Below are 71,812 nucleotides of genomic sequence, written 5' to 3' on the forward strand. Positions count from 1 at the left end.
GAAATGGGGGCAATTTTTTTTTTTTTGCAGCTTGCTGTCTTTTCACCATGTATTTGCTGATGAGAGCAGTTTGGGCGAGTAGCTGCAAACATGATGAAGTCAGGAAATAAACCCATTCTTCTTTGCTTTGCTTTCCTGTTGTGTGTCTCACTTGCAGGAACTCACTTCTTGTGAAATACGATTCCTTTCGTGACCGTCTTTCCTCACTGCTGTTTTGTAACAGAGAAAAAAGATGGAGCCCTGCTTCCAGAGATTCTAAAAGCTCCCCGAGAGGAGGTTGAAGAAATTCTTGGCTCACTCACGCACTTCCTGTTGCTAAGTGTTTCCTTATATGCTTTATGCTGAGAGTTGCTTCTTGTGTGAGTCTGCAAATGCTACAAGTATCGGGTGCACACACACACACACAAAAAACCCCATGACCTGTGTTCAAGTGACTAACAGCTAAGGCCACTGGTAGAGCCACCACAACCTCTAAGAAGGGTGAAGCAGTCCATTTCAGAGGGCAGATCTCATATCCTCCAACATTTCTCCTATGAAAATAGGGACATCCTATTCCATAATAATACTGTGTTGGCCCGAATATAAGCTGTACCCGAATATAAGCAGCACCTTTAAAATTCAAGGGCCTGCACAGTGATGGAACCAGGTGGGCCTTCTTGGAGAAGGCATTCCGTAGCCCAGATTCCATGGCTGAAAAAGCTGCTTCTTGTGCTCACCTGGTGTGCATCAAATGGCAGCGGAACAGTTGATCTGAGTTACTTGCGTGGGTTTCTGCAGGAGGATAGCTCAAGATAGTACATGAGATATCCCAGTCCTAGACCATTTGGGGCTTTAAAAGCTCAAGACCATTTTCTTCTGAATCACACCTGGAAAGAAATTAGTAATCCATGAAGAATGGAACAATACCAGAGCTTTGCTTCAATTCCAGTAGCTCTCTGGGAGCTGATGGCACTGCCATGAGTAGCACATGCCATAGCTGCCAAGTCTCTTGTATTCCCTGGGAAACCCCCGTTTTTCCAGCCGTTTCCCGCTGGGTGTCTGGATTTTTTAAAAAACCCGTAAATCCCCCGGATTCTTACGGGCCGGGGAGGCTCCTTCTGCACATGTTTGGAGTTTCTGGACATGCGCAGAAGCGATTTCTGGCGCTGCGGCCATTTTGGAAATGGGCAGAGCATGCGTAGAAGCGACTTCCGGTGCTGCTCTGCCCAGTTCCAAAATGGCCGCAGCGCGGCTTCCGGTGCCGATCCTGGATTTTTCAATCTGGGTGTTGGCACCTATGGCACATGCCCATCTCACATACTGTATTCATAAGTACATGGTGGGAGTAGGATTGTACATGCCAGCCTTGCATGCCAACATGCACCCTTGAGAAGTAATTCCACCTACATGTTCAGTGCCAGCATGACACCATGGTGAAGACGCTGTAAAGTGGGATGTCTATATTTTAATAAAACCAATAAAAATAAGATACATGCATGCCAATGCTCATGGATGCATGGGAGGGATATGTGAACCTCCCTTGTGTCATTCGCACCTTCCACATGGTGTTCCTACATCAAGCATTGTCAGGCCAAAACAAAATAGCACCTCCTTTACACCATTCCATATAGAGAAGATGAGGGGGCTGGCCACTGAATCTCATTTCAGCACTGGTGACAGGACAGCATCCACCTTTGCGCCTGAGGGCAGCAGGCTAGCTTAGGTACGGTAGTACAGGACAAGCCACATGGAACGCACACAGCTTTATCCTCCAATAAAGGTTATGGGTCAGAAGAAACAGGTACTCCGTTGCCCTCCCCCCAGCACCTGCTGCCTGAGGTACTTGTATCACCTCACCTATTGGTAGGGTAAGCCCTGACTATGGATATGGGGCAGCCCTACAGAAGTGATAGCCACACCACTAGTTCACAATCTTCCAGATATCTTTCCCTGTAAAACCACCAACCAACCAACCAGTATTGTCCCAATCACAGTGTGCCACAAAAGGAGGCTCAGAGCAAATATGGCGGTGAGAGGTTTTTGTCTTCTTACAGACTAAGTTTAGTAAAGCCAGTTAGTGAGCCAACAGATATACAGTGGTACCTTGGGTTAAGAACTTAATTTGTTCTGGAGGTCCGTTCTTAACCTGAAATTGTTCTTAACCTGAGGTACCACTTTAGCCAATGGGGCCTCTTGCTTCCGCCACGCCGCTGGCGCACGATTTCTGTTCTCATCCTGAAGCAAAGTTCTTAACCCGAGGTACTATTTCTGGGTTAGCGGAATCTGTAACCTGAAGTGTCTGTAACCTGAAGTACCACTGTACTGCAAGAGATGGCTACCTGTGCTCCTCTTCTTCCCTCCCCAGGATTGCGTGTCATTCTGATTGGGAAGATTATTCTTATGCACTCCTAGTATAAATTAAACAGTGTGAAATAAAACCAATCCACTGATACGCCTGGCAAGACATCTTCTTTGGTCAGGTAGACAGAGGAAGCCATCCAATCCAATTCCAAGTTCCTGATGAACTGGGTGTGTGGAGAGAACAACTACCAAACCCTATGCTATATTTAAAGGTGAGTTGCATTGGAGGGTTCAGATGCCCACATAACATTTAATAAGCTTGTGCACCTCAGGGTTACTGCAAAGGCTCATGGGAGATCCTTTCCTGCCAATCAGAATTTCCCCCTATCTTTCTCTGGGGACATGTAAACTAGAGGTAATGAATGTCCATTGACCTCATTTGTATTATTAACTGTTCTTCCCTAAACACACCCCTGAATTTCAAATAAGCTCTTTAAAAATCAAAGAAAGAATCTAGCATACTTTGGGGGTGCTTTTAAAATTGTGGGAGGGGCATAATAACTATTATCCAATGCATATAAATATTCAAAGATCTTGCGAGGCGGTGGGGGATTGGGAAATTAATATGTTTCTTTAGACTGACAGAAAAAGGTCCTTAAACCTGCGGTATAGTGCTAAGAAATTCTGTTCTCAAAAAGGCATATTTTCTCAAAGAGAATTTGTCTAATGAGTGAAATTATCACAATTAATGCAAAATGCTTGCTAATGTATGGAAGAGCTGTTTACTCTACTAATGAAATTAACCCAAGTGGTAAATTTGTGTCTGGTAAAAAATTCACAAGCATCCAGATTAGTCTGTTACTATTACTACTACTACCGGTACTACTACTACTACTACTACTACACACAGAAACCCCTTACACAGAAGCACATACACTAAATACATTTGGAACATATAAGTACTCATCTTTTATATTCCTTCAATGTTCATTGTACATGCTTCCCTTCTAGTTAAATAACTTTGCAGTTGAATTCCAAAGCAGCTTCCTGAGTAACAGAGCTAGACTTTTAGACTTTGCAATACACTTAATTGTAAGTAGTTTTTTTTAAAAAAAAAGAAATAGCAGTCAAAACTAATACTGTATAATAAATTAAGCCTGTTAGTAAAAATGATGGCTTCTTCTGTTACCTTTTTTAAAAAAGAAAAAACAATTAGTTTACCTGTTTATTCATTCACATCTCCCGCTGTGACGGTTTGAGGTTCAAATTTTGTCTCAAGTGTCTGAACACTGACTGCAGATTATGTTGCAACACCTACTTCCTTTTTATGTTCATGCTTTTGCGCACAAAAATAACACATATCATGGAGAACAGGATCTTCTATCCTCACGGTTCAATTTTGTTGTTTTTAAAAAGAGCACACCACAAAAAAGCGGAAATATCTACTCCCAATTACCCATGTCATATTTTTTTTGCTTTGCCCCTTAGTATTGCTATGAGTTTGTGGGGTGTCTGGAACCTCCTTCTAATTCTTGGGTGCCGGATATTGAATTTAGCAAAGTGTTAAAATACAGGTCAAACCAGCTTCCTGTGTTCAGGAAATCACCTGGGAGATCAGCCATTGTCCAAAGTCAAAGGAAAGGCATACGGAAGCTATGGAGAGGGGCTCTGTGCCTGATGGAAAAATGGGAGGAGCCCCTCCTCCAGCTCTGAGTTAGTTAGCAGGACAAAGACCAGGGTTGGAAGGAGAGTAGTTGTTTAGGATTGCAGATATCAGAAAGACACCACAGTCTTCGCAAGATGGCATAGACAGACTCCACTTCAGGTGTTCCTCTTAATATCTGTAGATGGTGTGTTAAGTTTTTCCATTGCTAGTACAGACCACATTTCGTTAGTTGGTGGAGCATGAGATTCTTAATCTCAGAGTCATGGGTTCAAGTCCCACGCTGGGTGAAAGATTCCTGCAATGCAGGGGATTGGACTAGATGACCCCCATTCACCCTTCCAACTCTACAAATCTGTGGTTCTGTGATGTACTGGTGTTTGAGCCACCAGCTTCCTTGCAATGTCGGGATATTTATTGCATTAGATTTCTTACCCCTCACCGTAACATCCCAGGGCACGTTACAGTGCTATTTTTTTCACTAGAAAAAGAGGTGCCAGAACTCACTATGAACATCTCCTTTGTTCTCTTTTAATAGCAATGGAACCCACCTGAGAGGTACTGCAACTGAGTTTGAGTTTCAGCTGAAAAAAGAGCCCTGGTTAAAGCAATTTAAAAACACAAGGAAAGGGGTTTAATGAGGGTAATGTTAGACTGATGTTTGCCTCTTACCTTTGGGAATGGGGTTGTTCACAAGCCAACTAAATCAACCCTGTACGCCACTGGACTACAAGCTACCAAGGGCCTAAACAGCCTCATGGTGTTGCCTGTTGAGAACTGAAAAAAAAGAGAGGAGTTGCCAGCCATTGAGCAGGTCATAATATTAAGTCTGCTAGACTGTGTTTGGTTTGAAAGCTGCAAATTATTCAGATCTGCAATTAGAATCATAGAATCATAGAGTTGGAAGAGACCACAAGGGCCATCCAGTCCAACCCCCTGCCAAGCAGGAAACACCATCAAAGCATTCTTGACATATACCTTCATTCAATACAGTGTGCCAAAATGCTCAAAAATGAACTCTGAAGAAAGTTACAGGTAGGTAGCCATGTTGGTCTGACGTAGTCGGGGAAAAAAATAAAAATAAAATCCTTCCAGTAGCACCTTGGAGACCAACTAAGTTTGTCATAGGTATGAGCTTTCGTGTGCATGCACACTTCTTCAGATACACTGAAACAGAAGTTACCAGACCCTTATGTATAGTCAGAAGGCGGGGAGGGGTATTACTCAGAAGGGTGGTGGGAGTGGGTGATTGGCTGATAGGAGTGGTAAACCTGTTGACGACTGTTAACGACTGCAATTGGTCTTGCAGGAAAAAGCAAGGGGGCGAGATGGCATAAGAAAGCTTTATCATGTATAATGAGATAAGAATCCAATGTCCTTATTCAGACCAGGTCTCTCCATGGTTTTAAGCTTGGTAATGAGTTGCAATTCAGCAACTTCTCTTTCCAGTCTGTTTCTGAAATTAAAGTTGTAAGGATACTGCATTTCTTCAAACATTACCCCAAAAGCAGAACTTGAGCAATGTTACAAATTGTTGTCTATATTTTAAGAAAACTCCCATTGTGGTCTGACGGCACTCTGAATAATAACACACTCAGTGCCCGGGGCCTTCCCAACTGGTTGTGGTCTCTTTCCCCACCCCTTCACTTCTCAACAGCTAAAATGAGAGGCATATTCCACTAGTGTGCAAGGCAAAAATGAAACAGTGAAAGGCCATTGCATCAATAAAGGTGGCAGAAAAGCACCCAGGATATTGCCTGGATGCAATATCACACATGGAAAAGTGGTGATTGCAGTGGCCCAGACTTCGTATGCATTAGGTGTGAGCAGAGTATGACTGTGATGTGGTGGGAGAAAGGAGTGGTAATACTTACAGTACTGTAGTCGCAATCATGTATTCTTTATTTCATAAATTTTATACACCTCTTTTTTAAAACAACAACTCTCTCTCTCTATATATATATATACCGTATATATAGTACCGTATTCTTCTTTTACAAAATTGTACACACATAAATCATAAAACATGGCACGGCTGACAAAAAAAATGGGTCATGGGGGAGGGTAAATACTAAACATATTGTTTTACAGTACATAATAATGAAGTTATTACAGTAAACCAGTTCAATGAATTCTTCAATAAATCAACTCAGAAAATAGAACTGTAGAAGTGAGCTAATGAGCAGTTCCTGCTTATTTATGCCATATTGCAATATGCTGTAGGTATTTCTCATTCATGTATTTATTTGTATATTTAATAAAACCATACCACACAGTGTAAAAAAGTATCTTTTTTCTCTCCTTATTTATTTATTTATTTATTTATTTATTTATTTATTTATTGCAATACATTTTCCATTATGGCTTTCTGCCAGACTATTTTATACCAGTGATCAATATTCATTAATTGCAAGGTTTTCAAAGTGCTGGCTATTACTGTTCTAACTGCTATTACTAAATGCGTTATTAATTCCTTACTTTTAAATTCATCCACATTTTAAGTATATACATTAAGTAAGTCTAAAACTGGGGTTTTTGGGATTGTCTGAGCTGTAATCTGATCTCTGTAGAAGCTTCCTTAAAAAAACTGTGGATGTTCCCACCACATATGTTGGTATGTACAGTACCTATAATTTGGCACCCTTTCCAACATAACAGAGAGCTATTGGGCTTTATATATAAGATAGATGCCTCAGTGCTAAATACCATTAGTGTACTTTTTTTTTTCAATCAATCAACCAGTCTCCTTTATTGGCATAGAAAAAGTACATTGTATACGTGGATCAGAACACAACACAATTAACGAAACATGGTAGGATATACTTTAGGATAAAACTTTCCAGACATGAGGTACGAAAATGGCTCTTAATGGTGATGTATTTTCATGGCGTCACTCAAAAATCTTGCCACAATTTTTAGTAAACGCTCCCTAATAATAGTTGCTGACAGAGATCTATATCGTGCTTTTGTGAGGGAAATAGGGATATTCTAACATCTTTCAACATACTTGACAAACTAGATTTAACTTCTAAAGAACCAGTGGGAGCTGGATAAACCCTGAAAAGTGGCAATTCTAGCAATGCACTTGAATTGCATTTCTAACTAGGGGCTGCAGCCCTGCTTGCTCTGCTCACCAGCCGCCCTACCTTTCTCCCACATTAAGCTTCCTCTTCCCACTCCTTGCAGTTACTCAGCTCACTTTTCACCTTCCCAACCCCTTATTCTGACACTGCTTCTTTTTTTTTGTTCTCCAGCCTCATTTTGCTTCTGTTTTCACCCGGTGCCCATGCCTCCTCCTCCTTTTGTACAACCCAACATCTTCCTAGTCCCACACATTGCAACTTCTCCACACCTTTTCCACCTTCCACCCAATTATGAAGCTACCCTCCTCTCCTATTCGGCAGACTTTTCCATGACCCTACTTCTGAGTAGACAAGTATAGTGTTGCATAACAAAACAGGTTGCTGCACTGAGTAGATTACAAGCTAAAATGTAACACAGAGGAAACAAAGGAGATTCAATTAAATAATTTTGCCTTCTATTCTATAGAAGGTACTGAGAGATATGCTACTATTTGACTATATGACATTTAGCTGTCACAGCTAATAACCATTAATAGATCTATATTTCTTTGAATGTTTCCTTTGCCAACTGTAAATTGAGTCTAAGACTATGAAACAGCTTCAAGAAGTTAAGATTCCCTCAAAGCTTAATCTCATGGAAACAGCTTCCTCTAGTGGAGTTCTAATGTAATAAATTACAGTAGTTGTATTTAACAACATGCAATATAATCAGCCATATGCTTGTTCAATGGGGCTTACTAAGATGTAACTTACTCCCAGTTAAATGAAAAACTATGTTAAAGAGTGAAGCAAGTAGCAAGTCATTCTCAACTATCTGGACAGTATTTGGGGGTGGGGGTGAAGTCAGAGCTTGTGGACAGAGCAATTTTTTGTACAATTTGGTTTTTTAAAAAAAGCACACACAATCAGAGACAGATTCGAAAAACGTGCTCTGGCAAGAATTTTATTTGCAACGGAATAATTGTAAGGTGCCAATATGGAGAACTAGAATAGTCTACTCTTCTTGGGAAATGAGTCTGAACTGATTTAAGCTTTTTGTTATCTACATACTTGCTTGATGACCTGCATATGAAAAAGAAATACACACTATAGGCAGGTCACAGTCTGCTAAACCATTTGGTCTAGGAAAGGAAGGCTAGACTCTGGCCTCTAGTCACCCTGATCATAAGGATCTAAGGAAGAGACTGCTCTGACTTTCCAAGCCAAATGGAGCACAACTTCCCCTAATGAGGCATTTATTGTATTCAATATTCATCATCCAATCCTACATCATCCAAACTAATCCTGGTTTGTTTGTTTTCAACAGAAATAACAAAAACAAACAACAACAAACACAACAACCAGAAACAAAGAAAAATATACACAAAAACAACATCAAATCCATAGGGAATCCCTTACTTCCCTCCCCGCCCTCCCCTGGTTCCTTAAATTTCCTTTTCAACTGCATATCATTTCTACTCCAAATTATTTTTCTACCTCAGCTTTCCTGTATTATTTCTTAAAATCCTGCCAATGTATTAACCTGCTTACAGTACTTTTGTAAATACATAATAAACATTTCCCATTTTTTAAAAAAATTCTTGTCATCTTGATTTCTCAGCTTTCCAGTTAATTTTGCCATTTCAGCGAAACTAATACTGTTCAATGGAAACAGCTTGCAAGTTTACTTATGGGCTCTCATATAATGAAAAGCATCACACTGGTCTTAATGGTCCAAACACAGCAGCACATGAAATAAGACCAGGGGTCAAATCCCTACTCGGCCACGAAGCTCACTGGGTGACGTTAAGCTAGCCACCATCTGTCAGCCTATCCCAGAGCTTTCTAAACTGTGCGTTGCAGCACGTTTGTGTGTTGGCTGCAGTGTGTAGGTGTGTCGCGCAAACACTCCCTGCACTCCTCCAGGGGCTGAAAACCTCCGGTTTGCTAGTAAAACTGAACTACTGTGTCACAAAATAACAGGTTTAAAAATTGTTCACCAACATGTAAAGTTTGGAATGAAAAGTTTGGGAAGCTCTGGCCTAGCCCACCTCAAAGGGCTGCTGTAGAAGATACCCATGTATGCCACCTTGATCTCCTTGGAAGAAAAGTGAGATATAATTAGAAATAAAATTAAGTGAGTACACTTAATTAGTGTACTTAATTTAATGAACTTAATTAGCGTACACTTAATTAAAATTAAGTAAGTACAACGCAGGTGGTGCTGTGAGTTAAACCACAGAGCCTAGGGCTTGCCGATTAGAAGGTTGGCGGTTCGAATCCTCGCGTAATGTGTTACTTATATTAAGGTGGTACCTGGTGGTATTCAGTGTGATGTATGTTGACACTGCTGTATGTCATGGTCAGCGTGAGTCAGATTTTATGTTGAGTTGCCTGCTGAATGTATCACAACCCAGCTCTCTCACACACAAAAAAGCTCACTATATTGTCAATAGGAAATTTGAAAACAAGAACAAAATAGTCTCAACATCTTTTCCTTCGCTTGACATGATACGTCGAAAATTCGCACTGAACCACTAGATGGCAGCCCACCTTTAACGATGCCCAATTCTTTTTAAACTCTATGATCTTAGTTCCATAGATTTATATATATTTACAAGAATCTTTGTAACGTTTCTTTGTGTCAACAGGAGGAATACCTTGTCTAACTTTGGAAAAGTCATTCTTGCAGCTTTCCTTTGAAGTGACAAATTTCCATAGATTAGAATACAATATTTAAATCTAGTGAGTCGTGTTTTTTTTTAAAATAAAAACCTTACATTTATTTATGTATCGCAGCTGTCCTTAGACACCAACGCCAACCCACTCACTATCAAAAAGTCGCAGGCTACTACCGGTAGCAGCAAAAAGAGGCACCCGTACTCCTTTTAATTGCGATCTTGCTTTGTATGAATGGCTTAAAAATAATAGGCCCAACAGTGCAAATTCTAAAGCAAACGCGATCCATTGCCACGATACTTCATATTTAGATAACAGTATGATTGAGAATTATGGTTAAGTTCATAGCCCGCTGCTAATACTGTACTGTATTGCGCGTCAGGCTGGCTGAGGGACATGCAAAGTTGAAGAGGCGCAGCAATAAAACTTCTAGCACATTTGCAAAGCCAAGCAAGGGTCCGGGCTGGTTTCAAATTGGATGCTGAGATTTTTGCATTGCAGAGGGTTGGACTAGATGACCCTCGGACCCCTTCCAACTCTCCAATTCTATGACTCTGTAAGATGAGACCTGAGACTGCTGATAATTTTTGTTTATTAATAATCCCAAGACAAAACACTCATCACATTACAGTTAAAGCTCTAGCTACTCAAATTCAATCCTCCTTCTCTGCCGCATGCGCGTCAAGCCGACCCGCGAGCAACTCAGAAAACTTTCCCCTCGGCGTCTTGAAACCTGAAGTGCGTACCACGCGTGTCCCTCTACATTCCGCGCTCTCCGTCTCTCTGTGTGCACCAAAACCTAATAAGGGCATTCCCTTCCTTCTATAGCGGGCGTCCTACGGGCCCGCCTTCGTTTATCTCGGAGGAAGCGGAAGTGCTTTTGTTTTGGTGGCGCTGGGCACTGTGGGGAGGCCGGTGAGGTGCGCGCGTGCGCGGAAGGCCGGGGGAGAGGGAGAGGGAGAGGCCACCGCGGGTTACCCTGAAGAGGAGGAGGAAGAAGAAGACGGGCGTCGGCGGCGCGGGGCTGGCTCTTCAGTTTGGCGGAGGCCAGATATGCCAAGGACCGGGCGACTCTTCTCGCTTCGGGGAACGGCGCACGGTAGGTGCCTCCTCTCGCCCACCGCTCCGCCTATAGCCAGTCGCCCACAGTGCGCGTGTGTTATGCGTGCGTGTATAAGGACCGACACGTTTCCTGGGTGCGTCTTTGTGCGAGAGACCCCAGCCTGCCTTCGGGCCCCTTGTGCCACTTAGCCCACGAAAGAAGCGAATGTCCTCTGTTCAAGTTCCCTATTCTGTGCCCATCGCCATCCTTTTTAGCTCCTTTTTCTAAGCCTGCAGCCCCAGCATGACGTCGCCTTTCTCTTTCTTTCTTTCTTTCTTTCTTTCTTTCTTTCTTTCTTTCTTTCTTTCTTTCTTTCTTTCTTTCTTTCATTCTCCCTCCCTCCCTCCCTCCCTCCCTCCCGTTTTCCTGATGGCTCCTTTCACCTGCTCCCTCCTTTCCAGGGGCTCAGGGCACAAGGCATGGTTTCCCTGCCTTTCCTCTGGAATCGGAATCCGAAGAATCTTTATTTGCATCAGCCACTAGCCATAGCAATAAAATAAAATGAAATGAAATGTACTGAAGATAGAGGTAAAAACTTAACCAAAGAAAATACATTTTGGGGGGTTTATGTACATCAATCAGCCTTCCTCTGGTTTCATCCTCACAGCAACACTGTGAGGTAGGCTAGGGCTGTTTTCTGTTCCAGAGTCACTCATGGCCAGGTGGGGGTGAATGTGAACCCAGGTCTCTCTCACTGGCCTTAGTACAGCACACATTGCCTGTGTTGCATATTGTGCGGTCAGCCTTTTTTATTTTTTGACCTGGAACCCTTCTTTAGCACCAGCCTGAAAGTGGGCCTGCTTTTAGGCATTTTGCTGTAGCTACCTGAGTCATTGCCCGATTTCTTTTTCCCTGCGTTTTAAGAGTGTGTACCGAATGCTGGGAGCAAACTAAAGGTGGCTGTCACCATGCTCCCCAGAGGCAATCTGTCTGGCTTCTGTCAGGAAAAAAATGCTGGGTTAGATAGGCTTTTTGGCCTGAGCCAGCAAGACTCTCCTTACATTTTCCTGCTTTCCCCTTTGACCAGCATGCAATCGTACTATGTAGTTGCATAATTTAATTATAAGCTATGAAGTTGGAAAACAGGTCACCAATTATTGTTAATCAGTGTGGACCCCTATTAATGTCTGCATCAATTTCACTTTTCAGCTTTTGCATGACAAAACAAATCGCAGTAAGTAAACTTACCACTACAGTACTCTTAGCTGCATTCGGAAGCAGGCTTTGTATTTCTCAGAGCAAGTTTTAGGCTACAGTATTTGACTTTATTTTTAAATATCAATAAATACAGTAATAGGATTCTTCCCTATTATGAGCTTATATATATATATATATATCCATTGGAATTATGGAGAGCTAGAAGCCCTGTGTTTCTTTGTATTCTCTATTCCATAACATGTGGATACAGGTATAATGGAGAAAAGATTCATATTGCTTTTACTTGTTAGTGAGATACAGTGCTTTGCAATGAATCAAATTCCCTGATGGAGCTTTGTTTGGAAACCACAAGGGGGAAAGGGTGGTTCTGATGTACTGGGCTATAGTTATCATTTGTATTGACTTAGTTTCAGACTATGCTTCTTCCACCTTACAATCTCTTCTGAAGAATCTTCTGAACATGTGTGGGATAGTAGTTTAAAGTAGAATATCTTCATTCACCTTTTACAAATAGTAAAATACTATTAACTTGGATGAAAATTTAGTAAATTCTCTTTTTATCTTAATTTCTGAGTTAGGGTTGCTGAACCTTTTTATGTTTCATGCAGGTAATGCTAATGAAAATATCATCAACTTAGGCTGTAGTCCTAACCCCATTTACCTGAGAGTAAGCAGGCAGGTGGCACTGTGGGTTAAACCACAGAGCCTAGGGCTTGCCGATCAGAAGGTCGGCGGTTCAAATCCCCGCGATGGAGTGAGCTCCCGTTGCTCGGTCCCAGCTCCTGCCAACCTAGCAGTTCGAAAGCATGTCAAAGTGCAAGTAGATAAATAGGTACAGCTACAGTGGGAAGGTAGGATTAGGATTAGGATTGCAGTTGGGTGTATTCTCACTGTGTAACAATAGTTTGTAAATTTTGCTCTGCATATTTACTTAATACTTAATACTTTTCCAGAAATCATTTTATAGTAATTTTGGCTTTCAGGTGCTTGGTGCTCTTCAGTGCTTCATTATCTAAAAATAACCCTGTGTTTGGTCTAATAGGATGGAAAATAAGACTCTTAACATTTGTTTCAATTTCACACAGATTTCTGGTTTCTGTGCCCACTCGACTTCATCTTAGTTGTGATGCATCAAACAACCTGCAATGAATTTGAAGCAAAAGACTACAACTATTTCTCCGCATCTTCAGTTTCTCCTTCTTAAACACAGTTAACTTTCAGCTTTGCAGTTTCTCTGCTTGCAGTTGGAGCACAGAAGTGCAGTGTGATTAGGAAAGAGCATAATATTTTGTTGTGGACATATATATATATATATATATATATATATATATATATATATATAATATAAATTTTCAAAGGCTTAAGCCTTTGAATGCTTTCAGCAAACTGTTAAAATGATCATTTATTCAAAGAAAGGAATCACTTTCTGCCAGTCTCTAAACCACAGATAAGCCTACTATCCCTTGTTTGCTTATTGTTTTTTTTGTAGTTATGGCAGCTGCTACAATAGTTCATGACACATCAGAAGCAGTGGAGCTTTGTGCTCCTTACGGGCTATATCTTAAGCCCATTACAAAAATGACTATCAGTGTGGCACTTCCTCAGTTAAAGCAGCCTGGGAAGTCTATTTCAAACTGGGAAGTGATGGAAAGGCTGAAAGGAATGGTGCAAACACATCAGTTCTCAACCTTGCGAATATCTAAAAGCACCATGGATTTCATCCGCTTTGAAGGAGAGGTAGAAAATAAGAGTCTGGTTAAATCCTTCCTTGCATGCCTGGATGGCAAAACTATAAAACTTAGTGGCTTTTCAGACATTTTAAAAGTCCGCGCTGCAGAATACAAAATTGACTTTCCTACTCGACATGACTGGGACTCCTTTTTTCGTGATGCAAAAGATATGAATGAAACTCTGCCAGGGGAAAGGCCAGACACTATTCATCTGGAGGGCTTGCCTTGTAAATGGTTCGCGCTGAAAGACTCTGGCTCAGAAAAACCAAGTGAAGAAGTTCTTATTAAAGTGTTTAGTAAATTTGGGGATATACGGAATGTGGACATACCCATGTTGGACCCGTATAGGGAAGAAATGACTGGCAGAAACTTTCATACGTTCAGTTTTGGAGGCCATTTGAATTTTGAAGCTTATGTTCAGTATGAGGAATATGCAGGTTTCATCAAGGCTATGAACGCTTTGCGAGGGATGAAGCTGATGTACAAAGGTGAAGATGGCAAAGCAGTGGCTTGTAACTTAAAGGTGAGATACTGTTGAGCTGTTCCTAGTAGAAAATTCTTCAAAGAAACATTGCATGTTCTTTTCCTTTATATTTTGATGAGCTAGTGCTCAAGTTACCAGTTTTAGGTGCATGCACCCCATAGTGAACTCTTAGAGGCATTTATTTTAAACATTTGTATGCCACCTTTCCACAAATGGTACCCAAAGCATTGCCCAACTAAACGGTGTGGGGAATGTAACTTTGAATATGACAAAAGAAGAAACTCGCAAAGAAAATGTCACAAATTATAGTAACTGTGAAGTATGAATTGGGGGATGTGCTGTCACCAGTTCTTAACAAGATCTAGGCATACAGTTTATGAATTGTAATGATGTAGCAGACGTCTGAAAGTCTAAATATATAGAGCAGCTGTCCGTGCAACTTCTCTTTGTGCAGCAGAAATCCACTTGCACAAAAGTGCCTCTGGTTTTCTTGTTTCTCCTTCAGCAGCATCCCTGCCCCCCTCAAAAAATAATAATAATAAAAATCTGTTCCAGTAGTGGGAGGATAAGAAGGGAAGCCCTGTTTCCTGTGTAGATGCCAGTCTTTTTTTAAACCTGAGTACTTTGTGGCATCCTTCTGAATTGCCTTTTGCGTTGCTTCCTGTGCTTCATTCAGTGCTTACTTTCTTGAAGTACGTGCCCTTTTCCTAGGCCCTATTGAAGCATGCCGTTTCGCACACTAGAGAGAGTGAGGACATGTTGCCTGGCTGCTTCTCCATTATATTCCAGGGTTCACCTTCTAGTGCTCACCTGTGCCTACCCTTGTTCCCCCTCTCAACATAGGGATGGAAATATCTATAGCAGGGAGCTTGCTGCTTTCATAGAGGTTCCCTATGTGATTTGAAACTCTACATGATTCTAAGTTGCATGTGGATCTCGTGAGTAAAGCAAGCTCCCCACTGCACATATTCACCATCCAGGGAAGTAGAAGGGCATGGAGTCGGGTATAGGGACATGATGGGGGCTGGACCGACTGCTGTGCCTCCAGTCTCCCTTATATTATTCTAATTGCATTGGGGAATTGAACGCCCAAATAGGGCTCTGCTACATGTGGGAACAGAGAGTAGGAGTGACATAAGAAAATAGGCTAAATTTGCCTTGTGAGAGACTGATGGTTGGGCTATAGCATGATACACTATATATCATGCAGTTCCCAATTTGAAATGAAAATTATTTTGCCAGTCTCCTATTTTTTGCCATTCATGTAATCATAACACTGAAAAGAAGAGCAGTTGTTCTGGCATTATTCATGTTTATCTTTCCAGCTGGTTTTTAAAAAAATAGAATATAATTTCCTGTTTAATATGTTCTGTTAAAGAATAAAGTGAACTTTATGTGAAATTAGAGTTTGCTAACAATATTTATCTAGTCAGAAGATACTCAGTTTAACTAGAAAGGCATGTGGGTAGGTTAGTGGTCTTAACAGTATTAGTGGGCATCTAGGAAAATAGTTGGAACAGCCTCTCAATTACTGGGAATTTGCTGTTATCTGCATTGCAATATGGTTTCAGGCATGCAACCTTTTGTGTTCCTTTTGAATGCAGTCCCTTGCAACTTTAATCAAAAGTCCTATGTGAGCAGGGATTTGCTGTTCATTTTGATAATGATGCATTCAACACTGGAATATTTCAGTGTTCCCATTTTATGGATGGATTAATTGGAATTGCATTTACATACCACCTGGTCAGTTATGTCATGTGGCTGTCCCCTTTCCTTGTTCTTCCTCCTGAGCCAAGGACGAGAAAACACCAGCAAGCATGTCATTTACAGTTCAAAAATCTTGGAAAGCTTTTTTGATGATTACTTAAGGAGACAGACTGCGGCAAAATATGAGAACCACTGTGGTTCAGGACTGTTAAAGGTTAAGAATGAATAACCTTAACTGTGAGATTAAGTTAGAGTGTCTGCTAGTGTGGACACAGCTGATGTGGCTTAGTTTTCAAGCTTCTGTAATGTAACCACAAGTGTTCCATTCTAAAATGCACAACAAAATGAAACGGAACTCTTAAAATTCTGTCTGTGTACTTTAATGTGAATACTTTTTCTTCATTGTCTGTAAAAGGTTTCATTTGATTCAACAAAACACCTGAGTGATGCTTCAATTAAGAAACGTCAGCTTGAAAGGCAGAAGCTCCAAGAGCTTGAAAAACAGAGAGAAGAACAAAAACGTAAAGAAAAAGAAGCAGAGGAAAGACAAAAAGAGGAGGAAAGGTATGCTTCCTTCCTAAGAAATAACAATCTGTTAATGTTTTTGTACTTGTAAAATGTAACATAGTTATTTGTGTTCTTATATTTTGGGCAGTTTATTACTCAGAGATGTTTTGAATATTGTAAACCATTTGTATTTTGCTTTATGTAAATGTTTACATTAAGAAGCCATAAATTGGGGTGTTTGATAATAACCTTTTGGTAAATGCTACTATTAATCTAGAAAGCACAACAATAGATGGTTCACTGTTGCTTCTGACAGTAAAATCAATCTAAGAAAATAACAGTTTCTGAACAAGGCCTTTTCCACTTTCAGCTAATAAAGCATCACTTGATCCTGTTAATATGTGTCTTTAGTTAAGCTCCTGTAGGTCTAATGTGGAGTAGCCAACATGGTGATCTCAAGATGTTGTTGGGCTTTCCACCCCCGTTCGGCTCCAGCCAGCATGGCTAGTAATTTGGCATGACAAGGGTTTATAGCTCCACAAAATCTGGAGTGACCATGTTGGCTACCCCTGGTCTAGTACAATCTGTTTAAAGTTTCTGTTAGAACACCAGGCTGCAGTCTTTGATGAAATTACTTCAGAGCAGTTCCATTGACACTGCACTCTTGTCAATGGTTACTCTGTACATTTCTCTTGATCATCTTATTTATCAAAGTGTTACTGAGCATGTTACGAATAAGACTGGTATATTTTGTTGGGTTGTGGGTGGAGATAATTAATATGCCACCAAACATGCTTAATTCCATGATTCTAGACCATGGGGCGATACCATTGAGTCATACTCAGAGGACGCCCATTGAAATAAAGGCCACTGATTTCAGTGGTTCTGTTTTGAATATGGATAGCATCAAATAGCTTTCAGTAGCTCTTTGATATTCTTGGCAGTGTTCTGTTGCAATAGCACAGCTCTTGCAGACCGATGGCTTTAGCTGCATAAATTTCACCCAAACTTATTGATGCAGAGCTAGCTTTATGCCAGATAGAAGGCATGACATCTATCCACAGCATATCAGAATGTGAGCAGTGCTTCTCACACCTTGCATTACCACCTTCCTGATGAAAACTGGTGTTTTAATGGACTATTCTGTTAATGTGTATTAGACTTAACAAATTAGGATGTGATTCATAGTGTTCTTGATACCATGTTCTTATCCATAAAATGATTGAAATAGTATCAGTTCTGTTTTACCTTCTTCTTGTGCTTGGGAAAATATTTAGAAATGTTGCTTTGCGCTTAATATGGCTTCATTTCTTGTTTCTGTTTTGTAAGACTTCAATCCTTAACTTGGAGGAGTCCATTGAAATTGGTGAGGTTTAACCTCCAAATGAATTTGAAGCTGATAGTAATAGTTTCGTTTGTTTGTTTGAAGAATTCTTTAAAATGCTTTAAAATTGTACCTATTGCGGCTAACTGCAATCTTTATCCTTAGGAAACAGAAAGAACTTGAGGAATTGGAGAGAGAGAGAAAGAGAGAAGAGAAATTACGCAAAAGAGAGCAGAAACAAAAGGATCGTGAAATTCGTAGAAACAAAAAGCGGCTTGAAAAAATACAAGCTGAAGAGCAAAAAAAACTGCAAGAGAAAATAAAGCTTGAGGAGAGGAAGCTTCTCTTAGCTCAGAGAAACCTTCAGTCTATTCGATTAATTGCTGAACTGCTGAGCAGAGCGAAGGTAACAGGTTTTTTGTTTTTAAGGTTTGGATATGTGTGCATGGGAAAGCAGTATAAAAAAAACCCAGCAGCTTATAAATGAGGATTTGATAAATTACTTACACACACACACACACACACACACACACACACACACACACACACACACATTTCTTCTCTCTGTTTTATAATGATGTTTCTTCAGTTACTCCATTTTAAATAATGCTCATATATCTGTTTGTTGGGCTGATGGGGCGTATTGAGTTGGGCTGTAGGGAAGGTCTCTGTGGGATGCAGCCTGCCTCCGTGTGGTCTGTGTAGTTCCCTTTTTTTGGGAATGGTTTCACTTCTAACAGTTCTCTGAAGTTGTGCAAGGTTGACCCTGCCATGGAATGAGTGTATTTGATATAGAACTAAGGGAAATCTCTTCTCTCTATATTCTTAGGCAATAAAGCTTATGGAACAGGAGCACAACGAGGAAAAAATCCGCCTTAAGCACTTGGAAGAAAGGAGGAGGCTGCAAGAAGCTGAACTCCGACGGGTAGAGGAAGAAAAAGAGAGAGCTCTTGGACTGCAGAGAAAAGAAAGAGAGTTGAGGGAGAAACTGTTGAGCAACCTCATGAATAAGAAGGTAGAAGAAACCCATCTGAAGAAGAGTGAAGCTAATGCGCTGCAGCCTATGCCTTTGAAAGCTCTGGTGGGTGTTCCCCATTGCATTGCATCTACTTCCACACATTCCCCTTTAGCCAAACCGATGCAGCTCTGTCCTAGTGGCATAAAGGCTAATGAAAGCGTGAGCAGTCAGCCAAAGTACTTAAATGGAAGCCTGCATGAGGATGTTCTTATCAAAGACACTAAGATTAATGTCAGTAACAGGGACACTGTTTCCGGTGAAAGTAGTTCAGGTGTCCTTTCATGCATTCCTACGAATCAGCAACACAAGACCACCCCAGACCGTGAGCAGAACACCTGCAAGAAAGACTTGCTGTCTGAGCAAGGCAAATGCAATAGGGAGCCGAGCAAGGGGAAGACTCGCTTGTGCAGAGACATGGGCAACCATCATAGCAAGGATAAGACTGAAAAAAGCAGGCACAGAAGAGACTTAAGTAGCGATGATGAAAAATGTAGAAAGGAAAGGCGCCTCCATAAGAAATACTCTGCGAAAGGGAGCAGTCCTGGCCCGAGGAGCTTAAGTCGGGAATATGCACGGCACAGGCGATCCTTAAGCAGAGACAGGAAGGAAGATAAAAGAGGACGCAGTCATGGCCACAAGAGCACAAGCAAGAAACAAAAGCACCGGAAGAGATCTTTGAGCAACCAAAGAAGCACTTGGAGTAGGTAATGAAGGACATGGCCTTTTGTAAGGGCTATCTCAGAAAGGACTGTAGTGGAGCTCTCGTTATTCAGTCCAGGGAGGAAAAGAAAACTGATTGGGACTTCTCTTTTTTACTTGAATTTAGTTTATGGAGTCCAATACATATACCTGCGCTTTTCAGAAATACTTCTTTTATCTGTCAGCGATGTGTTGGCTTTCTACAGTGCTATGAATTCTGATCATTCTTGCTCACGTTTTTGCTGTGATAACCCGCCTAATTAGGCATTCAGCATTTCACTTTATTTTCAAAATTATTGGGTCCTTTTTCATTTCTAATAATTGCAGCCACAGCAGACTTTTGTTTAGAGACTGGCACGTGTACGTTTGTAAAAGGAAATGTAAAGTTGACACTTTGACCTACTTGATTCACAGGGAATAAGTAATTCCGTCCAGGATTTTTTGCTATCTTAATTGGTGCTAGATGCAACCATATTTTTTATACACTGCTGTGATGCCTTCTTTGCTATTATGACAATTGCAAACTTGATAGATTGTCACAGGGCCCGAATAGACATTGTGTTTGCTACTTTACACATTTTGTTCCATTTTGAAGGAAATATGCCAGGGTTTTGGAGCCTCTGGAAAGCAGATACACAGGCTTCTTTAGTTTTAGTATTCACATTTGACCTTTTCTTTGTTCAAACCATTGGTTGAAATATTCTTCTACATGCAATTTCACAGATGTCTATTTTGAAAGAGGGGCCTTCCTGCTAAATTATTTTTATGTGCTATGTTCAGGTTCAGAGTTGTACTTTCTCTTAAGTAACTTTTTTTTAATAATATCTTTGCTTCTGAAAATGAAGCTCGGGAATTTCTCCAAAATATTAACGTTGCAGTGCAAAACCAGCTTTTTACCATCTAATGGTAAAACCACAGAAGCCATTGCCAGTGAACCCAAATTACTGTTTCGTATTTCGGTACATTAAAAGATATATACACCATTAAATATGAATTGGTTTGTGTTTTGTTTAAATAATGATTATGCAGAACCCTTAACATAAAGTGGTTCTATTTTAAAGTTACTTCTCTTTTACAAGATAATTTCATTTTTATCTGTTATTTTGCTCCTCCCAGAAGCAGGAACATTCCAGCTGTTCTTTCACATTGTTGAAGATTTTTGTTTTATTTCCTGCACAAAAACTTTGTTCCTGAGGTCACATTTGACCTTTGGCATAATACTAGAAATCTCCTTTTTGTTTCTGTATTTCCAATGATGCCTTGATCTTATTGTATGTAATATTTAATACTTTCTGTGGCATTTCAGTTTAATGTAGCTGTATCTACATTGAAGCGTGATCTGACCTAAACTGTGGAGTCAAAGGATTTCAGATACTATTTGCTCACGCTTTCTTTTTTTTGCATCCAGAATTTCACAAATTTGAAAGCTTGGGGGACCTAAAATGCCCTGTTTCTGTGTGAAGCTGTTCAGCCTAAAGACAGCACTTTGCCATAGTTTCCTTTTTGCAACCATGTTAGCTGTTGTATATCAAGATCCCCCGACCCTTGTGAGTGGTTGTTTAGGGACACATGGGCTGCAGTGGTAAGAGCAGGCTAGGGAAGTCCTGCTATCTGCCCAGAAGCCACCTCATAGTCTTCTGGAGTCTGGAGCCCCTTGATGGTGGATAATAGGTATCCTAATGATGTCAAATTTTCTAGCCAAGCTTGCGTTTGAGAACATCTGTGCACCTGCATATCCAAAATGCCTAAGAGATCAAGCACTACCGACGGTGTTCTGCACACTTTCTGGTTTCTGTGCTATGAACTTAAAAGCAACATCTAAAATCACAGGGGCTTTTTTTTAAAAAAATGTTTTTTTGAGAGTACTGTAGCTGCCACATAACTGCTGTGGCTTTCTTTTGACCTAAATAGCCTTGAATGAATTCACCCTCACTTAGCCTTTTTCCCCTTTGCCATCTCTGATGGCTTTAAAAGAGATACTCCTGTTAACACAAATTTAGCTGTGAACTTCTAGCCCTCAGGCTAATTGGGCCAGGTTCTTAAAAGGTATCATCATGAACATAGTTACTTTCACACATTGCAGTTGTTGCTGTTGTTGTTTTGCAGAAAACAATTGCGTGACAATGGTGGTTTTTCCAGCAGTTCTAATGTTGAGTGTTACCTAATTCAGGCGAGGATTTTCTCTTAGAACGAAATGAGCATGTTTACAAGCTAAAACCCACTCCATCCACTTCACACAGTAATGTGCACAATGTTGCATAACCAGATGCAGATTAGAGTCATGTCTGGCATACAGATGTAGATTGATGAAATGGAGCTAGAGAACAAGGCCGTTTTAAGAAAAATAGAGTGAATTAGAACATCTAAAACAGTAGCTCACTAATAAAATATGCTTTAGTCCCTCAGCCCACTAATTTTAATGTTTGTAGTTTGACACGTGCATCAGAAGAACACGGTATAGTTGGACTTGCATCAAAGAAACTAGGGTTCAAATCCACACGCAGCTTTGAAGCTCAGCCACACTTTCTCTCTGAACTTAATGTACAGTAAGCCTGCAACTTGCATGTGGTTAAGTTCCGGGGATCATGCCTGAAGCCAAGTTCATGCATTGGGTGCAATGGCAGGTGGAATTGCCAAAGTCTTTCTCTCTCTCTCCCACCCCCCCAGACACCAGACCCCTTTCCTCCCTGTTTTAGTTTTTTTGGGCCAAGTGTAAAGCTGAATTCACATAAGTTAAATGTGCATAAGTTGCAGGCTCACTGTACCTTACACAATAGTTGTGAGGAAAAAATGAGACAAAGTTTGCATTAATACACATAGAATTTGGAATCAAGGTAGTATGCAAATGTAAGTACCGGTAGTCCAAGTGCTGGCCTGTTTCTAAAAGATCTCATGAAATGAGCTCTGTGCACATTCTGTGATTGTACTATGCAGCAGCACACATCATCATTGCACAGCTCAGTTTCCTGAGAAGAGAAGCTTTCCTATCTTTTAATTTTAAAAACCACATTTTAATTGGCATTTAAAGAGAAAATGTGCCGCATTCCTCAGAAGCCTGTGTTTTTTGTCGTTAATCTGGCTATAAATACCATATGTGATGACTGGATTACCCTTTGTATTTTGCTTACTGGCTGCTTCCATCTTCCTCATTGGAAAGGTGCTCCAATCTTTTACTTAACCATATCCATTTTGAGACGGTATAACCAGAGGTATCCACAAAAAAGGAAAATATTTTCGTAACAAGCACTTTGTGCATAAGGCTTGAGCACCTTAAAATATTCTTAGCAAATGAAACCAAACTCTAGTTTTATCTTCTTCGTATTCCAATGAGAGCTTAGATGGTAATAATCAAGGACAAAAAGCAGCTTGTGCAACCTTTGCAATGTGTTCAATCAGTTGAGTTACTGGAACCTTCAATCCTCTTTCAGATGCACTACTTGAGTAAATCTTTTCAGCTGATTATCTTGGGCCTCCTAAAGAGACAGATGCCATTTGAGCCACAGCAGGAAAGTGTTTATTTGCACCTGGATTTAATCATATATACAGTCAATCAAAGTAATTTTGAATACTGTATACGCATAGCTGCCAAGTTATCCCTTTTTTAAAGGGAAATTCCCTTATGCTGAATAGGCTTCCTCGTGAGAAAAGGGAAAACTTGGCAGCTATGTGTATACGGTATATGTATGTGGATTTCAAAATTACTTTGGTTGACTCTTCCAAATGTTATTTACCTACATATGCATAGCAACCTCAAGTCTGTTTCAAGAGACAATGGGTGAAGTCTCCAGGGGTGAAGTCAAACCGCTGCATGAGCAGACCCGAAGTGACCACAGGGCACAAGCCTGGGCAGTGTGTATGGAGGTCCTGAGCTGCCCAGACAAGAAGATGCCCTTCTAAGCCTCTCTGTTATGGTCCAAAGCAAACAGCAATACATTTAGCACCAGCTTGGCTGCAGGAGTTGCTGGAAGGGCAAGTTGTCATCCAACTGTCTTAGGGACTCCCACTCTGGATTCGTGTAGGATCCGGAGCCTTTTATTCCCCCAAAGATATCCTGCAAGGCAGCAGAGGTTTAAAATTTCCTTAAAGAGGTTTTCCTTCTAGATGGGCTACCGTCCCAGGTTGGCAAGCCCCATGTGCCTCTTATTTCCCTCTACAGCACGCGTCTTCTGTGTGAAATAATCACGCAACAATAATATTTGTACAGCACTTTCGATGTTCAAAGTGCTTCACGTGCATAGAAAACAATGCTGAGGAATGTTGATCGTCTGGATGATGTTGGGAAGTGGAGTTCATCTGGAGGGCACCACGCTGGCTATCCCTGGCATAAGATGGCACTTCAGATTTAAGGGAAGGATGGTGAGGCTGAAAGAGATTGGCTTGTCTAAGGTAATCTAATGAATTCACACCAGAGCTGCAGATTCAAGGCTTATTCTCTTAGCCATATCTCAGTAGGCTAATCGGATTATTTTGAGGGATCAGGCTGGTTAGTCTGAGGCCTCTACTGATGACTTTCCAGAAACTGGAGAAGCAAAGTACTGTATTTCCTCAGCCCTTTCTACTCACTTCAGACAACCCCACAGGAATCTATTTTAGTATCTGTCCAGTCATCTTGACTTTAATTGGAATCAAAATCCTTTACTGGGGCCACTGCTGGCAAGGTCTTGTTCCATTTTAGCTTGGAGCATCATACCTAGGAGTTTTTTAGATTGGCCCCTGCCAAGGGCACAAGCCCAGGAGGATGCAAAAATCAAACCTCTCTACTCTGGCTTGGAGAGGCTAGGAGCCCACCCACCTGTCTGTGTACTCCCTGCTGCTCTGAGTTGCTGGGTGAGGTGCACAGCCCCACCCCCCGTCAGCCACCACTGCTGTTAGCAGTGTGAGCCAAGTCTCCAGTGGGGCTTGGGGGACGAAAGAGAGAGAGAGAGCAGGCCAGAGTTTCAGGAGGACGAAAAAGGAAGGATGGAGGTAGAAGGCAAAGCAGCAAGAGGAGGCAGGGAGGCAGACAGATGGGGGACATGGAGGAGAACCCAATAGCCATGGAGGAAGTCACTGGCAGAGTGCAAAAGGAGACAAAAGCAAACGTTTTGAGTTTCTGGTCCATGGTCTCTCATGACTTCAGAGATGCTAATACAGATTCTTGCCAAGGATGCAAGGGTGTCTAGGTACACCTCTGATCTTAGTGCAAAGACTTGCACTTGCACAGTGGAAGTTTCCACCACCTTCCTGTCTCCTTGTGTGTCCCCAAAATCTGTTCTTGGTTTCCCCCCAACCCTCCAGAGCAGATTTGAGAAGCTCTCTTCCAAACATGGAAGTAAAATGTGCTAACAGGATGACTTGTTTTGTCGTAACCCTTTGCTACCAAATTACTGTACACCACACTGAGTCATTGGTATATATAAAAGCTATGAATAAAAAGAATGCTAAATGCCTCTTTCACATAGTCGAATGGTCTTGCACACTTGGAGCTATTCAGTGCTCACATTTTAATATATTTAACAACAGTTCAGACCCTTCTTTTGGCTAGTGGTGTTTTCAATTCGAGTAAATGAACCCACAACACTGCTCTGGAAGGGAGAGCTTGCGTCAACACATTTGTGGTAATAAGACTAAATGTGTCTGGAGTGGTATTAGTACAGTTAAACTGGACTACCCAGAATCATCTGTGCCTGCAGGCTAAAGAGGCTTATTTAAATGAAGAAGGAAAGAGGATTTTTCACAGTGCAGTGAACAAAAATGAGCTCCGCAGAGGACCTCGAATATCCTCGTCTCTTAATTCAGTACCAGAATGGATTTTTCATATCAAAGGTAAGGGTCACAAATGATATGCCTCAAGAAAATTTAAACTAGGAAGTGATGCTTTTTTTCTTCTTATTGTGGATGTGTGCAGAACCTAGAGCACCTATAGAGGTGAATCTTTTAATTTACCTGTGTCTGTTTCAATTTTGTGTTCAACAGCTTGCATCTCTTGGTAATCTGAAGTCCATACATGTTAAAAGCAAAGCATGTTTGACATTTCTCTGAATATCAAATTTGGAAAAATCCAGCACCAAGCAAATATGTCGCTTAAAGTAAATCTCACATAGAGTTTTCCCACCTTTTCAGTGCCTGCTTGTAGAACGAGATCATTTGCTTTAGTGCTTACAGCTTGTGCCCTCCAGGAAGAATCTAGCCTTGTTTCTTAACAACAGTATTTCGCTGTGGAAAGAGAGCAAGAGGTGTCAACACAGTTCCATTTTTATATACATCTGAAAGTCTTCACAGGTGTGAAATAGGAAAATTCCTAATATGAACCTTTTTTAAAAAAAGAGAGAGAGAGGAAAAAAAGAGATTCTCTTCTGTAGGCGATATGCAATTCCAATCAATAGAAAAATGCAAAGGTTTTGTAAACCCACAAGGAAGCTGGGAACAAGTATAGTTTTCAAAGATGCTAGAAAATCATTAATAAATAACTTCAAACTACCCCCAAGGGGGAAATTATCCCATCAAAATCTGTGGCAAAGCAAGATATTGAAGCAAGCATATACTGTATGTTGCTCTTTTTAAAAGGAGCCTGTTGCCAGGATAAAAACAATGAGGACATCAACTTGCAGCTGTGGCTGCGACATACTGTTTTTATTATTGTGTATGGCAACAATAAAATAGGGGGCACTGTGGTGTAAACCACTGAGCCCCAGGCTTGCCGATCGGAAAGTCGGTGGTTCAAATCCCTGTGACAGGGTGAGCTACCATTGTTCGGTCCCAGCTCCTGCCATCCTAGCGGTTCGAAAGCACATCAAAGTGCAAGTAGATAAATAGGTGCTGCTCTGGTGGGAAGGTAAACGGCATTTCCGTGCGCTGCTCTGGTTTCGTCAGAAGTGGCTTAGTCATGCTGGACAAACGTCGGCTCCCTTGGCCAATAAAGTGAGATGAGTGCCGCAACCCCAGAGTCGTTCGCGACTGGACTTAACTGTTACCTTTTATGGTAACAGTTGGACTTAACTGTTACCTTTTATGGTAACAGTTGGACTTAACTGTTACCTTTTATGGTAACAATAAAAATCCCACAAGAAAAATATGCATCCAGGCTATGTATGTTTAGTTTAACAAAGACCTAGATGAACCTCAACAATGCATTGCAGAGGTCAGTTTAAAATTCTTTCTGCCATTCGACTGTAGGTTGCCGTCCCAACCAACCCTGCTTACCTGGGAGCAAGCCTCATTGAATTCCATAAGACTTACTCGTGAGAAGTCACTGCACTGTTAGCCACTGCTGTGCTTTCTCTCTTTGCTTCTTTCATCCCTGCCCGTTCCTTTGGTTTTAGGTGATGTTTGCTGCCTGTGAGCTGGGAGTATTTGATCTGCTGAGAGAGTCGGAAGATCTCTTGACCTCAAAGGCCATTGCAGAGCAGCTGGGCTGCAGCTTCCAGGGAATGGAGAGGTTGCTAGATGCCTGTGTGGGTTTAAAGCTGCTGAGAGCAGAAGTGAAAAAGGAAGGAGGTAACCATGTCAGAGGAATCTAACCATAGCTGCCAAGTTTTCACTTTTCTCGCGAGGAAGCCTATTCAGCATAAGGGAAAATCCCTGAAAAAAAGGGATAACTTGGCAGCTATGAATCTAACATGACCAGCCACCCCTGTTTTGGCCTCTGCATATTATGTGCCTAGAAACTGACCATAATTTTTTTTAAGAATATAGGAAGGAACCAGCTTGCCTACACCAACTGTCCCCGACCTGGGTATCCCAAATGTTTAGGACCTTAACACCCATCAGCCTGAGTCAGAATGGCCAATGGTCAAGGTTGTCCAAAGCACCTACTGAGCCCCAGTTTGGGAAAGGCTGGCCTATCCTGACTGGTGTTGGCTTTCAAGGGTTTCAAGCAGAGTCTTTCCCTGTCTGGCGAACCCAGGGATTGAGCCTGGATCCTTCTGCTTTGCCAGTGGGCAACAAACATTTCTTAATAATGTTGAAAGTAATTTGAAATAGAGATTGCTGGTTCTGGTTCACCTGCTCAACTGTCTTTCAGCTTTGGTAAATAGGTTTTGCCTATTTCTATATTGTTTTGATGATCTGCAAGCTGTGTTTGCTACAAGCAAGGGGGAGGGCAATATATATATAGATGCATGAATGCACAATAGAAGGTGACTCTCAAACCACTTCTAGCTCTTTCTTAAATGATTGCCTGTTTCCCACCTGCAAAACAGAAAGACTTTAATGCAGGGGTGTCAAACTTAAATTCATCGGGGGCCGCATCAGCAGTTTGGTCACCCTCAAAGGGCCGGTTGTGTCTGTAGGACTATGTGTCCACTCTTTATTATTATAAATTATTGTCACTGCATTCAATTATTACTGTTTTTTGTAATAATGTAAGCTCATTCCCGCCCCCACGCGGATCACATTCCTGCGTCGTGGCACGTGTGTGGGAGGGGATGTAAACGAGGGAAATTTGAACAAAAGGTGGGGATCGACGGCTTCCGGGGGGGGGGGGCTCAACTAAACCTTCGGCAGGAAGGAGAAAGCCACTGCTGGGATTAAAACCCTGCAGATGGAAAGAGGGCTTCCCTCTCCCGCCCTGCGCACACCCAAACCCCGCTAGGCAGGATGCCACACGCTGCAACCCACCCCATGCTTTGGAGAGGGGCAGGAACATGCGGTGCAGCGCCAACTCCCTGCTTTGCTTTTGCATCCTCCCTCCTCAGCGCCAGAGTCCCTTCCCCTCGCGCTGAGGGAGGGCAGCGGATTTCCCAAGGAGGAAGGCGGCGGCAGCCCCAGCGGACGTGCATCTTCACCTCAGAGCTGCTCTTCCCCCCACCTGCGCTGTTGTCGTCTTCGCCGCCGCCTCTCCCTACCGGGACTGCAGGCAGAGGAGGCTTGAAAACCTCCCCCCCCAAAAAAATTCCCCTCCCACCTACTCAAACCGCGAGGCGACTCCATCTGGAGCCCTACATCACGAGGGGCTGAGAGGAGGCGGCGGCAACGGCACGGGTTCCTGCTCTTCCCGCTCTGCCGCCGCCTCCTCTCAGCCCCTCGTGATGTAGGGCTCCCTCCCGGCCAGCCCCCCCGGGGAGCAGCTCCGCCGGAACTGAGAAGCCAAAGGGCAGCTCGGGGGTGGGGGGCAGAGCAAAAGCCAGGCACCCTCCCGAGTGTCTATGAGGAGAAAACGGGGGAAGAGGGAATCAAGAGAGCAACTGTTGCGCTTCGCCTACTTCCCCCTCTGGCTCACTCCGCGTCCCTTTCGCCCGCTCGCTCGCCCACCTCCCGGATGCAGCCGAGGAGAGGAAGGGAAGCGGCGGGCGGCGGCTCCCCAGTGCCGCCTCACTTGCTCTCGGAGACAACAGCAAAGCCCGCCAAAAAAAAAATCCAGCGCTGCTCCGTCCCAACACCAACTTTGCCGGCGGCGCCTGTAGGGCTTTCCTACCTCCTCGGCGGGCTTCCTCCTCCTCCTCCTGCATCTCACTTCCCTGTCTGGCCGCTGTGCCACCGCCTCCCTCAGCCTCATTCGAAATTGAAATTCCCTGGCCAAGGCCGTCAGCGCGGCTCCAGCGCCCCGGGCTCCGCCTGCAGCCCCGTCCCCGGTTTTGACCCTCGGCCAATCGCAGGCTCCAGAACTACTGTCAGCGGCTATTGTCGGCGGCGGCTACGCGGGCCACATGACGAGGTCTGGCGGGCCGGATTAGGCCCCCGGGCCTTGTGTTTGACACCCGTGCTTTAATGAAACATCCAAGGCTGAATGTGTGTGTTGTGCACACACAAGAGGGCATCTAATCTTTTTCTGCTTCCAGGCAGTTTACTTTGAGCTGCACCAAGATGCTGTTAAATCCCCAAAATTGATGTATATTTTGGCAAATGGCAAGCAGAGTTAGTGTAGTGTAGATTTAGAAGAGGATTGCATCAAAAAAATAAGCTGGACAAATAAATTGTGCAGATGCATTATTCTTGTGCTTAAGATGATGGTGCTGCAGATATCACCACCGCTGTGCTAAATATTGACTTTGCCTTCTTTCCTCTTCAGCATTTTATGGAAACACGGAAATATCAAATCTCTACCTCACAAAATCAAGTCCGAAGTCTCAGTATCATAACTTGATGTACTATTCTAAAACCATCTATTTGTGCTGGCACTACTTGACAGATGCTGTGAGGTAAGGTGAACGATGAGGAAGCTTATGTTGATAATTGAAAACTGAAACCTTTGCAAAACCTTGCAGTGAACCACTGCATTATTCCCTTTGCATGGATCTTTTTCAGGAGAACTACTGTTTACTGTTGGATGCTGAAGTGCTAATAGTTCAAACAGGACTGGTATAGTTACGATTGTTACACTACTACTTTATTTTTTATACCACACACCAAGTGCTAGCATTGTGATATTGTTAACTCTGCCTTAAGAAGATTTATTTTTTTGCAAGTGTGTGGAAACCAGCTAGGGAATGCTTTGTCCTAACAGCACTATTTACCAAGAGAATTCTCGGGAGGATACTTAGCAATGAGGAACTGGCACGAAGGTGTTGAGATACCAGTTGATTCTATTGTTTGTGCCAGAAGAAAACAAAGGAAATTGGGGTGGATTTTTCAGCAAATGAGGACCACCATATGGTTCTACTGATTTCTTTGAAGTAGCTGTTGTTAGTAATACTAAGTTCTTTATCATGGATGGTTGGGAGCTGTGTAAGAGGATTTTCCAAGTTCAGCTGAAATTAATGCAAATTTAAGATGGCCCATTTGCCCAGTTTCCAAGTAGACGCTTCCCAACAAGTTTCCATTATCTTCAAGTTCTGGTCATTTGCCATAATCCAGAGAAAGCAATAAATATTTAAAAATGGGAAGGCACTTGAGCTCAAGACATTTTGGAGACCCTCTTAACACCTGTCAGTTGTTTCAGAAGGAGTAGAAGGCTTAACTAAATCCATATTTCCCTTCAATTCAAAACAACTATCAAGCGTAGCTCTGGCAGAGAAGCATCCTGTATCACCCATGTGCACCAGTGATGGAACAATTCCCTTTGGCTCAATTAAGAATGCACTTGGCAATTACAAGCTTCCTCGGCATGTGTTTGGAAAAACACACACATCTGTTTTCTAAGAGATCTCTCTTGGCTTACGTTAGCACATGTTCATGCTCCGCAGATAGGCACCTTATCTTATGTCGGCTTGAGAAGAAAGTGGCCTTGAAATTTATCTCCACCTTTCCTAGCCAAAACAACAGCAACAACCGTGTAAATACATTCAGTGGGGAAAGAAAGGGTTTTTAGCGCTGGGTGAGAAACATCAATTACATGAAACCTTCACAAGGAACAAATCAAAGTAATTGACCAAAAGCAGATTATATGTGCCAAGCAAAAGGCTGCTTGGTTGGGTTGTCTGGCTCACATAGTTCAGAAACAGCTGTGAGAGTTTCATTGGGCACAACTTTTATGCATGTGCCTACAAAGCTTATCTGGCTTTGGTTGTCAAGGCCACTGAATAGTTGGTGTGTGTGTGTGTGTGTGTGTGTGTGTGTGTGTGTGTGTGTGTGTTTGTGTTTGCAGAATCTTGTTTTACATTCCAAATCAGAGAAGGTCCTAGGGGGTGAGAAGCTTGATTTGCAATATTGTTAAGAATGATAAGCTAGGCAAATTTGTATTCCAGATAAGGTAATTGCTGGCACCGCTAATTTGCATTTATGGTTCTTGATACAGCTAGGGATGTAGGCATATATAAGCTTCTGTCTCTTATGTTCCCAGGAAGGTTCCTGAATGTTTTGATGGTTTTTTTTTTAAGCTAGCTTACTTCAGGATCACTGCTCCTGTGAAAAAGTGAACTCTATAAGCAACATCATGCTTCTTCTTAGGCATTCTTAGGCATTTGTTCAGGATTCTTCTTGAGTATGGCAGTATTACATAATATAAATGACATTCTAACGTTAGCTGTTGAATTTATCAAGATTTTTTCCCCTTAATTCAAGGGAGGGGGAAAACCAATATGAGAGAGCATTTGGCATTTCATCAAAAGACGTCTTCGAAGCACTTTACAGGTAAGGCTTCCCCTATAGTAGTTTTATCTAAAACACAATAGATTGTCCCTGATCAAATGTCTTTGTGTGCATGCTGTTTTTGATAGCAACGATGGTTATTGTGAAGGTTATAAAACTGTGGGGGGAGCACACAGCAGTAATCTGTTTTGGAGGTTAATAGTATATGGTTAACTGAGGCCAGGGTGTCATGGTCCAATTCTTGGTTTCTTAAGAGATTTTCCAAGCACAATCATATACAAGCTCTTCTGTAAGGATGCCTTGCTTGTGCAATAGAAACAGCAGGTCCATGTGTCTGTTTGCAGAGCTGCTCCTTCCAATGAAATGAATGGGGCCGTCTGCACAAAGATCTCATGGGTGTGTTAAAGAATATGCAATTCTTTTTAATTAGGGTGGCAGAAAAGCTGCCCATGTCTTTTACATAGCAGTAAATCATTGCGGGCATTTGCAATGAGCTTATTGCTTGTGCAATTTCAAATCTCTAGATCAGAGGAAGAAATGATAAAATTCATGTATGGATTGAATGCAATTTGGAGCATATGTGGCAGAGATGTGATAGCTGCATTTGATCTTTCTTCGTTCCCTGTCATATATGATCTTGGAGGTAAGTGCCGTTTAATAATTTTCCTTTGACACACACAGAGAAATGTTAAAATCTTGCATGGAAAAACTTGCACTTTAAGACAACTGCCTGGTTTAATGAAGGCATTAAAAACACGGCGGGCCTATTTTATGGACTGGCATGAATTTTAAGAGTTGCAAGCTGTTACTCCTATGGCAGCTTGAGGCAATCCAGTACTCAGGAGTACCAGTTTGCCTACTGGGCAGCTGTCCAAACCTGACCTTACTATAGTGGTTGGCATGTTCTAGTACATAACCATGTTGGCCTCAATGATACCTATAGGATTTGAAAATGAAGTTTGCAGCACCCAGTGGGGCTAGTGAGGGCCTTCTCTGTAGAGGAACCAAATATTTCCTTCTGTATCTTGGCTCCTGTTAGTAGTGGCAGAGCTGATTTCAAGATCTAGCACCACTTGTGCCATCAAAGAGGTTTGTGGAGTGTGACCTCATTTCATGCTGGGTGCGTGCCAGAGGACATTAGCTTGGGGTGTGGTCCTATCCAGGCCAAGACTGTCGAAACTCTTATGTCACTTCAGATGAAGAAGGCACCACTCCCTGCCAAAAATGGTAAGAAACCCAGTGGTAGGCCCATCCATACTCAAAAAGGATGTGAGAAACAAAATAGTGCTGTGCCAATAATGGGTTGGTTGGTTGGTTGGTTGGTTAGTTAGTTATTATTATTTTTTGCCTCCTCCTCCTAACTCATTACTGTGCGTTTTTTTAATACCTTTTTCTTCAAAAAGGAGGCGCTGGTGCTTTAGCCCAGGAATGTGTTTCACTATATCCAAATTGTTCAGTCACAATTTTCGACCTGCCTAAAGTAGTACAGACAGCAAAGAAGCATTTTGTGTCCTCTGAGGAACAGCGGATCACTTTTCACGAAGGTAAAGATGGTGGTTTCTTCTGTGTTTTCTGAGATAACTAGGTTGAGGAGGAGAGCGTTGCTCCTTACTACAAATTCCTTTACCCTCCTCTGTAGAAAGTAGCCCCATAATTTAATACTGTGCCTTTTTTTCCTAAGGCTATCCCCCACCCCCCTGCCCACAGTTGAAATATTTGATTTCTAGGACATTTCGGAAGGGCCATACAAATGTGACCTGGAGCTAGAGCTTATATAAGACTGCAAAAGCACTCACTGCCTAACAGATAAGTCACTGGGTGGTTTTTAGAGTTGGCTCTTCCAGAAAAAAGAATGAAATAGATTAAATTATAATCTCAGAACCTCTATTCTCCAAATTAATTACAGGATAGACCATCTTCACATGGAACCCCAATACAGAAAGTGCCTGTATTGCTTGGACTTACTGCTCCTTCTTTCGCACATGCCTTGTGTCCAACAAATAGAAAACATGTAGTTTAGATGCTTTTATTAACATGGTGCATCTCAACTGTTACAAAACCCGTCCTCCCCGCAGAGAACTTTAACGCTGGCTCAAGCATGAAAATAAACACCAGCGAATCTTCTTTTGATCTCAGCTACTTTGGACCCATTCCATGTTTTATTGACATGCTGGATGCTCGGTTAATCGGAAATTAATGTTTGTTTTCTGTCTCATACAGGAGATTTTTTTGCAGACCCAGTTCCAGAAGCTGACCTGTATATTTTGGCAAGGATCCTCCATGATTGGGCAGATGAGAAATGTGTGCAGCTTCTCAAAAAAGTGCAGAAGGCTTGCAAAACTGGTACGGACGTGTGTATGATAACGCACAAGAGCCTGGCTAGACATTGCATTTGTCACTTCAAAAAACCAAGCTCTGGTTTTTTTTTATCTCTCTGGGACTGTTTAATGTACTCAGTGCATTCTTCCAACCACAGAAGGAGGGGTGGTGGAATTGGTGGCAGGCTAGGCAAGTAGATATCACTCATGCAATCAGGCTTCTCCTTCATCTCCTCTCCCTGAAGCCCTTAAATCAGTACTGGAGGGCTACAAGCTGTTTGAGGCTGGAGCGGAGAGGGAGAGAAGAGAAACAGGAAGTATCGCTGTGTAGGTGGGTGGAAGTTATTGGTTCTCAACATATTTCAAGGAAACGTTTTATCAAGGGGTGAACTGCAGCAGCAAATGCGCCCCAAACAGATTTTATTAAGAAGCTCTAAAGATATCATTCGATAAGAAGTTTCTTGAAAACACATTGAGAACCATATCTATTTGTGCAGCTGTCTCTTTCATTCTTGAGTTTTTCTGCAACTGTTACTGATCCTTTCTATTTATGCTACTTTTTCAAATCAAAAACCGAGATTCAAAGCAACAAGCAACTGGTCCCATGTGCCCAGCTAAGCTTTTTTCTACTCTCAAAGGAAGCATTTCTCTTGCCACCTGACTATTTTTGAAGCTCAGAAGGGTTTCAAAAATAGTTGTGATAGGCTATGGGAACCTGCTTTTAAAAGGGGGAGGAAATATTCAAAAATCCCACCAAGCATGCACAGACTCCTAAGTTTGTCTACGTAGCTGTCCTTGACATTAGAAATAAAGTAGTTGAAATGTTAGTGCAGTTGTAGTTGTCATCCCTTTTCAGGTGGCGCTGTGGGTTAAACCACAGAGTCTAGGGCTTGCTGGTCAGAAGGTCGGCGGTTCGAATCCCTGCAACGGGGTGAGCTCCCATTGCTCGGTCCCAGCTCCTGCCCACCTAGCAGTTCGAAAGCACATCAAAATGCAAGTAGATAAATAGGGACTGCTCTGGCGGGAAGGTAAACGGCGTTTCCGTGCGCTGCTCTGGTTCACCAGAAGCGGCTTTGTCATGCTGGCCACATGACCCGGAAGCTGTCTGCGGACAAACACTGGCTCCCTCAGCCTATAGAGCGAGATGAGCGCCACAACCCCAGAGTCGGACACGACTGGACCTGATGGTCAGGGGCCCCTTTACCTTTACCTAGTTGTAATCCCTTTTCAGAAGTTACGGAAGGACTAAATGAACATGGTGGTCAGTGGCATTGTGAGAGCAGCATCTCTCTTTCTACACATTGATTGATTGATTATATTTCTGTGTGGCTTTTCATTAAAATGAATTACAAAGCAGCTTGCAAACAATAAATAACAATAACAGAACATCACAAATGCAACATAAATCATATAGAATAATTAACTCATCACCAGTAAAACAATTATATAAAGCACTATTAGCAAAACAACTTAAAAAAAGCTAAACAGCACTATGACAAATCATATTATAGAATTCACAATGGTCACATGTATGACAAGATGAGTCTGGCATTGTCACTCCCTATATCAATCAATTTAGCCTTTCTATAACGTCTTGAAAGGTCTATGGTTGTTTTTATCATGGCAGCAACAATACATTATTTTACTTTAATGGAATATGTTCACTTTATAGTAGGGATAGCCAACCTGGCAGCCTCAAGAGGCTTTGGACTCCAACTCCCATCAGCGTCATTGTCAGGAATAATGGGAGTTGTAGTCCAACAGTATCTGGAGGGCACCACATTAGCTAGCTCTGGTTTATAGGAAGAGTATAGAGACCCACACTTTGCTTACTGGTCTAAATCCTTGTTGTTCTGTTTCACGTAGCTCCATCTTCATTCCTGGGTGCTCTCTTTTTCTTGAAATCTTAGGCTGAGGTTATTATAGACCCATTAAAGGATTTAGATGAGGCCGGGCAATGTGTCAAAATGGATCTTGTTTTCCCCAACCAGGTGGCGGCGTTTTACTAGTCGAAACACTTCTGAATGAAGACAGAAGCGGGCCTTTGGAAAGCCAGCTCTATTCCATTAATATGTTGGTTCAGACTGAAGGGAAAGAGCGGACCCCTGCCGAGTACAGCAGCCTCCTCACCGCAGCTGGCTTCAGGGAGATTGAAATCAAGAAAACTGGAAAGCTGTATGATGCCATTTTAGGAAGAAAATAATATAGTCCCTGCAGCTTTATTATCAGACGTGGCAAATAAAGCAAGAATAAAAATGATAGGGTTTGGTTTAAGTTAAAAATATCTATCCAACTCACAGTTGCAATTATAATATCAATAGCAATCTAATAACTGTCAAATGTTACAGTACTAATTTATTTAATTGCAGCCTAGGGAAAGAGAGTGCCTGCTTGGCCTTTTCAGTCTAGAATCCCTTTCAGCTTAAGCATGCCTTACAGTCTACATAGTGAATATTCGTAGGTATATTCTACTAGTCATTGGTTTGGGCCACTGTGACATCATGTGAAGTGTTGAAAAAATCAGTCATTGAATGCTAATCTAGTGAGGGAAATGAAAACATCACACAGGTGCAGGGCGATGTCTTAAGACAGATGTACAGGAGACACAGGGTCAATGAGATGATGGGTCAAGAGAGAGGGCTAGGATAGAGTCAGTGGCCAGAAGACACTTCGCTCACATGTTGTAAAGCAAATTCCAAGTCTTCTATGGTGTGTGGTAAATGGTGGAGTCTGTTTTCTTGTGCATTTCTGTGTGTGGAGTTGTTAAGGGGAAATTTGTATTGCTGGCTTCATGATAGAAATCCAGTCCCCTTGTCTCCTCCACTCTGGCTCCAAGGCCTTATCCTGCAAAGAATGAGACCTAATTGTTTTGTTCATTTTATTTTATGTATTTATATTCTGCCTTCCTCCCAAATTTGGATTCAAGGCGTCTAACAGAAGTTTAAAACATTACAGTATTACAAAATACACAGTAGTGAAAGCAAAAGTAGTTCATAGTTAAAAATGTGTTAATCTACTTCTGGAGCATGATTCACCCCTTAAGGAACATCACGTTAATCTGAAATTGGAGGTATATTCCAAAAAGAAAGGAAACAAAAGAAAACCTTTTGACAGATGGTGATATCTTATTTTTTGTTCAGACTAGCCCTGTTCTATATTAAATTTCTCTGAAATGAATTATTTTGCAAATGGCAAGTCGTTAATCAAAGAAAGAAAAGACTTATCAATTAAATTCTTTATCCTTGGATTAGTTAATAGAAATATCTAATGAGCAGGATTTATTTAAATGTAAAACAGTCCTGGAAGATGGATCTATGTGCTATTGTATTGTGTAATGATTTTGGGCGGATAGTCTGTTGCAGTCAAAACAAAGAGCATTCTTGCACTTCTAAGCAGCCTCTTGCAAGCTGATGCCCTCCAGAGGTTTACAGTCCCCAAAAAACTGTAGGATATCAGCTTGGAGAGCCTTAAAGCTATTCAGTATAGCTTTGGTGAATTGGAGTTCACTTCATCACATCAGACATGTGAAGTGTTATCCTAAGTTGGCAGGCAACATTATAAGCAATGAGGTCAAGGGGAAGGGGCAATGCAAATTAAAATGTCTAAGAAAGTAAGTTTGCCTCATATTCCCCCCCCCCTATTCTTTATTTCTACTCTTAGCTTTATTTTCTTTCTTTCTTTTTTCTTTTCTTTTTTCTTCGCCCTTTTTATGGGTCAATTTTTCTTTCTTCTTTTCTTCTTTTTCCATGAAAATTGATGCATTGTATGAATTAAATTTTATGAATAAATTCTCTGTTGAATAATTAGTTTGAATGCATTTTTAGTTGAATACGTATGTATTTTTAGTCGAATTATAAATAAAGAATTAAAACTTGGGGGAAAGAAGTGAGCAAGTTTGCACTGAACTTGAAAACAAATCAACGCTTCTCTCACAGAACAGTATCACATTCACCATTAGATGGTGCCGCTCGTCTATACTTCAGCTGTACCCTGGGACTGGTTCTGAAATGTCTATGCTGGCCAGCACTTCTCCACTTACATTCAAGGATGAAGTTCGGCACTGAGGTCAAGTTGCTAAGACCAAGACAAATCCACTGTAAACATCCTACTCCTTAATTCTGCAGAGCAAACATTCCATTATCGTGGCGTGTTTCCTTGTGAAATATAAGTGGAATCTCATTCCATAGTTTTAAAGTAACCTGCTATATTTCCAGGTCATGGATACTTACGCGTACATACAAAAATATATTTTTCTGATACCATTTATTTGAAGATAGAACTGTTCTACAGATTCAACAATCTAGAGATATGTGAGAAACTGGCTAAAGCAAAGTAATGCTTTGGTCCAACCAAAAATACACGATGTTGCAATAATGTTCCGGTAGCTGTCATTTTTATATCCAGGCTTTGTCAGGTGCCTTCATCAGGAAAGGGTAGGATATGAACTGCAGGCTGTATTCTGCACAGTTAAAGCTTTTCCTTAGCCTACCACCGAGTGGCAATTCATCCATAGTCTTGTATAGTTTGGGATGAAAGAAGAGGGGACAGTTACTTGGTAGAGAGGTCTTTGTGATCTGGACAAAACTTGTAGGTAAGGATGGGTGAACCTGTCAGTTTTGGTTCTCTAAGATTCTAAATTTTCCAGTCTTAAATTCAGTTCTCCGCATTTCTGCAGCAATTTGTAAATTTGTTTTTTTTAATGAAACAAAACAAAAAAAACCTAGTGAATATTCTTCAGTTTACAGAAAATTTTCAGAAACAGAAAGAGAAGTTGCTGAATTGCAACTCATTAACAAGCTTAAAACCATGGAACCACCTGGAATGAACAAAGACATAGGAGTCTTATCTCATTATACATGATCAAGCTTTCCTTAGCAGCTCAGCCCTTGCTCCCCCCCCCCGCAAGGCCAATTGCAGTCGTTAACAGTCATTAACAGTCGTTAACAGTCATCAACAGGTTTACCACTCAGCCCATCACCCCCACCCTCTGAATATACATAAGGGTCTGGCGGCTTCTCTTTCAGTGTATCTGATGAAGTGTGCATGCACATGAAAGCTCATACCAAAATAAAAACTTAGTTGGTCTTTAAGGTGCTACTGAAGGAATTTTTTTATTCTTCAGCTTGTCAGTGTGAGTTTTTTTTTACACATTTACTAATGAACACATTTTTGCAAGTAATTTTTGTTAATACATTTCACTAATATATATGTTTTCATGCACATTTCCCTTCTAATATAATGATTTTTATACGTATTGTTGGGTTGAGGAACACTATTGTAAAATTCAAAGAAGCGTAAATTTTGAAGGATTGTTTGTATTTTTGTTTGCATATTGGTTCAAGAAGCATGAATTAAAACAGAAACAAAATCAGTTTTCTACTCAATCTCTACTTGCAGGAAATGCATTTCTATGCCTGATCCTGTCTGGGAGGTTCATTTGACCAGATATCTCATGACATTTTTATTTCAGCAGGCCTTTAAATGGCTTTAGGAGTGGCTTTTAAAATGAAACATAGCTGTAATTCTTCGGATATTATTAATCCTATCTCTGGAATAATCCAATGTAGGAATTTTATGGCTGACCTATATGAGGCAAAATCCCTGTTTTGAAACAAGATAAATGTAAGTAGACATCTTGAACATGTTGAGGGAGTCTATGGAGGCCATTTTCCAAAATGGCTGCCCTTCATCCTCTCACAACACTTGTCTCATGAGCCATGGAATCCTACATTTTTGGACAAAAATATATCCAATTACTCTACTATATATTTTACAGGACTCCACAAATATTGCTCTAGAATATATTTGCTTTATTGGGCTGATAATGTAAAGCAAAGTAGTCCTTCTTGGTTCAAGATGTGAATGAAACAGGCTTGCGTGTCTTGTCAGTTGACAAGTAATTTTAGATGCTTTCCATGGTTTTGCACCCAAGCTAAAGGTGCTAGACAGTTATTTGCTTGTGCATCGTTTTGTACTTGCCTGAAATGAGAGCATGGCTGTAATTCAAACGAGGAAGCAGCATGCCATTTCTAAAACTGTTAAAATTCAGCAATATCGCTTTGCAACGATTGACTGAGACTTTTGCCTGGATCAATAAGAGTGTTGAATGCAGAGTGGGCGCAGGTAACAACGGCAGGAGATGTTCAGGAAGAAAAGGAGCAGGATGTGAGAATATAAGTTATTGTTAGCACGATTGTCAATACCTTGTGAATGCATGGCAGTGTTTCTTTCTGCAAAAGCAGTCAATTCAGGGTTTGAAACAACTTGAAAGCTGCAGGGATTTGCATATCCTTCCTAAAAGAACCAGTGCCACCCCCCTAGTCTCAAAACAGAGATATGCTAGCATTGCAGCATCTGCAAGAGAAAAGGTGGAAGTGGGATGCTGGGACAGAAATGAGACATTTCCTTTCTAGACTTCTAATAGAGGCAGGGTAATTTAGATTGTGACACAAATGGGGAACTAGTGGCCCTGAAGACCTTGCTAGACTACAACTCCCATTAGCCTCAACCAACATGGTCATTAGTCAGGGAAGATGGGAATTGTAGTCCAGTAACAATATGGCTTATCTGGTCTGTGCAGAGCGCTGAAACTGACATAAAATACATGACAGGATCTCTCCACACTTTTAAAGATATATTAATGTGAGTGAGGTTCTGGTTTCGGTTGGAGTAGTGATACTGGGAGAAGGGATCACTCTACTGGTCTACTCTACTGGTAGAGTACCCTACTCTACTGGCCTGCTTTAAACAATTATTAGCCCCACACTGTGCCTGTATCATGGCTTTGCCCCCCCCCCCCCCCGTAGTAGGTAGCATTTAGATGATCGAATCAAGTTTCTTTGGGCAGTTTTAAGTTCTAAAATAAAAATTTCTGGAATTCCAGTAGCATTTTACTCTTATCATGTCTGTTTCATACTCTACTTCAGTTCCCAGCATCCCCCAAACCTGAAACCAACAGCCTACAGTTCCAGTCCTGCTGCAGCTACAGATCTTGTGAGATGGAGGCAGGGAGATTTCTTGCTTTTTGCTGGATTTCACTCATGGAGTATAATGTGAGGTTTTCTAGAAAGGTTATGTAAGATACTTTCCCTCCTGCCTTAAGGCTTTAAAACTCCACAGATCCATACTATGCCGGAGTGCTTGGTAGAACAGAACTTATAGATATATATTTTACTGCTTCTCATCTCTGAAACTCAGAGATGTACCTGAGAGTTTTGAGGCATAAAGGTGACCTTGCCAATAGCTGCTCTTCCTTATGAGTAATTCACTCTGAGCGCACCCACTTCCATTTCCATAAACAATAGAGCGACCTTTTGTAGTGAGCGTGGGGAAAACACAGACACTACTAAAAATGGAACAGACTGAAGAGAGCGGCAGGCTAAAAAGAGTAGCTGACTCACAGCTTTTCCTTAATGGCAGTTGACAGCAGCCATTTTGCTTAGGTCAAGGAAGTGCATGTGATCTTTATGAAAGAGAAAGGGATGACGTTTAGTGTCATTTACGGACTCATTGTTAAAACCGTGTTTATGGAAGACAATCTTCCTTGACTACGAGTGATCAACAAAAAAAGAAGGACCCCTGACCATTAGGTCCAGTCGTGGCTCATCTCGCTTTAAAAGCCGAGGGAGCCGGCGTTTGTCTGCAGACAGTTTTTTCGGGTCATGTGGCCAGCAAGACAAAGCTGCTTCTGGCAAACCAGAGCAGCACACAGAAACACCATTTACCTTCCCTTCCCTTCCCTATTTATCTACTTGCACTTGACATGCTTTCAAACTGCTAGGTTGGCAGGAACAGGGACCGAACAATGGGAGCTCACCCCCATCGTGGGGATTCGAACCGCCAACCTTCTGATCGGCAAGCCCTAGGCTCTGTGAGTTAGACCACAGCGCCACCCACTTAGTTGGTCTCTAAGGTGCTACTGGACAATTTCTTATTTCAACTGTGTCAGACCAACACAGCTACCTACCTGATCCTTCATTAAATTATCTTTCCATTGATATATAGCTTTATGGTATTACTCCAAAAAAACTGGTGTTATGAGCCATGAAACCTCAGAAATACTTTTCCCAAAAAGGTTTCCACAATTTTGGCCACTAGTGTAAGTGGGAAATCGTGAGAGAGGACCTTCCTGAGAGAGACCTGGTGGGGGAAGCCTGCGTATATCTTATTTTTCTTCAGAGTTATTAAAAAAAATTTTTTTGAGTAGTGGTGGGATTTTTGCTCTAATATATCAGGTATTTAGAAGCAGTTGTAAAGCATGGAATGGCGATGGGAAGAGAAATGTTAATTTTGTGCTTCACAACTGAAGTAATGCACAGAATGCTTGTAAGAGCAGTAAGACCAGACTCCAGAAGTACCCAGCTGCTTCACCGAGTTTAACATCCTTTTACAATTTACTGTAGTACTATTGCCAAACAGGGGAAAAAAGAAACTATACAGTGGCATCAGCCAGCTAACAAATAGGCCAGGAACATTTTTTACCTTCCATCTACTTTTCTGAAATGCCGTTTCAGCATAATATCTCCTTTGATTCCCTCTTGAAGTGAGCAAAGTATTGGTTGTTGTGAACCGTTTGTATCTATTCATTTATGTCATTTATTCTCCCTCTGAGGATCGTCAATGCAGTCTGGCTTTCTCTGCCAGTCAATGGAAACATAAAAAATGTGTCAAACTGAGTTGTCCTTCTTAAGGGTGAAAAATATATTATGTGTCAGAAACCTGAAAAAAGTAATGTCTTTTGATCTGGCTTTTAATCTATTGAGATTCAACTAAAGTTGTTCTCTGATTATTTTCATTGGATCCCAGTCACTGTGTACAATAAAATTTAACCTAAACAGTTTATGAGAGCTGTTTCCACACTGATGGGTTGACTTAGAGATACTGGTATATCTAAAAACTGCAAACTCTGCAGGTGTCTTCCATTTTGTTCCTCAGCCAACTCATGTCCATCTGACTGACAGGTGGGCACCCTTGCCTGATTTAATGGGATGTTTAGGACTAAGAGACATGAATCTCAGTGTGGCTTTCTTACTTTTCTTACCATGCTTTGAGAACCTTAAGACAATTAAGAAGGCAAATTCTGTCAATAGCTAGCTGATGATATCTGGTTTTTAAGTTTTGCATGTTATGTGATATAGTTGCTGTAAAGGTTTAAAATTGGATGGGGGACCATGTATTCAGATTCCTGCACTGCAGGGGGTTAGATTAGATAACCCTCAGGGTCACTTCCAACTCTATAATTCTATTATCTTCTAGACTGAATGCTGTCATCTGCCCCATGTTTCAGGTGTGGCACTTGCTTTGGACCCCCCTTTCTTCCCAAAGCACCTTCCACAGTTATTCACCTAAATATCTGATGCTTTCCTAAACAATTTCCAGACCAGATATTTACTTTAGTGGTTCTGAGAAAAGAGGAGGTGACTCTGTGATTGACATAAGAGCCAACCAGTCAGTGCCCTGCTCTAAATAGGGGGGCAGCTGCTTCACGAGTGACATTGGAGCTGTCCAATCAGCACCGCAAAACTGGCTTCTGCTCACACCACAGAAGCAGTTCCGCTTTGTCCCTGATCTGAAGGAGAACAGTGTGTATGTCTGTCAGAAGTGTGGTGTGCACACAGGTGCACCTCAGTCTCACTACTGAAATTGCACATGTCTTCACAATTCTTTTAACGTGCATAGACCATCCTCTCTAAGAGCAAACTCAGGGCGGTCGAGTGCTTATCCACCTGGAAGCATAATAGCTCCCTTAAAGGTTGTTTCTGTGTATTTTGAGGACTCCTTAGATGTGTAGAAGCACAGGTTTGTTAGAGAGAGAGAGAGAGAGAGAGAGAGAGAGAGAGAGAGAGAGAGAGAGAGAGAGAGAAGCTGCCAAACCAGCTTTGCCAAGGACCTGTGAGCTTCCACACTGTATGGTAGTTATACTTGAGCCTTTAGAGAGGAGAAATTATATAGATCCCAGAGGTGGGGGACGTATTTTAGCCTGAGGGCTGGATTGGAAGTTGCCCGAACATCTCGAGGGCCACATTCCAATAGTGGGTGGGGTGAAATATGTTGAGAGAGAGAGAGAGAGAGAGAGAGAGAGAGAGAGAGAGAGAGAGAGAGAGATATCTTACTTTGTGTGTGTCTAGGCTCCACAATCAGAATTTCTCTCCCCAGAGCTACTGACCAGTACCTAGCAATAAAGTGCATGACACACAACATATTGCAGGCTCCATATCTCAACAATGGTTTGGAGCTAAAGGGGCTTCATGTGCACTTAGTCTTCCTATTACAGCACTTTGAACCTCCAGAACTTGGTGTGAGGGCTGCACCCATCAGGGAGTATCAGTCTCCAACCCCCCCCATTACACATAGAGACTATAAGAAGCATCCACAGTGCTATTTTGATCTGTCCAAAAGGAAGAAACAATTTAAGTCAACCTTAACAATAGTCCTAGGGGTGGGGAGTTAATGAAGCTATCTAAGAAATGTTTTATTACCCTGTGAGATTAAGTTATTATAGCTGTTACGCTTTATTTTGATGAAGTTGTCTGTTAATATAAAACCCAAGATAACTAAGATTAAGATTAGTTTAAAGATGGAACAAATTAATGAAGAAGGTTATGGACTTTTATTCCTTGTTGGTTTTTAAAGGAAAGGATCAATCAAGCTTGGGTATTCCTGTATCCCATTATTTCAGTCTCCTGGAGGATTTGAGCTCCCTGATACATTTTTATGGGTAAATTGGAACATCCAAGTCAGTCTGCTGTTCTGTGCAATGCACTCACAAAGGCTAGCTTCGCAAAGTGTGATGATACAGTAGCAATACATTGAAAAAGCAGCTACAAAGAAAAGGGAGGACATTGGTTGCCAGGAAGAATGTAGGGTTTTGTTTAGTAACTGCAGTTATCATACTTGCCATGGGGTGTAGCTATTGCATTTCTCTACGACAAAATGGCGATTTGCCAAAGGGCATACAGTATTTGTAGAAGGGTTTAAGCAGAAGAGCTGCATGCTGTAGTATGTTCCAGAGAAAACAGAAATCCTTCTAAATTAGGCTTGACAGTAGGAAACAAAATATGCACTGTGGCACACGGACAGTGCTTTCTGACACACCTTTTAATCCCTAAGTTTCTTTGTTTAAATGTCTGGTGAATTTACAATTTCAGCAATCTCGCATGTCAGACATAGGTTTTTATTTTATTACTTTTATCCATACTAGTAGGCTTAGTTCTTCACATAAGAATGCAGATAAAACCCGGTGACATATAGCCTGGATTGTCAAACACAGGAATTAAGAGTAATTAATTCTTGAATGCCTGGTAGAAGGAAACCATATGATGCTTCAGATGAGGTTCCTATAGTTTGGAGATCTGGTTACACCTCATCTGTATATGACTGCTAATGTGTACATTTTGATCAGATTTTTCTTCAATACAGAAGATGGAATTTCTCCTTTTCCTACCTCCACACTGTCTCTTACTTGTTTGGGCTTTTGTACTGACATGAGCTGTGCATGCACACGAAAGCTCATACCTATGACAAACTTAGTTGGTCTCTAAGGTGCTACGAGAAGGAATTTTTTTATTTAGTTGGAAGGAGTAAATCCCAATGAAATAAAATGCCTTTATTTATTTATTTTCTTTTGGCATTTGCATGCATAAAATTTCTCTGTGTGGTTTACAATCATTAAGTAAACAATTTAAATGCAAAATAAAACACAAACCCATAAAATAAAATAAAATGCAGCAAAAGCATTAAAGCACAAGCAAAATTGAATTTTCCATCTCTAACCTGTGGACCCAAACAGCTGAGCTGTACATTCATAGTTATTTATACGTAATATTCAACAAGTGTTACAATCTGCATATGCAATAGCTGAGCTATACACACTAACAAGTGTGTGCTCCTTCACACGAACACTTGCTGCTCATGTGCACAGACAGCTTGTACCTGCTTTTGGTGTAACATCTGAACAAACCTTGGGCGCCTGATACAATGGCAAGTGATCTGGGAAGACAGACATGTTACTGCACCTTAGATAGGCAGAAGAAGCTGTCTTAACAAGGGTGAGGGAGGTAGCCAGAAACATTTTAGCATTTCATTTTCTGCTCTCTCATGCACAATATAACTAAGGTGGAGACAGGCATGCTGGATAACGGAAGATTTATTAGAAAACGCCTTGTGGCATCCAGTATGGGAACAGCATATGGATTTCTCTTATCCTCCTCTGTGATTTTCTCCACCGCCACAAGTATACTGTGTGCTTGATGAAATGTCAGCCGAGAACTGCTTTGAGGTTTCCTAATGGCTCCTGGCAGGTAGAAGCAGCAGCAGCAGCAGCAAAAAACCACAAGTAAATCAGTCTTGCAGCGAAACTCTGTTTATTTACTCCTGGGTTATCTTGTCAAGCACTGGAAATATCTTAACATCTAACAGAGTGCATAAATCATCTCTGCGCATGGCGTATCTGCGGTGTGTCTTGATGATGGGTTAATTAGTAGGAAGATCCTTGATGAGTCTGTAATTTGTCTCAGTGACAATGTCTGTGGATAGTGTGTGTGTGTGTGTGTGTTAAACAGAAATAGTCTGTGAGAGAATCTCTGGAGTGAGTTTTGAAGCCCTGTGTTATGACAGAGATGAGTATGGCTGCCTTGTGTTACTTGCAGATTTCTTGTCCAACCAGAGTCAAATCCTCCATGTCATTTGACGTTTTGGCTTTTCATAATCATATTATTTGTTGTGGGCCAACTTTTACTGGTGACTCAGAAGCAGTGACAGAGTATGATGTATTTCATTAAAGGGATAATCAGGAATGAGTCACGCCTGAGCGTACGTCACTCCATGCCCATTTGCTCCTTGGCTTTTCACTCAGTGGACTTGAACTGTATTTCAGCACGAAAACTTCCTCCATTGAAAAGGACCATGTTTGAAGTGAAGTCATAGCAGATGACTTGCCATGCCAGCTTTCTCTGCACTGTTTGACTTGCGATTCTCACGTGAAAGTCCAGACCTGTTCATGCAGCCATTGAGCAATGAGCTACAGAGCCACAGGAAAGGGTTGTGGCAGTGTTGTGGTGTCTGATGGGATAAACCAGTCCTGTGATTTAAGTATGGTAACAGTTTGTGAACAGACAAGTGTTTCTTTCTTTCTTTCTTTCTTTCTTTCTTTTTAAATAAATGTTTTTATTGGTTTTACATACAATCACATTACATAACATTGCATCCTCTTGTTTTATCTCTTTGGCTCGACTGAGCCTAACGACTTCCCTCCCTCCCATCTGATGGTTTACAAAATTAAACTTTACATCTTTACAGTTCGCTTCGTTTCCTATCCTTGTTATATCAGTACCTAAAATATTATATTACTCAACCTGAATAGGTAGTAATTTCAACCTAAAAGATCTTCAGAGAACCCTGCTAATGATGTTAATTGCTTACAGTTGTCTTTCAAATCTATATATATAAAAATGTAAAAATCGTGAAAATCCAGGTTCCACTTTTCTCCGTAACCGATCGTCCTGAAATTTTGACACAACGATCCAGGCCACTCCCCGAGCGTTGTTGGCGGCAAAAATCCCTCAAATAGCACACCTGCGCAGGTACAGACCTGGTTTTCCACCAACTCAAACAGCGCCCTCAAATGGAATTCCTCCCACAGTACACCCCCTCCCTTCCTGTGAAATCTAAGCCACACCCACAAACCAAATGACATCATCATCAACCAAGCAACTGAAACCACCAAGGCGGCCATTATAAGACCACTAGGCCTTTGTTTTATGTAGGCCCCTGACCGCTTTCCAGACTAGGCCAAGTGGGGGTGGGGGGGCAATAGAGGGCAGGGATACGTAATGGGTCAGAAGGGGGGGGGGAGAGACACAGGGATGAAACCTGCCCTCTCCACAGTGTCTAGCCTCGACTCAGGGGGACTCTGAGGCTCAGGGGGATCTGAAGGGGGGCTATTACCCTCCATTTCACAGACTAACGCACAACAACGCGTGCAGGGCCAGCTAGTATAATATAAATTTGTTCCAGTCCTTTTGGAATGCTTGGTCTCACTGGTTTTGGATCCTTCCCATCAGTTTCACCAGGGCTAACAAAATTCTTTCCGCAGTTGTTCCATATAAAAACAATTTTTTAATCTTGTCTCGGTATCTCTCTACCCACTGTACCTAATAAAAAAGCTTCTGGATTTCTTTTAACAAAGGTGTTTTTAAACATTTTCTTTAACTCATTATATATCATTTCCCAGAAAGCTTTTACCTCTTTACATGTCAGACAAGTGTATCTTTCAATAGGAACCAAATATTTCATATGTTTGTTTGGGGAATTTGATTGGCTAGGCTTGGTAGACCAAAGCTTGAGTGCTGTCAGGACCAGAAGCCTTCTTTCTAACCAGGGCTGGTGTTAGCCCCTGGCATCCGTTGGTGTTTTGAATGCACCAGCAAGACCCACCATAGATACATCCCTTGGGTCCCCTTTAGTATTTTCTTTCTGGACTGGGACCCCAAGCAGTGCCAGATAGTTGGGACTACCCATTATTTAAATTTCCCACCTTGCCCACACTGTAGTACCACTCTGGGGCACTGTAGATAATTCAAATGGTAGCTAGAGCCAGCTGCCTAGCTCTGCTCAGAGCCCTGTCACTGCCACCAAGTGAGTCCACTAGGACTGATAGAGAGAAGACGGGACCAATCAGAGAGCGCCTTGCTCAGGGGTCCCTCAAATCTGGACCTTGGTTCTGAAGGTTTGTGGCTGGGTTGCTTAAGGAGGTTTGCGGAGGCAGCAAGAGCAAGGGCATATTCATGCAAGGCTAAAAGCAATTCTTTCTTCGCTTGGTTTGTAATTTGAATTAATCTACATTGGCCAGAACTCTCTATTTGCATTACAGATGCCTTGCCTCTGCATTAATCTCTCCTACCTTAACAGGGATGGGATGTTGACATAAAGAGCCCAAGAGGAGGGCTCAGAAGATGTGGTTAGACTGTAAGACTGTGGGCAGAGACTGCTGTGGATTTCTATTTATTTTAGTGCCTGTTAAGGATCAGAAATATTAAATATCATGACAACAAGCCTCATTTGTGATGCTCCAGATCCCTTGCAAGTCCTGTTTTTGTACTTCTTCTGCAACAGTCAAAGCCTGCTCCTGGTGCAATTTCATGCATTTCAAACCGTAGAGAGATCCATTGGCAGTTTACACGCTGTGAAGGAGACGCAGAAGTTCATTATTTGGATTTTATAGAGCAGAATTGTGAAAAAAAGAGCAGGTGATTAATGCTTTCTGTCTCCTGCATTGCTCCCACAACACAAGGTAAGACATCCGATGCTGGCCTGAAGCTGGAATCACTGAGGGAAAGGTGAAAAGACTCCAACTCAGGGGCCAATTGAGGTTGGTAGGAAAATTTCTTTCTGGCCCTGTCAACAAGTGAGGCTGAGAGTGGATGAGGGGAAGCTTGTGGGACAAAATGACCCCAAACTTTTGCATACCCTCCAATATGTTGGAGGAAGAAACGGGGATACTACTTTCCCCATTTTTAATAAATAATAATAATAATAATAATAATAATAATATATTTATGAGTTTCCCCAGCCACTCTGGGCGGCTTCCAACAGAACATTAAAATGCAATAATCTATTAAACATTAAAAGCTTCCCTAAACAGGGCTGCCTTCAGATGGTAAGCATGGTGGTCATTTCGGTTGTTGCGATTTTGCACAATTTCATGCCATGTTTTCCCCCTGAAAAAGTGCTTTTAGGGGCACAGCCTCCCCCCCAACATGTCTCCAGAAAAGTGCTTTATTCAGGGGGAAATTGCGGTGCAAAATCATGATGCCCAAAATGTCTGCCGTGCTCTCATGAGACAAAATGTGATATCCTTTTTTTTCCAGGACAGTTGACAGGTATGCTGTTGTGGGCAAGGCCGCTTTAAACACTTTAACCCTTTCCCCCTCTTGTGATCACCATCCCATGATATCCTGTCTCCCCACCCCTTTCTGGGCCCACACGCTGCCTTAAAAAGTCACCAGAGTTGCAATTGCTCCCTTGAATGAGGCTAGCAAGGATGTCTGTATAGGATGCAACATATATAGATTTCTAAAACATCAGAAACTTGCGGTAAATAATAATGACAGACAGAGCACTGAGACGGGATACATTTTAACTGACAACTTCATAATAATCATTCGTGAATATGTAACCAATGATGTCTCATTACGGATTGCAAATTATTTCTTTTTTTTAGCTGTAGGTAGTTTCACTTAATTCACACTTTCGATAAATTAACCCAATCCCCTCTTATTTGAAAGCTGTTTTCTAGCATAATTCTATAGTGTCTTGCGTGTACTCGGACTAGATGCATTATTCATTCCTTTTGATCTTTTCTACAGCCATTGCCTTTGGAAAATATCTTGGTTTCATTACCAAAGGCCACAGTGGGATGGGGGGGGTGGGGAAAACTGCACACATATGCACAATTAATGCTTGTTTGCAGTTTTTCGGCACAGAGAGTAAGTACATTGTGCATAAACATGCTCCATGACAAATTTTATAAGGCTAACCATCTAAAGCTGTATTAATTTTATTCTAAACAATGTAAGGAACATTGAATTGCCTCCTTATAAAATCCAGCATATTCATTCATTCATTCATTCATTGTATTAGCTGCCCAGTAGCAAGAATTCTCTGGGCAAAGTACAAAGTAAAAAAACAACAACAACCCTAAATATAATTATAAGTAGGACAACTTTGGAAGCAGCAATAGGGAGACTTTAAAATCAAAACAATAGACTTTAAAATGGATAGCAGTATATGAAAAACATTGCAGCAATGATTAGTTAGAATAAATATTTTATTTTAAAGAATCACAGAACTAGTAATTTTAAAATCATAGCTTACTACTAAATTAAAAGATGTGGGAAAATAAAATACCAGGGTCAGACTTGGCCAATCAGCTTGTTTACAACATCAGAATCTGAAAACTGAAATGTTCATCCAGTAATGTAAGACCTGGACAGCTCCACTGACTGATCTGTATTAACTGTGAAATAATATCAAATCAGAGATCATTTACTGTGAGTCATTTCTCTGCTTGCCTTCAGGTCTGGGGGTTCATACATTGATGCTTAGCTTTAGATTCAATATACTAGCAGCAAAAGAACAAACCTTCTCCTCACCTGCGGTACTTTACTGAGAGGAGTCTATAGTAGAGAAGGAACATGACACCATTTTCACCCCAAGCACTGCATCCTCTCACGGAAAACCCCCTGGGGACCACATGACAATGGTGGGTGGGGCCAGAGGCAAAAATGGGTGGAGCAACAGATTGACCCTTACCCAGGCTTCCTCAACTTTGGCCCTCCAAATGTTTTGAGACTACAATTCCCATCATCCCTGGCCACTGGCCCTGCTACCGGTAGCTAGGGATCATGTAGGCCAAAAACATCTGGAGGGCCAAGGTTGAGGAAGCCTGCTCTTACCTTTCTGCAGTAGAGTGCATTCCAACTATACAAAAGCCAGGATTTCTAGACCACACTACACCCACAAATCCCCTCTCCATCCAGCCTCACAATTCAAGGACACATTCCTACCAAGCAAAAGAAAGTTGTTCAAGAAATTGCAGGTCAGTACCAGTGAGGGCTGTGGCCAGACAGAGACATCTTGAAGGCTACAAGTCATCCTTGGCCCTGCCAGGTACAGAGAATGCAAAACTGACCTTAGGGGATACTGGTTACACGTCCCCATAGCTCTGTGGTTGGCGTGCATGCTTATTTGTACATAAAAGGACTTTGTCTGGTATCTTCAGAGAGAGAGAAAAAAGCCAGTATTCGGAGAGAACCTTGAGAGCTAGTACCTTCTGGCGCAAGCTTGGCCAGAAAGAGCAACTGTCTGATTTTGTACTGGGCAGCTCCAGAGGCTATTAAAAGGGCAGTTAACCCAGGCATGTCCATCCCTCCCTTCCCAATTATGAACTTGCAAACAATAGACTAAACATCTGCCCTCTTCTGTTGGCTATACCTGGAGCGGCTGTCTTCTTCTGCTGCTCTCACCAGGTGGTCTGGGTCTTCCCTTCCCTTCAGAGAGAACATCAGTTCCACTTCCCATGTGAGAAAGAACAGCAGGAGCATCTGCTCTGGGGTTAATGGTATCAGCTCAGCTTCCAAAGCCTATGTGCCTTGAAGGGAATTATAAGAAGATGGCAGATTCCAGTTTGCCCTGGCGGGCCAATAACTTTTCAGCTGCTTCTCCAGAACATGCTTCTTGGTTTTTTGGGGGGTGTTTTTTGTTTGTTTGTTTTGCTAAAGAGTGGTAAATACTCAGAAAGAAAGTATGAATAAATGAATAATCCAGAAGGCAGTACAGAACTGGAGAAGTATTTGACAAGACAAATTCCTCATAAAATGGATTTTAAAGTTAGATATGCAAATAGTATATTTTCAAGTAGTTTGAAAGGATTTAATTAAACACGCTTGGTACATTTTTTCTTTTTTCTTTTTTATCTCAGCTGTTCTGGGTCATATTAGTTCCTTTAAGATGAATGTCAAAACAACAGGCTTTCCCCCCGCTTCCTTTGAAATCAGTGGTAAACATCTTTTCTCAGGAGCAAAAAACCCCCTAATAACTGGACTTCAGATATGAAGAAGATTATTGCCATTTCCCTCTCCAAATTAATAAATCATAAAAAAGCTATGTGGGTTGAGTTTCTAAAAAGTATTGTAAGCGCTAGGATATCAAAACAAAGCTGTGATCTCCATGTATTTATTTTTGAATAATCCCATTGACTTTTAAGGGACTACAATTGAGCAAGAGAACAGAGAACAAAAGAACTGAGAGAAGCAATTGAAAGTCACCTAACTTAAATGAAGCCATTTTGAACTTAAATGAGGCCATACAAAATGTGTGAAGCCAAAGGCAGCCCAAGAGATATTGCTGCCTGAAGTAGAGAAGCAAATGTTTCTCTGGATCCTCCCACCAAGTCAAGGGGCAACATGAACATTTAAGGTTTTTTTTTGTTACCTTAGGCAGAAAATATCACAAGGAGGTATGTCTGAGGATTGCATTTAGTTCATTTAGTCCACCATTGCCTACTATATTTTGAGTGGCAGTGGCGATTCCAACACTTCAGGCATTTTCCCAATTCTTTCATTTGGAATTGCTGGGCCATTCAGTCTGTGCTTTTTAAGCAGACAGACATGATCCATGGTTTTTGGACAAATAGGCAGATCAGAATGCTGTTTGTTTTGTTTGCACTTTTCAAAATTTTTCCATTTTAGAGTGCAATATGTACAAAAAATGTGTGAGGGGTGTTTTGATTATATATGGAAATGAGATGTAATTACGTATGAAGACGTGCATATGAACTGAGATGCATCAGAAATCCATCTGTCCACCTCTAGTCTTAAGGATCTCCCCCAGCCCGGCTGTAAAATTAAAATAATAAATTAAGAGTGCTGTTGCCCATGCTCATTCTTTTTGTCCACCACCCTTTACACCTCACTTGCTAAACCACTGTGTGAAGCCCCTTGCCGGTGTGTGAAACCTCAGTGCAGCCATGTTTAATGAAGGGGGGAAAATGCTTCACACAGTGGCTAGCTAAGCAGTTGCATGAAGTAACTCCCACTTTGTTAAACCTCACTGCAGGTGCATTTAAGGGAAGGGGAGCCTCTGAACAGCACTCCCTCCACCAAATAGCTTGCTGGACCACCTGCCACACATACTGCTTGCTTTCTCGCTCACTCGCTGGCCAGCAATTCCTCACACTGAAGTTGGCCATGGTACCTAGTAGTGGTAACATGAACTGCAGGGTGACAACAGCCTGACATTTCAATGTATATAGGGAGAAATAACCATTTCTTTGCATGAGAGTCTAGATCAGTGGTGCCTCACTCTAATTAATGGACAGGAATATATGTGGGGAGACAGAAGCCATTCTTGCCTTCCTTGGTCACATCTTCCAAGAGACTGGGTACAGGTGCTTCCATAGCTCCGGCAAGTAATATTCTGAGAGCTGATAGAGTTCACAGCATAGAACAATGTGTGACAAATAACAATGCCAAGCTCGGTGAAGTTTTGGATTGGTGTGAAATGGCATTTCTACCCGGGTTACATGGAGAATCTTCTTGGAATGCCTTCTTTTATTACCGGTATATTCTGGTTAACCTAGCCTCTGTCTACTCCCAGTAAATAGTAATGGAGATTGAAGAGCAGTAACTAAAAAGAACAATCACGGGCTAATACAAAAAGGCCATCTCTGCAGGCTGCTGCGAATCTTTGACTAACTAGCCTGTTCTCAAGATACCGTGAGCCAAGGAGGTGGAACATAAATTGATCAGGAACAAATGTATAAACCATTAATCAGCACCAAGAAATTGATTACTTCATTATTCATGGATTATTGTTTTTTTTTTGACAAATATGTGTAGTTAAGATTCTTTGTAAAAGGGTTTTTTTTTTTGCCCCAATGGGCTATAAAGTGTGCAGCAAATGTTAAAAGCTGTACAAGCATGTAAGAGCAACACCAAAATAGTTGTGAACTTTGTAGTCCAATCCAGTTAACTCTTCTGACAGTACTATTCCTATAATTGGAGGTGGGGGGGGGCATGAGGAGAGAGTACATTAGGGGTAGCAAGTCTAGAGGCCTCCTAATGTTTTGGACTACAGATCTCATCATCCCTGACCATGTCCCTGCTGACTTAGGCAGATGGGAGTTGTAGGCAAAACACCTGCCAGGTGTCAAATTGGCTACCTCTGCCCTATTGAGAGGATGTATCTGCTGGGAGATTAAGCTAGTGTGTCACGGTGCGGTTGGCGGGCGGTTGAAGCCCTGGCTGGGGACGTCAGGACCAGAGGCAAGATGGAGGTGTAGAAGCAGGAACAGGTGCAGGGTTGGGGGTCCAGTAGCAGGCAGTTGCAGGGTCAAGGAGCAAGGCAGAGGCAAAAGTCTGGAAGTCAAGGAGCAAGGCGTTGGCAAGGCAAAGGTCCGAGGGTCGAGGATCAAGGCGTCGGCAAGGCAGAAGTCAAAGGGTCGAGGATCAAGGCATCGGCAAGGCGAGGGTCCAAGGAGCAAGGCGTCGGCAAGGCAAGGGTCCAAGGAGCAAGAGGCCCGAGGCAACCAGGCAGGGATAGCGTTGCTGTGGCCAAGAGCTGAAGGGAAATGCTGAGCTTTTATCCCTCCCAGCTCCTGCCACCAGGTGCAGTGAGATATCAAGTGGTCTCACCTGAGTGGTCACTCCTTGCCTCTCCAGCACAAGTGAGGCAGGCCCCAGTCCTGCAAAGCACTACAGGCCCCAGAGCCTGACTCCTGCCCATACTCCTGACATAGTGTCTTGCTTGTTTTAAATATAAATATATTTCTCAGTTTCTTTTCCAAAGGAACAATTTCTCCATATGTTAAAATTTTGAAGGAGTATTCAGCAGAAGGTGGGACACACTGAACTAAAGGAATATTTCTGACCCAAATAAAAAAAAGCAGCCCAGATGTCTGTCAATATGAGCACATTTATTTAAGTGCCCCAAGGCTTAAAATTTAGAATCCAGATTCATCGTCAGTTGTGGCATTTATTAATCCTCGCTGTTTTTATAACAGCCTGAGGATTGAAACATGGAGGCTTCTTCCAAGATTCGTCATCTCTGCATTGGTGCAGTTTGGCTTTTTGCACAATTTTCTTTGTTTTCGAAGGGGCTTAATTAAAAGTTTTCAGGGAATTAAAAAAGAGTATCTTTAAAACAGTTTCCTGCAGTAAATAAATCTTTAATCTCTAGGGTGTATCCAATTTTTTTTCACCATTTGCAAATGAGATGCAATCTGCATTTTCATAACATCCTTGGAATAAATATCGTTCATGTATATTTTCAAAAGAGAAGATATATTTTTGCTCTTATTCTAATGAAATTCCTCTTCTAAGGAAAAAAAAACCAGAAGGGATAATTGTTATCAGACAGCCAGTGACATTGAGGAAATGTTCTTGATTGCTGCGTGATATAAACAATGCTCTGTAGTTTGAACTGAGGCTCTGTCATGCATCTTATATTTACATGCTGTTTATGGCAGGAAGTGATATAGTGAAACCAGAGTGTTTCTTCATACAAATAGCACATTAACCAGCTGATGCCAGCAGGGTAGAAATATGGAGAGTGGAAAGCTGAAATATACTCGGAGTCGAGAGTGAATTTCATGCTCTTTATTCAGCTCATATTCATCAAGGAGAAGAAGAGAAGACGAATGGCTCTTTTCCCAAAACCATCTGCTTATATACATTATTTACACAATGGGCCTTGCGTGATTGGCTACTTCAGGGCTACACCTGTGGGCCAATTATATTGTGGATTGACTTCTGCCTGCAGCCTGATTGGCTGCTCCTACAGGCCAATCAGGTAGCAGATTCACTTCTGCCAGCCGCCTGATTGGCTGCTCCAGCAGGCCAATCAGGTTGCGGATTCACTTCCACCTGGAGTTGGATTGGGTAGCTCCCGCTGATTCTGAATCCTATTGTTCTAGGATTCCGCTCAGTACATAACAAAAGCTTTACACATACCAAACAGGAGAAAGAATCCGATCTTGCATACCAAAGGGAAGTCTACAGAAATCCAACTGCAGCCTTTCTCAGTTTCAGTAAATTATTCAGACCAACTACTGATGGGCAAATTCAAAGCCCCTGCTCTCCTCAGGGTTCTTTATCTTTAAACAAAATTTGGATCAAATGGCCCTTCAAAAAGGACTCGAGTCCTTTGTTTATGTAGTCCTGTTATCTTTGTAGTATTGAAATGTTGGTTTATGTATGTTGCATGTTCTATTATGTTTGTTTTGCTATGTTATCATCAGGTGCGCCAACTCTACGGGGTGGAGGTGTCATCAACCCCCTCAATATTCCTTAGCGCGGGGTTCAACCCCCTGAATATTGAGGTGGCAGAGGATGACGGGTTGCTGAGCTGAGCATGATGCAGCATCAACAACGGAAGGCTGAACCAGGGGCATAGGAAGGGGTGTGTGGGGTGTGGGGTCTGCCCCGAGTGTCATCCTTGAGGGGGTGACAAAATGGCACACTGCTGGGGTCGGCACTTACCACGGGGCCTGACCTGCAGTGCGCCCGAGCCACTCGTCTCTCCTGGGAGTGACGCGGTGGCTTGGGGCCCCGCGCTGCCCATAACGGCAGTGTGGGGCTTGCATCCACCAGGCAAACTCTGTGGGCACCTCGCCGCCCCACCTCCCTGGGTGGATCGCTATGCCACCTCCCTGGGCAGATCGCCCCCATGCGCGGATTGCCGTGGCGCCCCCATACGGCGCCCATGTGCGCAGATTGCTGCAACACCCCCATAGGCAGCTCGCCCCTGCCAAAGCAGCTAGCTATGCCCCTGCCCTGTGCAATGTCGGCCTGGCACAAGGTCACACTGGCGTGGCCTAGCAGAAGTCTGCAGCATCCTGTGCTGTGTCTCCCTGCACCATGCAGGCCAGCGCACTCTTCTGCTAGGCTGTGCTGGTTCGGCTACACAGCGTTGCGAGTTGTGTGTGGCGTTGTGTGACGTCACACCCGCGTGATGTGCACTGGCCCCCTCAATCTTGGGGGCGACCTGGGACCTGTGATTATTATGTTTTTGCATGGTTTGGTTTCAAAAGGCGTTCCTGCTTTCTTTATTGCGAGCCACCACTTTGAGCATGGTTTTGTGTGCTTAGAAGAGAGACATACAAATGAAATGACTGACTGACTAAAACAGAACACCTGGCCACATAATTCCCATGCTCCAGACCCATTCTGAAATTCAGGGAAGGGTGAGGGTAATGTCTGCTTTCCCACATAACTGGAGCTTACCTATTACTGCAACAGAGTCACCAAGTGATCTTAGGCAGCAAAGTCTTGTGCCATTTCCTTCTATTCCCAGACACCTCACCGTTATGACTGTTGTCAGTCCCGAAGCAGCTAATAAATGTTTAAAAACATTAACAGTATGACATTCTCAGCCAGAAGACACAAACATCTGTTTTGAATCCATTATTTATTATTTGATTTTAACTAAACAAATCTAGAAACCGCTCCTGAGTTAGGTTATGTTTTAATAGCAAGTACAATATTTATAAAAGAACCCCCCCCCCCAAAATAATAATAATAATATCCCAAACTTTCAGTTTGTACCTTTCTCAGTTGTGGCTTCAACTAAAGGCTGCTAAGGAATATTGTTGCAGAAATTATTGCTGCATTGCCAAGTTTATCCCATACAGTTGTTGTTGTTTAGTCGTTTAGTCGTGTCTACTCTTCGTGACCTCATGGACCATAGCACGCCAGGCACTCCTGTCTTCCACTGCCTCCCGCAGTTTGGTCAGACTCATGTTTGTAGCTTCGAGAACACTGTCCAACTCCAACCATCTCATCCTCATCAGGGTCTTTTCCAGGGAGTCTTCTCTTCTCATGAGGTGGCCAAAGTATTGGAGCCTCAGCTTCACGATCTGTCCTTCCAGTGAGCACTCAGGGCTGATTTCCTTCAGAATGGATAGGTTTGATCTTCTTGCAGTCCATGGGACTCTCAAGAGTCTCCTCCAGCACCATAATTCAAAAGCATCAATTCTTCAGCGATCAGCCTTCTTTATGGTCCCCTTCATGGATCAATGCCTTGTTGTGGGAAAGGGGCTTGAATAACTCAGAGAAGCTATGAGCTATGCCATGCAGGGCCACCCGAGATGGACAGGTCATAGTGGAGAGTTTTGACTAAACGTGATCTACCTGGAGAAGGAACTGGCAAGCCACTCCAGTATCCCTGCCAAGAAAACTCCATGGACAAAGACAACAGGCATATCCCATACAGTAGAGCCCTTTATCTGAGAATAGTTATCCGACTCTGCCTATAGCAGGGAGTGACCAAGTTCTGTCACCAGAAGAAGCCTCTCCCCGAGAAAAAGTGGAACAAGCTAGATTTGCAAACAAAATCAAGCCTGCATTTTGCAGTCTATGTTTCTAATTGATACAGGGTGGGAAGGACTCTGTGACTGAGTTGCACCTTCCCACAGGCTCTTCTGCTTCTCCTGCCAGGAGAGTGCGCCAAGTGAGAGTAAGGGCTGCATGTGGTTTCCGGTTGCCCCCTGGTGGGCTAGTGGATGGGCAACCAGGCAATGTCTATGGCTTCTTTGAACTACTTGTGAGGTCATTGATTTGGAAGCTTTGCTGAGGAGGAAATGTGCTTCCCAAAAGAGCCCTTTAATCAACAGACTGGCAGTGGTCGTCTGTCTTTCCAGAATGAGATAGCAAGACAAAAATATCTATGTGTAACACACATTTTATTATCTTCTTTCTGAATGGGGAATTGCCTACAAAACTGCTATAGGATGCTATTTGTTTGGTAGATAAAATTATCGCGCCGGGGGTAAACAAACAAACTTAAACACAATATAAAAAAAATTCCTTCCAGTAGCACCTTAGAGACCAACTAAGTTTGTCATTGGTATGAGCTTTTGTGTGCATGTATCTGAAGAAGTGTGCATGCTTTCCTTTGTTTCGACTACGGCAGACCAACATGGCAACCTACCTGTAACTAAAACTTAAACATGTTGCAGAGTTCCCAAAAAGCAGACCAGAGGCAATTGTACTTCATCCAGCAGAGCTTTACTGGTACTTAAGGCAAATGAGCATAATGGTCACAAAACACCTAAAGGCAGCCCTGTTTAGGGAAGTTTTTAATCTGTGGTATTTTAATGTATTTTGGTATTTGTTGGAAGCCGCCCAGAGTGGCGTAATAATAATAATAATAATAATAATAATAATAATAATAATAATAATAAATCCAATACATTCAGGATTGGCACAGTCCATAAAAAATCCAGTTGCAGCACTTACAATAAAACTTACAATGACTTTTAATAAGACTAAACCGCAACACTATAGCATACCAGAACACCACACCAGAACAAAGAGACAGAAAGAGAAGGTAAGTGAGAGCTTAGGCTCCTTCTGGTCTTATTATTATAGTCAGCACGACCTTGACAGAAAGATAACAGAACCAGTTTAAACCAGCTATGCTCAGTTTCCCAGAAGGAAAGTAACCCAAACAAGAACCTTCTGCCTGTTTCTTTCACATAGAAAGAAAACTTTCAAGAACCCTCTTGAATTAAGCAGAACAGGAACAATCTCTACACATCAGATCAATACTCCCAGTACTAAGAAATGCAAACGGACAAAAATGTGTCTGTGTCAGGAGTGGACTACATGATGGGGCACTGACACTTACCTTGCCTCCTGACTGCTGAGTCACTGCTCCTTATTGGGAAAGAGAGGAGAAGTGTTCAGGTGGTGGAAAGGCTCTTGCAGTGCAAACACAGTGGCAGAAGCATTGGATTGGCTGTACTGCTGTGTTTGCACCAAGCCAACCTCCCCACCGCCTTGTCTCTCCCACTCTCCATCCCAGTAAGTAGCAGAGACTCAGTTGTTGGGAGGTCAGGTGAATACTGTGGCTTCCACCATGCTGCCTTTTCTGCACTGTGTCTGAGACACCGAAGTTGGCCTTCCTGGATCTGTGGTAAATTAGTTTGATGTGTCACATTTGGAAAAGTTTGCATCAGTGACCATAAATTAAGTGACTATCCGTTTCCATCTTGATCTTAAAAAAGTGGACAACACAGAAGGAACTAACTCAAGATTAGGAATCTGGATTTGCCAATCTAATCCAAAAGGAAAGACTGTTCCTACACCAAGACTCACCAGTGTTGACCTTGAGAAATACTCCACTGTACAAGAGAAGAGCTTTCAGACTTTGATGCATTAAACATTCATTCTGCCAGCACTTGAAAATCTGAAGGAAGTAGGTCAAGCCTTCTTCTCCTGAAACCAAGCCTAATGTTCTCTGTTACGTTTTTCACCCTTGTTGCATGCTCAAAATTAAAACAAGTAATATAGTTCCATACTTACATTTATTGTGATCATATTTCTCAAATCATAACAGAACTTCATATTGCCATTGTGCCACACATACCCTTCTCCTGGGATGTCAGGGAAAACAACAACAACAACAACATCTTGCCATCATTCATTTTAACAATACAAAGTCTTAATCCACCCTATTCCTGTGAATGTAATTTGCTTTAAGGAATAGGACCATGCAATTGGGTGGGTGACTGTAATTTGTTTTAATTGTTTTAATTCTGAGATTGTTGTAACCTGCCCTGGGATCTGCTGGTAATAGGAGGGTAATAAATTTAATCATATCATCAGAATCACCATCAACGTTATCTTCTTTGTTTAATAACAACATCACGGAGTATATTGGCACTGCTTAGTATAATGGGTTTAACTGACACTGAAATGGGAAGGCCTGTGTATTGATGAAAAGGTATAATATGGGGAGATTCCATTGAAGCTAAAGAACAGCAAGAAGAGCTGCCTCTGAGCTTTAACTAGTTGATAATTAACTGGTTGTTGTTCTCTAGCAACTAACATGTGAGTGTTTTAACCTTGGATCAGGTGGCAAAGGTATTGAATTGCCAAAACACCACCTTCAAAGGGTCGTGGCTTTAGTCTTTCTCTGAATGCCACAGAGAACAAAAGGATGTGATAATGGCTCTCCAAGAAACAGATGGGAATGGGGGAGAGAATGTTTTGATTTTTTGAGTTAACTTTTATTTCTAAGATGCTGAGCCTACGCTGGACAGCACATGACACTGTATGGATGTTTGGGATGTATCTTTGATGCTTTTGTTATGTTTTGAAGGAAATTCTGCAAGTATACTTTTCATGGGTCTGGACGTTTTCTTCCAAAAGTAGTTGGTTTTTATGCTTCCAGTCACTTCAAACTGCGCAATAAGAATATCTCCAATAGGGTCAAAACTCAGATCAACTTGCTCTGGCTGCCATTAGCTCTGGCTGCACCAGTTGTTTGTCTCCCTGCCTTTCACCCTACCAGTCCCACGTGGGCCCAGCTGCTGCTGGAAATGCATCGTGGAGAATGGCCTCTCAAATAGAGAGCAGCAGTCTGGCACAGAAACAGATGATATCTTAGGTATACTGGACTCAAGCCCACCTAGGCTTCTAAAGGCAGTCACTAATACTTTGAAATGAGCGTGGAAAACTGGTCACCCACTGCAGCTGTTGCAAGATTGGTTTAGGTAAGATCCTATGGGCATGCTTGCTGCCACATTCAGATTTCCAAAGGACCTTCAAAGCTGACCCATAAGATGAGAAAATGTTTGCCTGTTCAGACTCTGGCACCTGGTACAGGAGGCTGGCGGTCCCTCCGGGTAGGCATGTCTCCTCAGCAATCGTGTCAGGAGTATGGGCAGGAGTCAGGCTCTGGGGCGTAGTGATTTGCAGGACTGGGGCCTGCCTCAGCTTGTGCTGGAGAAGCAAGGAGTGCCCACTCAGGTGAAGACCTCAGCTTGTGCTGGAGAGGCAAGGAGTGGTCACTCAGGTGAGGCCACTTGATACCTCACTGCACCTGGTGGCAGGAGCTGGGAGGGATAAAAGCTCAGCATTTCCCTTCAGCTCTTTGCCACAGCAAAGCTACACCTGCCTGGTTGCCTCTGGCCTCTGGCTCCTTGGACCCTTGCCTTGCCAACGCCTTGATCCTCGACCCTTGAACCCTTGCCTTGCCGATGCCTTGATCCTCGACCCTTGGACCTTTGCCTTGCCGACGTCTTGCTCCTTGACCCTGCGACTGTCTGCTGCTGGACCCTCAGCCCTGCACCTGTTCCTGCTTCTACATCACCAACTTGCCGCTGGTTCTGATGTCCTCAGTCAGGGCTTCAATTGCCCGCCGACCGGACCGTGACAAATCATAGTAGTAGCAATGAATGTGTGGCTCAGGAGAAACATAACATTTCCCCCAGATATGTAATATTGATCTCTCTCTCCCCCCCCCTCTTCAACCGGGGCTGCCTGGTTCAAAGGGAAAGGGAAAAGCCAGAGGGCAATTTATCATTTTGAAGGCTTACTTGTGTCCAAGTGCTGTCTTCTATTAAGCTGCAGGCTCTGAGGGCCTATTCACACGACAAGATGTCTGCCAAAAATGGCTTCTGTTTGATGTTTCAGGCAGCAGCAGCTGTTCCTCTTGGAAGCTATTTGCATGGAGGGTCTCCACACAAATCATGCACAATCCTGGCTGGTCCTCTGAGATGGTTTTGACAGTCTGGCCAAGATTAGGGCTGCTTCTATACTGTTCCTATTTTGGGAGTGGGATCCAGTTGCATACTGGCAAATTAGGAATGGAGGAGAAATTCACGCCCCCTCATTTTAACGAGGAGCTGCCTAAGTCATACATCTTGAACCAATTGTTGTGTTGTTGTTTAGTCATTTAGTCGTGTCCGACTCTTCGTGACCCCATGGACCATAGCACGCCAGGCACTCCTGTCTTCCACTGCCTCCCGTAGTTTGGTCAAACTCATGTTCGTAGCTTCGAGAACACTGTCCAACCATCTTGTCCTCTGTCGTCCCCTTCTCCTACTGCCCATACATAAAGCTAAACACAAGTATCCTTCAAAGTTCACACTTTTCTTAATTCTGCGGCGCACTTTTCCAGCCAAGTAACGTGTCCAAAAATGCATTTTATTAGGGTGGTGAGAGCACAAGAATGCATATGTTAGTGAAAAGAGCATGAAAAAATGTATTACATTGAGAAAGCAGCATAGAGAAATCCATATATTAGGAGAAATTCACACTAAGATGTTGACAGAGCTTCATGGGGACTTTATTATAATTATGGTTTTTTAAAACGTGTGTGGAAATGTAGAGAACTGAATTTAAGACTGGAAAAAGCCACGACACTAAAATTCATAGATTAGCCAATTCCTATCTGCAACCTGAACTCATTGGGTCCAAGAAATACTGTACAAAGGAAAGTTGTTGTTTTTTTATAAAAAAAAAAACCACCCAGAATGTTACAAAGCTTGCAGTTGCTTCATCACAAACTACATAGTGTAACTGTCAATGTATTTTTTTCCTCATGCGGAACAATGTATTCTACACAATAAGTGTATTAGCCATCAAGCAACAAGCTTTAAACTAACTTCTGCTGACTGCTGTCACAAAGCAGAGTGCAACTATAATAAAATATCTCAGTGCTGTGATGGGTATAAATAAGTGATGTTTCTGAATAGCCTCTTCAGATTATAAACACCAAAGGGGTGGTGGAATTAATCATGGTTTTTAGAATTCATTTCCAACAAAGGAGCCATTTTCTGCAGCTATATAACTCTAAGATATAAACACCAATCTGCTGTGGTTCTTCACTTCGTGTTGTGTGAACTTTATTATTGTTGAATCAGAGCATTATTACCAAGCTCATCTGCATACAAGATATTTGGTTTTATTTAGGCTGAAACCCCATAAATATGTACTGGGGAGTAAGTCCAGAACCTTCTTTCAGTGAGGCTGCATACACACAATATAGTTAAAGAACCCCACCCTCTCCAAAAAAGAATAATGGGAACTGTAGTTTGTTAAGGCTGCTGGGACTTATATGTTGTTTAAACTATGGTTCCCAGGGCTCTGGGGAAATACACGTGCTTTAAATGGTCCTTATGTGCATGTTAGGTAGCAGAAGTTGGTAATTGATTTGGCAGGAGATGCCAGCTCTCAAGGAGCTGGATTTACTTAGCCCTGGGCACCTCCGTTACCCGATCTTCTTTTTCCTATAGTAAAGGCTGGTGCCCATTATGCAGCGGCTTAGCGAGCCACCGCGACACCCGAGGGGGGGGGCATCTCTACGTAATGACGCATGCGTAGATAGCCCACTGGCGCGTCACGCTGCGCTGTGCCGCGCCACCCTGAGCAGGCTTTTTACCAGGAGGCTGGAGGGGCTCGCCTTGGGAGTTGCTGGCTGGGGCACTGACTGTCACCCCCCCCCCCAGAGTGGAACCCAGGATGGCCCACCCCCTATGCCCCTTAGCTCCGCACCTGCCATTATGACTTCCATTGCGGAGGGCAGGCAGTAGTTGGAGCCAGAGCCAATGACAGACAAACTCTACTAACAGGGCTGGTCCGAGATGCTTTTCTGCTGTAGGCAAAATGCCCTGACACTTCCTCCATCTTGATGCCGATGCCACCGCCACAGATCCAGGTCCCTGCCCTGCCCCCTCCCTGCCCCTGTGGTTGTGCCCACTTGCACTTGCCCCATCAATGCAACTGTGCCCTCACCCATGGCTGTGCCACTGCTGCCACCATGACACAGCAGCAGTGAGGGCACAGCGGCAAAGGTAATGGGGCTGTGTGTCGGTGGCCTGGGAAGCCCCGGTGAAGCTGGCATTGGCATAATGGCAGGGAGGGGGTTGAATCCGTCGCCTGAGGCAAATGGCTTTACCTTTCCTCATGCTTGGGCCATCCCTCCTTACTAAATTCTACAAGGGCATACTAAGGAGGCAGCTTCCAAATGTTGCTGGACTACAATTCCCATCAGTCCCAGCCATGATAGTCAGGCATGATAAGAGTTATTGTGAGACCAGAGGGCCTTAGCTTCTTCATACTTGACATAAGTAGCAAAGTAACTTTAGCATCTTCATTGTTATGCGCTGAAGCACCTAGTAAATGTTTTAGAATATTGACAGTATGACCTTCCCAGCCAGAAAACAAATAACTGTTTTTATTTTCAGTATTTATGACCTGCCCTTAAAAAGAAATAATCTCAAATACGGACTACTGGGCTAAGGCTACTTAGTGGTTACTTCCCAGCACAATATATGAGAAAGTCCAAAATAAAAAGTGTGCATTCACAGCTCAACCGTTGGACCCTATGCAAAGCAAAACATGCTGATTTCTGTGAATTTCCATATCCCAAAATTTTAAGAGATAAAATGGCATCCATATTCGCTCTGTTCAGTTCAGCACTCCAGTCTGTCAAATAACCTGACTGATCATTGGGGCTTGATTCTGTCAGGCTTGACTGAATCCATTGTAAGCCAAACAGGTCTTCAAATGAGCATCATTATTATGTAGCAGTTTCGGTACTTTATGATACAATAAGAAGTTGATGTGATTGTCACTCTCACTTCCCTTACCTTGATTTGGTTCCTTTTGCAATGATTTGTGTGTCAAAATTAAGCAGCAATCCTATACACATTTAACTATAAGTAGGTCTTCTGAGCAGACCCACTTAACTGTGTAACCATTATTACAATTAAGTGTTATTGAGACCAATAGGATTTTCTTCTGAAGAGACATGTGAAGGACTGTGCTGTTTGTGTTTTGTTTGGCCCTCATCTTGACATCTGTTTGGTGTTATTTTTCCAAACACAGTCTTATTTTTGACATCAGGCATCACTGTTCACAGTCCACCATTGTTTGCTGCTGTCTATCAGTTAAGAAGACTGTACTCTGCACACTGCTAGAATTGTACAGTTTGATTTATTTGCATTCTGCTTTTAGATAACATGTTGGGGACCACCCTCTGGTTACTTTGCAATGAAGGGCTATCTATAAATTCCCTTACTGCATCAATAAAACAAATACCGCGTTTTTCTGTGTCTTATCACCCCTATTTTTGGGGACTCCAAATTAAGAAAACACCCCTCAGCACTACCCGTATATAAGATGAGCCCCAATTTTAAACCCGTTTTTTTGGTTTAAAAACCTACTTATACATGGAAAAATACTGTAATACTTCCACTCAAATCCCACTGAAGTCAACAGGAATTAAGCAGTTGGTCACCCAGCAGAAGAACCCTTAGTAAAATGGTTGCATGGGTTTTAATTGGTTGATTTAAATGCATCAATGTGTATATAGATTTTAAAATGTTTTTGACAAAAAAGAAACATACTTTGTCGTGGTCACCCTGACCTGCGCAGCACCCCCGGACGTTTGACGGTCTATTGATGACTGTGCCAACGATAAGTGGAATACCTGCTGCCACCAACCAGTATTGTAACTGGCAATTGTTAATCACTTCAGAGCAGGATGTTGTTTGAAATAAAAATATGTTGCTTTATTGTAGGTACGTATGCGTAATGGTTTCAGTAGCCCAGACCAGACCTCTGAAAGTTTTGTCAGCAGCTTTTATAAATAAAAGTAAATATAAGTAATTTTTTTAATTAGCATTTTCTTCAAAAACTGTTGGTTCAGTAATTGGAGCACCTCTTTAGTTAATCTTTTTTTTTAAAAAAAATTGATGCATCAAATAAACATTGCAGCCCTAGATTTAAGCAGCCTACAGGATTGCAGCCTTTTTTGTTATGTAAATATAACATATAATCCCCTCATACAAATTGGTGCCGTGGTGACACTTGGAATACTTGTACAATTCTGGTTGCCTTGCCATGTAAAGAGCACTGTAGAGTTGAAGACATTCAGGAAAGGACAACCAAAATTATTAAGGAGCTGAAACAACTCCCCTATGAGGAAAAGTTACCACATTTGGGGGAGGGGGTTAATTTAGAAAATAAATGTGAGAGACAGGGAACATAATAGAGGTGTAGAAGATTGGCTTGGAGTTTTCATTTGTGTAAGAAGGTGCATCCTGCCCTTTGACACACTACCACAGAACAGGTTGAAATGTATGCCACAAACCAGACCTGAAAACAGATGGGCAGGTATCACAGAAAATGCGGCATGTGGTTGGTTGAATACAACATTGCAAATGATGGGTGACAATTCCAGTGAAAGCATGGAAGCAGCCTCAGTTAGGCCCTCAAAATTGCCCATCATGTATTGTAGCTAATGTCAGCCAAAAGGGAGAGAGAGAATGATAGGGTAGACTAAGAGCCTAATATTCCCTGCAGCAACTGTCTCCTTGAATGTACTGAAAGTTTCACTATTGCATACATTTTCTCTCTCTCTCTCTCTCTCTCTCTCTCTCTCTCTCTCTCTCTCTCTCTCTCTCTCTCTCTCTCTCTCTCTCTCTCTCTCTCTCTCAGAAGCTGAAAGCATCTGTTAGATTGAGTTGTTCACTGAGTGGAAGAGAATGTGCCTTTATACAGGGAAGGATAGAAGTGCTGGAGAGGTTGTTATCATTGCTCTTGTTGTTATTTATTTAATTATGAGTCGCTCCTTGCAGCAAAAAGTCTCAAAGCGACTTGACAAGAATAAAATGCAGCATGTAAGAACAATTTAAAACCAGAAAAAACTTAAAACTAATAATGCAAGATACATAAAATGTACAACAATAAATTAGTAAGGACCAAGCCCCACCACCAGAGGAGGCAACAATAATTAACTGGGGCAAACAGAAAAGTCTTCACCTGGTGCCTAAAAGCTGGCAGAGATGGTTCCAGGTTCATCTCCATGGAAACAGCATTCCATGAATGGGGACCAACACTGAAAAGGCCTGTGGCCACTTTCCACACTTTCCTCAAGTGGGGCATATTGGAGGCGGTGCCTGGAGGCGGTTGGAGGATGGATGGCGGCGAACGGATTGAAGTTGAATCCTGGCAAGACAGAAGTACTATTTTTGGGGGACAGGAGGCGGGCAGGTGTGGAGGACTCCCTGGTCTTGAATGGGGTAACTGTGCCCCTGAAGGACCAGGTGTGCAGCCTAGGAGTCATTTTGGACTCACAGCTGTCCATGGAGGCACAGGTCAATTCTGTGTCCAGGACGGCTGTCTACTAGCTCCATCTGGTACGCAGGATGAGACCCTACCTGCCCGCGGACTGTCTCGCCAGAGTGGGGCATGCTCTGGTTATCTGCTGCTTGGACTACTGCAATGCGCTCTACGTGGGGCTACCTTTGAAGGTGACCCGGAAACTGCAATTAATCCAGAATGCGGCAGCTAGACTAGTGACTGGGAGTGGCCGCCAGGACCACATAACACCAGTCCTGAGAGATCTACACTGGCTCCCAGTACGTTTCCGAGCACAATTCAAAGTGTTGGTACTGACCTTTAAAGCCCTAAACGGCCTTGGTCCTGTATACCTGAAGGAGCGTCTCCACCCCCACCATTCAGCCCGGACACTGAGATCCAGCACCGAGGGCCTTCTGGCGGTTCCCTCACTGTGAGAAGTGAGGTTACAGGGAACCAGGCAGAGGGCCTTCTCGGTAGTGGCACCCGTCCTGTGGAACACCCTCCCAGCAGATGTCAAGGCAATAAGTAATTATTTTACTTTTAGAAGACAACTGAAGGCGGCCCTGTTTAGGGAAGTTTTTAATGTTTAATGCTGTACTGTTTTAATATTCGGTTGGAAGCCGCCCAGAGTGGCTGGGGAAGCCCAGCCAGATGGGCGGGGTATAAATAATAATAATAATAATAATATATTATTATTATTATTATTATTATTATTATTATTATTATTATTATATGGAGAAGGGCCTCTGACAAAGACTGCAGAGTTCAGGCTGGTTTATATGGGGGGTGAAAGTCCTTGAAGTACTGCAGTTATGAACAATTTAGGACTTCAAAAGTCAAAACCAGAACTTTGAATTGAGGCAGAAACTCACTGGTAACCAGTGCAGTCAGGCCAGAATTGGCATAAGAGGGAGAAATTTTTGGAACAACATTGGGATATCAACTCCACTCAAGGAATGACGGATAACAGCAACAACTGGGAAAAGATAGACATAACATTTTACAAGAAGAGGAAGAAACATCACAGACACAATAAATGTCACACACAGGAAGAACAATGATACAGTAAGAGATCCTTGCTTGTAGTTTTATAAATAATTAAGGTGTCAACACGAATAGAAGTTATAAACATTGCAGCTGTCGTATAAGGGATTATTATTATAACTGGAATGTAATTGAAATCAATAAGATTTTGGAACACAGAAATAAAGAAAATCATCAAGTTACCAATTCTAGCATGTGGGGGGGGGTCACCTTATCTAAATTATATAATTTGGTATTTGAATGATTGGTATTAGTAATAGCATCTTAAATTGGCATTGTTATAATGACTGCTAACAATGTCCCAGTCTTAGCTGAATAGAGCATCAGTTTTTTGTGTCTCATCCAGTCTATTACCAAAGCTAGGCAGCGATCCAGTACCTCCCCCACTGCACTGCAGACATAAAGGAAAAAACAGAGTTGTGTGTCACCAGTACATTGATGATAATGTACTCCAAACCTCTAGATGTTAAGCAGACCGGGGGACAAAATCTGTCTCTGTGGAAGAGCACACACTGATCCATGTAGAAATCCATCCGACAAAACAGGAATAGACTATACTCTGGATACCTCTTGAAATTCACCGGCTGTAATAGGAGAGTCAGGGTCCAAGTGAATGCACGCAATTCTACCCTCAAAATGCTTTGCAAACAAGTCACAGGGGACAAACCCTCCTTTGGGCCGGAATGTAAAAGATCCAATACTACCCAGGAAAGTTTTGTTTATTTATTTGATTTCTGTACTACTCGTGTCATTGGCCTCAATCATTCATTTGTCCCACAGATATTATTCCACCAAGGCTTCCACAGGAGGGCTAGCCAAATCATCTGGGAAATCCCCCAGAGCTATCTGAAAGCCAAGTCAATTGATCGGTTTCCAAGGGCAGGCCGTTCTTATCTGTCCCCTATTTCTGTGGAGGGGGAAGCCACTGAAAGTCTAAAACAGGAAGATCCTGACCATGAAAAGACCAAACTGGTGTTGAAATCCCCCACTCTCAGACCACCCTCTTCCTGCCCAGTCAGTAAGCTTAGGTCTTCCATATGCATCATCAGGCGGATGACATGTTGCGCCGGCCCCACATTTGTCATAATGGTCATGAAGTCCTAAGCCACTCCAGGCTTAGGTTGGTTGCTAACCAAATCTTTCCCTCTAAAGAGGGAGCTGGCCAGGGCTGTGGCCATATAAACATAACTTGAAGAGGAATATTAGGCATGCTTACCGCAGAGTAAGTCTCACTGACCTCAACTGGACTTCCTTCTGACTAAACAAGTATGGATTTGCACAAAGAGCACTGTTCCCATGCAGTTCGATTGAAAAGACAGTTCCCTTTTAAGCAACTGTTCAGAATAATGCTAAATTATTCTTGTATAATTACTGTGAACAAATGGACGAAATCAACAATGAAGCTTTGGGAAGGACTGTTTTTTTTCTAGTCAGTGTTAATTGCAGGTGTGATAACTGGCTAATAATAGCAGCCTGGATGTTGTATTCCTTTCCTGCCAATAGGGACTCCTGAAGCTGTGCTTCTGGAATTTGTTACCAATGCCTTTTTAGCATTTGATTACTCATCACTCACTCTTTGCCAATTGACTGACAACCTAAATGAAGGCATACCTGCAGCTGTTCACCAGCTGCATGATTGTGGTTTGTCTTGATATATAGCATGAAGGTTATCATCATCGCTGGTGTTGGCGTGTTTTGTCATCTGCACTGAAGTTTCGCAGAGCACACTGTGAAGATGTTAGGCTCCAGTGGATGGCAGCTCCTTGCTCCAAACTGCTAAATAAAAATAGGATTAGAACAGGTAAGATTTGTGATAAGTAGATCCCATTAAATAAAGTAAATGGCAATTTATTCTCCCTATAGAGAATAATTGGATTTGTGCATGCTGAGCACTTCAGTACATATGCAGACACAACTCGGCACATCCTGTGACGTCTCAGAGAAGCAGGTTGAACCAAGCAATGCTGGTGTAAATTATAATTATAATTATTGTTTATTAAATTTGTATACCGCCCTTCATCCAAAGACCACAGGGTGGTTCACAACATAAGAATACAAGCTGAGGATGCCAAATACATAATAACACAAAACCAAACCAGTAATCTCCCTCCCACAAGCACATTTCAAAAGCCATAGAGTGTTCAATCAGCCTAAGGCCTGGTTACAGAGCATGAAGTTAGAGGTGGTGTTATAGAGGATGAATTTGGGATGGAGGCATATCTCCTGAAAAGCTGGGAAACAATATGTCATGGTGTCGGTGGTGGAAATTTGCATCAGCCCTCAAATATAGCTTAGGGTGCTTCCACACAATCTGTTTACAGAGCATTCATCCTGATTTCTTTGCAAGGAGATTAGACGATGTTGAGTATGAGCATTCACTCTGAGTTGTTTGTGGGGAGGCTAGATGACAGTGCCCCCAATGCTAGTGGATCCCGCATTTCCTACTGGACTTTCCCATCATTTCCCTTCTCTCCTGGACAACTACAATTGCACAACCTGAATTTGCCAATATGTGACTGAATGCCAACTGACAATAGTGACAGTCCACCAGTTGAATACCCTAGGATATAGGGCAAACATTAAGCTAGTAACAATGCTTTGCTGCTTATTTCTTTCACTGCAACAGGCACTGAAACAAAACCCACCACATCTGTAGTC

The 71,812-nt window shown here is 42.3% G+C and overlaps 3 protein-coding genes across 4 annotated transcripts in view; 2 read left to right on the top strand and 1 right to left on the bottom strand.

Annotated features, from left to right (window-relative positions):
- LOC118085321 (P2Y purinoceptor 8-like) overlaps positions 1-3,559 on the bottom strand; it is a 7,386-nt gene extending 3,827 nt beyond the window's left edge. Inside the window, exons 1-2 of one of the 2 annotated variants that reach the window (XR_009557413.1) lie at positions 3,502-3,559; positions 629-866 (exon numbers count right to left, since the gene is read on the bottom strand). The gene's annotated coding sequence lies outside the window, so the exon portion shown is untranslated. Of the gene's footprint in view, positions 1-628; positions 867-3,501 lie in introns of those variants that run through there. The other variant, XM_035115859.2, reaches the window with a different exon arrangement.
- Positions 3,560-13,308: 9,749 nt separating this feature from the next.
- Positions 13,309-20,401, top strand: AKAP17A (A-kinase anchoring protein 17A). Its single transcript, XM_035116269.2, has 4 exons — positions 13,309-14,197; positions 16,281-16,429; positions 17,862-18,102; positions 18,526-20,401. Exons 1-4 carry the CDS (start codon positions 13,436-13,438, stop codon positions 19,420-19,422), a joined length of 2,049 nt encoding a protein of 682 aa, XP_034972160.1. The 5' UTR covers positions 13,309-13,435; the 3' UTR covers positions 19,423-20,401.
- Positions 20,402-25,131: 4,730 nt separating this feature from the next.
- Positions 25,132-35,880, top strand: ASMT (acetylserotonin O-methyltransferase). Its single transcript, XM_035116140.2, has 8 exons — positions 25,132-25,218; positions 26,715-26,889; positions 29,402-29,531; positions 31,333-31,401; positions 31,884-32,002; positions 32,763-32,903; positions 33,580-33,702; positions 35,669-35,880. Exons 1-8 carry the CDS (start codon positions 25,147-25,149, stop codon positions 35,878-35,880), a joined length of 1,041 nt encoding a protein of 346 aa, XP_034972031.2. The 5' UTR covers positions 25,132-25,146.
- The last annotated feature ends 35,932 nt before the right edge of the window (positions 35,881-71,812 follow it).

The sequence above is a fragment of the Zootoca vivipara genome, chromosome 4, assembly GCF_963506605.1.
Source record: "Zootoca vivipara chromosome 4, rZooViv1.1, whole genome shotgun sequence".
NCBI lineage: Eukaryota > Metazoa > Chordata > Lepidosauria > Squamata > Lacertidae > Zootoca > Zootoca vivipara.

Bases quoted from the DNA above. Each gene is read 5' to 3' on its own strand.
- AKAP17A (XM_035116269.2), top strand. From the start codon at position 13,436: ATGGCAGCTGCTACAATAGTTCATGACACATCAGAAGCAGTGGAGCTT. The intron at 16,430-17,861 runs GTATGCTTCCTT...CTTTATCCTTAG, and splicing joins AGACAAAAAGAGGAGGAAAG to GAAACAGAAAGAACTTGAGG. The intron at 18,103-18,525 runs GTAACAGGTTTT...CTATATTCTTAG, and splicing joins AACTGCTGAGCAGAGCGAAG to GCAATAAAGCTTATGGAACA.
- ASMT (XM_035116140.2), top strand. From the start codon at position 25,147: ATGAGCTCCGCAGAGGACCTCGAATATCCTCGTCTCTTAATTCAGTAC. The intron at 29,532-31,332 runs GTAAGGTGAACG...CCTTAATTCAAG, and splicing joins TACTTGACAGATGCTGTGAG to GGAGGGGGAAAACCAATATG. The intron at 33,703-35,668 runs GTACGGACGTGT...TTCCCCAACCAG, and splicing joins GCAGAAGGCTTGCAAAACTG to GTGGCGGCGTTTTACTAGTC.